Here is a 72,089-nt window from a genome sequence, read left to right on the forward strand (position 1 = left end):
CTATTTGCAGTCTAATTAATATGTTTGCATTCATTTACAAAGTAATGAAATTTCATATTCATTTTGCCTTGAACATATATCTTCATTTTCAGGCCAGCCTCCAGGGAGCTATTTCAAGTAGTTCTATGATGTGCATACAATATAAAATACTATCTCTGAAGAAACTGTGGAATAGCATGTACTTTCTTAGCTCTTCATCCTCTCTTCTTCACAACAATTTTCCTAGCTCTGTTTTCCTCCTTGCAACACCCCCTGATTATTCTTAGCTTCCTGACCTTTCCAAAAAACAATTATCTTTTGCTTAGCATTTTATTTAACCAATCTTCCAAATTCTGCCTGGTGCGCTTCCCTGAAATTTTTCAGCTATGCTTACTACTGATTGCTGTACTGACTCTCCAGGAGTGTTTCCTTAACCAAACCTCCACTGATTCTTCCCAGAATTTACCTGAACTTTATATCAGAAAAGTATCACTCACTTTAAGTGCCCATGAACACATTCAATTGTATCACTTTATGCTACTTTGGCTAAAGGACTGCAATATCACTCTCTAAAGCATGGGTGCAATGGTACTGGTATCAAAGACCTTATGTCATGACCCTGCATCTTCTTCCAGATATGGTACTATGAGTAAGTTGTTACTGCTTGCAGCAGATCCTTACACCCAAGACACCATCTCTACTAGTTTTATCTCTAACAAGTCAGCTGAGAAGTTCATCCAAATGTTTCATTTAAAATAAGCCAAATCTGCAATGAATTACTAATTAGTTTAAAGTGATTAAACTACTAAGCATGCAACTCTTCCCTAATCAGACCATGATCATAAACTGCCAAAGAGCCATCTCAGAAAAGTACAAAATATGGGTGCCAATACTCAGCTTTTGCCTCTTGGTAAAGTACATAGTCTTTGTTCAGAAAGCTTTTTACCATCCTGAATCATACTGCTAAGTAGTTGCCCACTCTTACCACTTCAAAATGTCATCTGAACAGCATAGTGATATTTCTCCTTGCTAGGTAATTCCTGGGTGCAATTTTTTTAGGAAAAAATATAGTTTGCTTCATTTTTTTTTCCATTCCAACTTTCCAATCTTCTTCAAATCTAAACTGATCTAATGCCAGGATTTCTGCCATGTGGCTCGCAGTCTGGTAGTGCTCATTGCTGCAAGGCAAGCTGAAGTTCTCAGGGCTCCCCATGGCTGTGATGCACAACAGGGAACCTGGAAGCTCCCACTGGAGGCAAGGTCCCTCATCTTCCCTGGTTTACCAGTGTTGCAGAAGCTTGCGATGGGGAGTGCCAAGGAAGCAGAAAACCAGCTGTTAATCTAACAGATTTTTCCTGAGAAACCTTCCTGGATCCAAATGGGAAATCAGAAGAATTTGACATGTTTTGGTGGAACATTTGAAATGTCATTGACTGTGCATTTCCCAGTGGAAGGTTTCCAGACAGCTGTCATAAATTCAGCCCAAGACAGATATACAAACAAACCAAAGACACCATAACCGTTCTCTTTTCTTCTTTGCATTAATGCCTCAGAAACTCATTTGCAATAAAATCCTGTGAGTGTATTTGAACTCAGAGACAATTATGTTGATATTTTGCCACTCTTTAGATGGAAAATATGTCCCAGAAGTACAGCTAGATATTTTGCTATACCGTATATTTGTGATATACATGACAAATTTTACCTAGTCAATCTGCAACATGCAGATAACATCTATTCTCTGCCTTAGCAATTGTTCATAAGCAATTATTATTTCAATGTTCACATTACTACATATTCTGTCAGCTCCCACATCCTCCCTATGTCTCACAGGCAAATACATGTAGATCACCATGCATGAAACTCTCAAGAAAGCAAATTAGTGAATACAAATAACAATGGTATATCTATGACTGACCATTATGAAGGATCGTACTCTGGAATATTAAAGGTAGATATCACAGCCTCCAAGTTATCCAAGGTTTCCTATAAAGAGAAGTAAAATCTTCTTGAATGACACACTTCACCCTAATATTCAAAAGGTAGAAGCATATAAAAGAGGTCAGACAAAGTTAGTCTAAGAATTCATATTTCTCTTCACTGCCTATAAACAAATCTTCAGTGATTCTTCTTCAAATCTTCTTCCATCTCCCTGGACATCTACCTTCGGGAGAAGTAAAGTTGATAAAACATGCCCCAGTCTGTAGTCCTTATATGGACAATAAAGGCCCCTCTCTCATCCAAAAGCATTTCATTCAAGTTATTAGAAGGATCTGTTGGCTATATCTGAACCCCTCAAACATAATGTTTGTACTTACCTCTTTTATCTCAACTGAACCTCTTTACCGAAAGCTGGTAACATAATGTCCATAATGTCCATGAACATATTATTTCACAAAATCAGTTCTGCACTTGATCCCATTGGAAGTCAAGTTTCAGTTCAAAGCTTTTTGTTGTCTTATTCAAAGCTGTCCAGGAAAGAATAATCTAAAACATTTATATTTAATTACGGTAAAAGTCTTTTAACTGACCATGGAAGCCTCAGCCAACAGGGAGAAAAACTGGAAACAGTAAGTTCACACTGAAAACATCACTAGAGAGATATTATATCTGAACAGTGACTTGATGGCCAGGTCAGGAGGTTATTAGAGCTCCCAGTCTATCTCACACATCCACATAGCTTTCTTGCAGATATTTTAGATGACTTTCTATATGATTCTATGATTCTAGATGAAATTACCAGAAATCTGTATTTGAAATTGAAAACAAAAATACATAATTAGATGTAATTCATTTCATAATACATACAAATAATTAATTAAATAATTAAATAATACTATTTAAAAAAAAAAAAGAAAACTCATACTGAAAAATAGACATTTAAAATTTTATTTATTTCCACGCATACAGAATTTAAAATTAATCTTTTTCTCTCTAGTTATATAGGACTGGAGAGACTATAATTAATGATATTTGTTGCAAAATCTTCTGATCTCTTCAGACAATAGTGAATTTGGGTGGGCAGAGAGAAAGCATATGGTAGTATATTTTGGTTTCATGATAAAAAGCAGTGGGAAAAAAAACATAAATTAATGGACAATAATCACTGCAAGGACTCAAAGCACAGAAAGCTACATCCATGTAAATAATGTGATAGCCATCTGCTTAGATCAGATGTGTATGTAGGTCATATGATTTCTCTAAAGTAATCCAACAAATAAAGGATTCCATATAAGTGGGTGGCATCCCCGCATATGGCAGATGGTTTGGAGTTAGATGATCTTTAAGGTCCCTTCCAACCCAAGCCATTCTATGATTCTATGATTGACTCTATGATTCTATGATTCTGAAGACCTAGTAGATGCAATGCCATCAAAACTCTTGAAATTCCAGCGCTAAATTTGTAGTGACTATTAGATATTTTTTATTTATGCTTTTTCTTACTATTTTTTTGTTTCATGCATTTCATCCATCATTTTTAAATGGGAAAATATAACTAACTTTTTTTTTTTTTTAATTTAACAATGAACATTTGAAAGGCAGAATAACAAAGTGGAAAATAACAAAGTGGAAAATACACTTTTTATTTTCTTTATTCAAAGTCACCTTATTTCATCATTTTCCTTTATGCTAGTTATGCTAGTTTTCCTTTACTAATTACTCCCCTGTAAGGCTACTGTGAATCTTTTGCAAAGAGATATATTTCACTTTGTCCAAAATAAGAGCCTAAACTCTTATAACTAATACAGGATCTTACTAAAGAAGCCATATTGGTGAATCCCTTTGTGATGTATTATAAGGACAAAGATCTACCAAAGGTGGTCCAACATGCATTGATCCGGCTTTAGCTCCCTTCCACCAGGATGATCCAAATGTAAAAAAATGAAAATGTCTTCTCTTCCCCTGTAAATGTTACATTCTGACCTCATCATCTGCTTCAATATGAGCTGGTTCTGGTATTACAGAGGTACTTTGCATACTAAACCTGACTACCAAAATTCTGCTAGATATAAAAAGAAGGTGCTCTGATTTAGGACAATGAAACTACTAAGTTTTCCATGTGGATCTAGTCTTCCATATCTGAAAAGAGTAAAAGAAAAAGTCTTACAGATAATCAAGAAAGCCAAACAGAAATTAACTCATGAAAGAGGTTTTAAATCTCATGTGAGATTGGTTGTGATTAGACAATACAAGAGTGCATGTGTGTAAGTGTGTTTCATTAGCAGGCTACAACACAGTTTTAAACTCCTGTTCAGGTAGATCGCTCCAGAATTTTGAACAAGAACAAGGATGAATATGCTAAACACATTTAAATATAGCTTCTGTCTCTCCATGTTTCAAAGCTTCTCCTTTTTCCTCGGGAGTACCCCATTCCTCTTAGTTTCTAAATAGTCCATGGCTGCTACAGTTGATCAGCATCTCTAGTCCATGTTACCACTACAGATGCAATACCTCTCGAGAAACCCTCTTTTCTACTGCCCAGTGCATTTGTATTAAACAATACAATGAAGTATATTGTAGTAAACAATATAACCAGAATAACAGAGTAATTGGGGATGGGGTTAGGAGAAAAGCTTGCACTAGTGCTCTCACCTTTTAAACCAACAGGGGGTTTATCTTCTTTTTTATTTTTTTTAATCACTCCCCTGAATTTCCAGAGCCTTCCTCCCTTCATCTGATCAGCTGAGTAATTTAATTTAGTAGTAAAAAAAAATAAATAAAAAAAAATTGGGTGCTGCTTTGTTCACTTGATTGTATTTTTTAATGCAAAATGAAAGTAAACCACAGAAGAGCTGTGGGAGAGAGTGCAGGGTAGGCAGAATGTAGAAGTTTAAAAGCTACCTTTATTTTTTCCTTCTTCTAGTTCAAACACTAAGTATCTCCCAGTTGTGTTTGTCAAGATAAAGTAAAACTGACAACATGACAGGGTGAGACAAATAAGGCTTTATGTACATGAAGAAGACAGAGTCATCAGAGAGGTAATTCAGAAAAAATTATATCATGGAACAAAAAGGGACTTATTCCCATATAGAAAAGAAAACATATATGTATAATATTAAAGAAAAAAAAAATCCATTGCATTTGGCAGGTTAGTGTCTAATAAAACTCTCTCAGGACTAAAAATCAAAGTGAGATCCTTAAAATTTTTTACATTGCTAGTAACAACTGATTTCAGGATTTGAACCTTAGGGCTTTATGGACTTTACAAAAAATAAAAATAAAAAGTAGTAAGGTGTAAGTCTGAATACAACTAGCAGACAAAACAACTCAGCATTCTATTATAATAAGGATAAAAGCTATGCCCATCCAAACAACCACATTTAGGCAGAGCCAGCCAATCATCATGCACACAGCAAATCCTCACTGTTGGTCAGGTTCAGTTTGGTGCCTAAGTCAGGCACAGGTCTTCATCACCTAAATGGTGAAATGGAAGCAGCTGATTACAGAGAGCAAGGAGTGATGAAGAACAGGTACCTAACTACAAAATTAGCTATCCTATCCTGCCAAGCTCTGAGCCTTCAGTCTTTCAGGAAGAGGAGTTAAAGCCTTTGCACCTATGAGGAGCCTGACATTTTAAAAGTGGGGCAAATGAGCTCCACTTAAGTGTATTTCAGTATATAAATACCTTCTAAAAGTATAAAACCTGATGGAAACTTACCCTACTAAGCAACAGAGTTATGAAGCAAACAAGGTTACACATTAAGCAGTATTGTTGCAAAGGCTGCAAAGCCTGTAACACAGTGTTTTCTTGGGTGGAGTAAGGTAGAAGGGAAAATTTCCTGCAAGAACAAATGTGCTGAAGTACTGGCATCTACACAGATATATAGGAAAGGATGTTTTTCCTCCACTTGTTTATCATGCACCTAACAGGTTTACTGCAACCATGCAAGGAAAGATGCCACTTACTTCTTAATTTCCTGCAATACTCTTCCAGGAGCAGGCAGCAACAGGAAGTGACTTAGCACCATATTGCACACAGACCTCAAAAAAAAAAAAAAAAAATCACTCAATCATCTATGAAGAACCATCTGTCTTGGAAATTCCTTTTCCTTTTTTCTTTTTCTTTTTCTTTTTCTTTTTCTTTTTCTTTTTCTTTTTCTTTTTCTTTTTCTTTTTCGCTTTCGCTTTCGCTTTCGCTTTCGCTTTCGCTTCCGCTTCCGCTTTCGCTTTCGCTTTCGCTTTCGCTTTCTCTTTTCGTTCGTTCATTCATTCACTCTCATTCTTTCATTCTTTCATTCTCTCTTGTTCTTTCATTCTTTCTTTCATTTCTCTCTTTCTCTCTTTCTCTCTTTCTCTCTTTCTATTTCTCTCCTTCTTTCTTTCTTTTTTTTTTTTTTATTTTATGTCTTTCCCTTTACAGTGGAGAATGTCACTGCTTAACAATTAGGTTTTGTTATCTCAAAACATGAAGGTATCCACTGATCCACACTGAAGACAGGAATTCAGTCATTGTCACAGTATACCTGAAGAGGTATATTTTATTCTGCTGCTGTTTGTCCCAGCAAATAATTCTTTCAGAAAAAGAAAATAGCAGCATGAATATAAATTTTGCAGTACTATAATTTGTAGAATAAAACTTCCAGAAAGAAGTTCCAGAATCTGCATTCTAACAAGTATAAAGATAATGGGCAAGTATTAGAACAATGGAGAATAAAGGTATTTCTCATGAACAGATATGAATATTAAGTAACACATACAGGCTGTTGCATCTTTGATTAATGTACAATATCTAGCTGAGCATTGTTTCTTATTTCAGATGGATGCTGCAATGTCTTTAGTTAGCTTAATCAGGTTATAAGAATTAAACGCTTGTAAATAAATGCAGTGGGTTCCAGTTCTCATTTCTTAACCTCATTTAGATTGCAGCTGAAGAATTCTCCATTAGTCATGAAAAGCAATAAGCTTATAAATTCATTAATTTTGGATAGGCTTTTTTCCCCCCCAGCAAGTTAATAAACACAATTTTAGTTAGCTTCCCATCTTTCTTTAAGCTGATAGGAGAAAGCTGGCTCCATTACATTTTGTCTCAATTTAATCCCTTGCTGTTACAAGAAGTGGAAAATGCAATTAAATGCACTTCTGAAACCTCTCCCTAGAGTGCTGTTTACAATATAGTCTGTATTTAGTGGTTTATGGAAGGTGATGCGTTTGCTTTTCCATGTCTATGCTCGTCTTAAGAAACTTTAAAACAATATTTTTGGAGTTGAAGAACAGAAATACCTCTTCCTTCCCCTATAAAACAAGCAAACAAACAAATAAAAAAAAAACTAACAACAAAAACAGCCCTCCTCTTTTAAAATAAGACATTTATCCAGAAGTTTTCTTTTCCTATTTATGTATTCTTTCTAAGCAATGAAACAAAAGCTGATAGCTATGACATTAGGTATGACCCAAACCTAATATCTACTCGTGAAAACTATGTCTAGATAAAGCAGAATATATCTGTATACCTCTACATCCAAAGTCATCATCTAAGCTCTCTTTCCAGTGAGTGTTAAAAAAAAAGGGGGGGGGGGGGGGGGGTAGATTTTTAATTATTGACTCATCTGACTTGTTCCAGGATTTGTACTTTTGGATGAAATGAGTTATGACTATGTGTTGAAGTAGTCTCTGAAATACCGTATGTTTGCAGTCATACAGTTAAAGCTCCAAAATTACTAGCTGTTTTTGAAAATCTTGGCCTTCTAATTAAAACCAACACAAAACAAAGTCTTGGTGTTCTATTGATTTAAATATCAATAGGTCAAATAAATTTTCTAATAATGGAGGAAGTAAGAATGATCACTGTCATAAAATATTATATAAATCTAATAAGGATAAAAAATACAAATCCTCAACTAGAAAACCTCACAAATGTTCTAGTATATTGCTGTTAACTTTCTGGAATCATTTTCATCAAAGGCTTTTTCAGAAAAGAAAAAACTAGGATTAAAAAGTGCTTCTACAGACTTGCAAGTGGTCTATAACTAGAAAAGAAGAAAGAAAAGAAAAAAAAGAAACAAGCAAATAAAAATAAATAAATAAAGGATCATAGAATGGTTTGGGTTGGAAAGGACCTTAAAGACGGTCTAATTTCCAACCTCTCTGCTATGGGTAGAGACACCTTCCACTAAACCAGATTTCTCAAAGCCCCATCCAATCTGTCCTTGAACACTCCCAGGGATGGGGCATCCACAGCTTTTCTGGGCAACCTGTTCCAGTGCCTCACCACCCTCACAATAAAGAATTTCTTCCTAATATCTAATCTAAATCTTCCCTCTCTTAGTTTAAAGCTATTACTCCTTGTCCTATCACTATAGTCCCTGACAAAGAGTCCCAGCTCTCCTGTAGGCCCCTTTTAGGTATTGGAAAGACACTGTAAGGTCTCCCCAGAGTCTTCTCTTCTCCAGGCTGAACAACACTAGCTCTCTCAGCCTGTCTTTGTAGGAGAGGTACTCCAGCCCCTTGATCATTTTTGTGGCCCTCCTCTGGACTCGTTCTAATACTTCTATGTCCTTCTTGTGCTGGGGGCCCCAGAAGTGAACACAGTACTCCAGGTGGGTTCTCATGAGCAGAATAGAGGGGTAGAATCACCTCACTTGACCTGCTGGCCACACTTCTTTTGACACAACAATTTCCACAATGGTAGCAGATATGAGCAGCTTTACCCCAAACCTGACACATTGTATCTCCTGCCTAAAATAGTCACAAATGGTCTGGAAAAAACAACAGTGTTGTAAAATTTGCAGGTGACATAAAATCATTACCAACTTTGACTAGAAAATTTACAATAAAAAGTCCAAGAATATTTCACCATATGGGGAAGTAACTGGCAAAAAAATACTTGAAACTCAATATCAGTCAGCAGAAAGTGCCTCTTGGAAGAGTATAACCATAAAAACGTTTGTGTAATTACAATTTCCAAATTTATTATTACTACTCAGAAAAGCATAGCAGCATCACACATAACAATATATCAGTCCCCAGAATATCAACCCAGTAGTCAAGAAAAATGACAGAACATAAACATTAAAGAAGGAACTAAAAACAAAGCATGTGTTTTTATCTATATGCTACTGTATAAATCTGTAAGTCCCCATGACTTACTGCATGAAATTCTTGTAGCTTTCACTTAGAAAGTTATAGAAAGACTGGAAATGATATAGGTAATTGAGAAAGCATATTGGCAGAAGTTAGGAAAAGTAGGTGTACCATGCTTAATAATAATAATAATAATAATAATAATAATAATAATAATAATAATTCAGAAGTGATGGCATAGATATCAGTTAAATCATGCATTTTAAGAAAAAAAATAAGGAACAACTATTCACTGTTCCTCCCAACACAAATTAGAAGAGAACTTACTGATGCATCATATATTGTTTAACTCAAAGGTGAAAGAACCTTTCATAAGAGTGCACAAACAAGGTGTAGAACTCATTCTGTGATACTATGGTGTAAACTGTAGGGCAAGAGTTTAACATATGAGAATGACTGCATAGGGGAAGGAGCCAAAACAATGGTCAAAACTAAATTTCTAACAGCATCTGTATTTAATTGGAAAACATACACAAAGAGATATTCCATATTTCTCATTATCTTACACATTTTTTCCAAACATCTACTATTGGCTATTACTAGACTGACCAGACTCAAGTCCAGGTTGATATAACCTTTCTAATGTTAAAAATAAACATAATATTAAATCTAAAAGATTTATAAGTAAAGTGACATCTAAGAAAAGTTGCAACCAACAGTTAAGAATCACAACATTTTTAACGATTATGCTCTGTTTCTCTGACTTGTTTTGTAGCTTGTTTTGTAGCCAAAAGTGAAATGAGGAATAACTTGAAAATTTTGAATTGTTCATACTTTGTACAACATGTCTCTAGTTTCAGTGATGAAATCTGATTTTTTGATGTTTTATCTATATATTGACAGATTACTTTTTTGAAGATGCAACCGTAAGGCACACCAATGGATTCAAACCAATGTCTCTTCAATACTGCATTCCCTCCAACATCAGTCATGACACAGATTTTTACACTTTAAATGAGTTTAAACTGTAATCATCCAGGATCTCAGATTGGCTTCCAAGAAAAAAGTTAGTGGGCATTTTTTTCTTTTTCTTTTTCTTTTTCTTTTTCCTTTTTCTTTTTCTTTTTCTTTTTCTTTTTCTTTTTCTTTTTCTTTTTCTTTTTCTTTTTCTTTTTCTTTTTCTTTTTCTTTTTCCTTTTTCTTTTTCTTTTTCTTTTTCTTTTTCTTTTTCTTTTTCTTTTTCTTTTTCTTTTTCTTTTTCTTTTTCTTTTTCTTTTTTCTTTTTCTTTTTTCTTTTTCTTTTTCTTTTTCTTTTTCTTTTTCTTTCTCTTTCTCTTTCTCTTTCTCTTTCTCTTTCTCCTTTCTCTTTCTCTTTCTCTTTCTCTTTCTCTTTCTCTTTTTCTTTCTCTTTCTCTTTCCTCTTTCTCTTTCCTCTTTCTCTTTCTCTTTCTCTTTCTCTTTCTCTTTCTCTTTCTCTTTCTCTTTCTCTTTTTCTTTCTCTTTTTCTTTCTCTTTCTCTCTCTTTCTCTTTCTCTTTTCTCTTTCTCTTTCTCTTTCTCTTTCTCTTTTTCTTTCTCTTTTTCTTTCTCTTTCTCTTTCTCTTTCTCTTTCTCTTTCTCTTTCTCTTTCTCTTTCTCTTTCTCTTTCTCTTTCTCTTTCTCTTCTCTTTCTCTTTCTCTTTCTCTTTCTCTTTCCTCTTTCTCTTTCTCTTTCTCTTTTTCTTTCTTTTTTTTTTCTTTTTTCTTTTTCTCCTCTTACTGTATCAGAGTACACATGCTTGGTTCCCCAGACATTTATTATCTGCTCTTATTTGGACACGATCTTTGTTTGGGTTAGGTTGCCAAGCAATTTGTATAGTCTACCTGATAGACTTTTGATAGATTCAGGGTCACAGAGAGATATTTAATCCCTGTCTATTACAAGAAGTGGATAAAAGCTATTACATTTACTTCTGAGGTCTTTCCTGACCTTTTGGAAGAAGATGGAGGATTTTTGAAAGAGTCTGAAGGATTGAAGTTTCTGGTGTAGTAAAGGTATATACAAAATAATGGCAAAATCATACTGTACATATTTTTTCCCTGAAGGGACCCATATGCACAACATTTCTGCCTTGGAATGTCAGTGTTAAGTGCATTTTTTCTCTCTGCTCTGGTGCATCATGTCCTTTGAGCCATGAAATATAGCAGGGAATTAAGAAGCCTGTTCAGAAGGAGGGTTTCTGTAAACACTTGAGTACGTTTTCAAGTTTTTCTGTTATTCATCCCAGACTTCCTAAATGTGTAAGTCTGTTCTAGTGTTAGGAGGTAAGGGAAAAAAAAAAAAAGGCCTGATGTGACAATGTCTATAAATTTATTTTTTTTTCCTAAATTTTGGATGTCCTTTCCATATTATAAATTGTTTCATTATTTAGAAAGATGTTGTGATACAAGCTCTCACAAAATAAAATTAATACTGTATCCTAAACTGGATGGGAAATAACACCTCAAAAGATGACCACCACCACCACCACCACCCCCCAAAAAAAAAAAAAAAAAAGTAAAATTTTAAGCTATCACAAGCATAGGATTGGTGGGAGGTTTTCAGGAAAAATAGTTTTGGGTAGATAGAAAATGTAAGCACAGCAGGGTCATCTATCCTCCTGGCATTTGAGAAAAACCTTGCAATATTCAGTTCAATTCCCTTCCAATTGTTCTGCTGTCTATATCATTAACCCCACAGCCAAGAAAGTAAACAGACCAGCAGTTCTAAGACTGCCATTCACCACAAGGAATTCAGACTCACGTCTCTGCAATTATCTCCACTGCTAATGATTTGGAAGAGGAATGTTTTTACAAGTTTTTGTTGCTAGGACCTGAAGGGAGGAGGACTGCAGCAACTGTAACATCTACATTTGATGGGTTTAATTATTTTTTTTTTAAATCAAACTAAAAGCAGACTGTTTTGCTTCTGTTTCTGTGTATGTTTGTGAAGTGTAGCATTTGGACTTTGGTTTCTCTGTTTTTATCACAATGTAAAATAGTGATAAGAGTGTTTTGATTGCTGAACAGAAAAAGGAACCTGTAACAGAGCTTTTTTTCCTAAGGATTGTTTGAATAAGAATAAATTGACTCAATCTGTCAACATTTTGACAGTGAAAAAAAAATAATAATGAGTAAAGAACACCTCATCATTCCATATGATAAGAGACCAAGGAGACTGGTTTGTTTGGGATCAAGAGATCCTGGATACAGATATTTACTCTGCAGTTTGGTCTATTGAACAAGAAGCTGTGCACCAATTTTCTCACATCCTATTTTGTAATTATTCCTACAAATAAGTTTAAATGTGTTCTAGTGATGTTTTTCAGGTCACCACCTTGTTACTCTGCACAAATTATTTAAGATACTGTTGGCAAATTATTTGTACATCTAATAAGAAATCATGAAAAGATTATAGAACTGATAAAAAGAAAAAAAAAATCCTCCTCTACCTGTATTAGTCTAGCGCCTACAGCAATTTCCTGAAGTATGGAAATTTCATGGCTTGAGACCACCTTTTTCCTAATTCCCAGGTGACTACTATTACCACATTAAATTTAAACTGAGGAAAAAACAACATTTTCTGTGATGTTTTGAAAAATTGTGGCAAATGGCAAACACATTCTGCAAGCAGCTCAGTCTCACACTCATACAGAATTCCCTGAAAAGCCCCATGGGTACTCAGGCAGAATGGTATCTTGTTTCTTAGTACCTGTCTTAAGCAATGGTTACAAATACAGATATAGTAGTTTCCTGCTTTGAGTATTTTAATGTAAAAAATAGACTACATCCAAAATTAATAAGAAAATTAGACAGATATTGCAAGATCTACAGATTGGATTTTGATGTGGAGATCATTGAGTCAAATTGTAAAGGTCAGACTCACTACGTCTAACATTAGCTGGCTAAGTTGTTGGCATTTAGTTTCAACAATCAGTGGTGAAAGGTAAGTAAGCCCCTCCAGAAAAGCAATTAATTTTATTCTAAGCTAAGCAGGATGAATTTTCTAGAAGCACTTATTTTTCTCCATTAGCTAAAGAGGAAGCCAATATATCATCTCAGTTTAGAAGTCTTGCTCTTGGATGGCTAAAATTCAGAGGCATGAAATCCATCCCAGAAACTGAAGTTCCTTCATCTGAACTTGAGCCAGTAAATTGTGTACTTTATCACTATAATTTATCAAGTATTTAAACTTATTAAGAACAAGAAAAATGTTGTCTCCTCAAAAATTTGTAAAAGAGGTCTTCTTAGAGATTGTGCTCATTCTAGACTGTGAATTTCTAATACAGCTCAAAAATTAATTTCAAAAATATAATTACAAAGCAAATTCCCTTTGAATTTTTAGCTTCACTAAAAAGAAAGACACTTTCACAAAGCCTAAAGAAATCAGTTATTTTGGTATTTGTACTTCATGTTTATAGTTGTGTAAAAGCTTAAACCTTTCACAAGAGCAGGTTGCATAGTTATTGAATGTAATTTCTGAATATGAAGAGGGTGTGAATTCTCTCTTAAAAGTGATAATTACATCTCAGGTAATGGGATTAGCAAGTGTGATAAAGCTCCCTTCCCACCAAAGTACTTCAGATTTCTTCTCTATCACAATCGGGACCTGGAGGTTGTTGGGGAGAAGAATGTTCAGAAAATATTTCACCCTTAAATCGAAGATACCTGTGCACAGAGGACATGGCAAAGTGTGTTTGTGTGAATATGGGAGTTTAGACAGAGCTATTAAATACCATGAAGAATATTACCACTTTATCCTCCAGTTTTAAAGTTCCAGTTTCATTTTCCTTTTAATCTCTTTTTCTTGTTTTGACTTTGTTAAAGCAATCCCCTTCCAGTTTCACATTTCTTTCTTTGCAGTTTGTAAAGGACACCCTTCACATGTCTTTCCCTTGTGCTTTCACTTTTCTTCCAACTTTAGCACTTTACAAACTGCTGCACTTCAGAGAAGCTTCGAAACAGATATTATTGCCAAGTAGCAGAAAATTGAGGAATGATGTGAAATGCACAGAATCCATTATTTTATTCTACCCATGATCCCATGATTTTCTGATGACTTTGAGTACAGCTTCTACTCACAGAAATGCAATAATTACCTTTACTGCTTTTTTTTTTTTTTTTTTTTTTTTGTAGAGGGAAGATTTCTGTGCCTCTATATAATATGATTCATGATTTCTTGATAGACTAACTTTTTAATACCTTTAAAACATAATACTATAAAAGAGCTAAGAACTTTCTTCAAAATCTGTATGACTGACACTGAAAATATAAATATTCCACATCTTACACTACTTGACTTTTTGTTTTTCAGACTTTATGGAATCTAACCTGATCTCTCAAAATGAACTTCATTCAGCCAGTGAAGGCCTATATGGGAGATGCAATTTCACAGTTGGTTTAAGTCAGCTTAAGAGCAAGCAGTCTCACCTTCCTGCCCTTGGTTATGTCTTCACACCTTGTTTCATATACTACTGCTAGCACTCATGAGACTATACTGTTAGCTGAACAGGGGTTTGATCCAGTGGAAAACTTCTATGCACACACACGCACACAGAGAGAGAGAGATTGACAGATATGTTTGCTGGAGTTTATTTTCATCTAGATCCATTGTTTTATCTGGTAGACCACATACGTACAAGTGCTGACTTAGGAAGAAGGTCAAGAATGATGAAGCAGAAGTAAACCCTACTTGATTGTCTTAGAATAGATGTGAACATTGCATGCGAAGTTATTACACTAATAAATATCACTGATGCCTACTTTGGTAGTAACTCCTTCATGATCTCCTAGTACTGATTTCCCTGTAGTAATTACTATCTTTCACTTCAAACATGGGGTTATTCCTAAACTGAATCAGTTTCAAAGTAGGGTGAGAAGAAGGGTGTACCTTTTTCACTATATTAGTTTATCTGGTGGTGCGTATTCCAATACTTACCTGTATATGACCTTATCTTTTCTTTACGCAATATGCTGTAAGGCCTGTAATTTATTACAGTACTATTTTCTAGACACAGTAAGTTATATTAGTCATCTCATTCACCTGTGAAAGATCATTCCAAAGGTGAAAGACCTGAGAGATATGGTAAGCATTAGTCTAACAAATGGTGATGAAGAGCACAATATAAATCATGCTTGTGGGCTGGATGAAATGCTCAGTGGTGAGTTTAAACATCATATATCAGATGGCAAATTTTGTGAAACACCATACTTCACCCCATAAGCAAAATCTTTTCAATCAACTTTTTGTGCCCAGTTTTGTTACTGTCCAATGTGTTCTTTGGCTAAAGTAAAGTCTTGATATTAACCAAATTTGTGCTTGAAATTATTTTATTCTTTCTGCTTACTATTTTACGTGCCAAGCCTTGATGTTTCTGCTTTTTGCTGTTTAGTGATTATTGTCACAAATATAAGTAAAGAAAATACTCTATTTGTTTGACAAAATGAGGGGATGATTTTAAGTAGTTTCAGGGCTTCTGCTCACTTTCAGGAAATATTTTATAACAAGGTTTATGCAGATGGTATCAATATCATACATTGATATTATATTATACATATGAGTATTCTATATTAATAATATACAAATTATATGACATGTTAAATGTGAATTTTTGTTTCTGGTCATGATGTAGAGTTGAAAATTTCACTCTGTTAGGAATATAACTGCACCAAAATCAACAACTCATTCAAATATGCATTTGAGGAAATACAGTGACCCAATGGTCTGTTCAAAACACACATAAAAGTTCAGTGAGATTTACCTGTGGAAACTGTGTGGCTCCAGGTCCTATTACAACTAACCAAGATACTAGTTTGTGGATGTTACAGACACACAGCTTCTTTTTAGTTGCATCTAAAGACTGTGATATCTGAAAAATGTTGATGTTTACATGCAATGTAACAGAATTTTCTTTCTCTGTGAAAACGTCTAATTCTTTGATAGGAATTTAAAAATAGAAAATGTCTACCTGCAAACCAAACTCTTATTTTTGAAATGTCTTCTTATAGATTCACAAGGCTAATAGCTCAGAGCTGCATGGTTTTCTTTCCAGAAAAAGTCTTCATTCCATATGATGAAACAAGATCTTCTCTGTTCAAGCTATGTTTTGAAGGAGTTGATTTCCAGGCATGAACTATACTTCTGTCAGGTATAATAAGTGTTTCTTAATTAGTTTTCAAATAAAATTAAAAAAAATACAATTTTTAGGATGTGTTTATTTTCTTGTCTTCTGGGACCAAGTCAAAATTTTTCCTACAAGGTATATACCTTTATGAATAATGTAATTTTACCTAAACTGCAATTATTCTTCAAAAATGCCACCATATTTACGTGGTGAAGACCCTTTCCTACTAAACTGTCGTGAGATCTACTGATGAAAAGTAAGACATAAAAGGGGAAGGGAATCAAGAGAGAAATCAAGGGAATCTTTCTGAAGAAAATTTTTTGTTTCCTGAACAAATCTATGCTAGAAGAGTATAAGCATTGGAACCAGTGAAGCCTGATTTTCTACAGATTCCTGTCTCATGGTTGACTGATCATTAAAAGGTGTTAGCTCTGATTAAAACTTTTCCCTTTGTCAGGGCATTTATAAGGGCTCACTTCTACTTCCTGATCTGATGTAGACTCTTAGGTATCTGCTTTTTCCTCAGCTGAGGTAGTTGCATTTGCAGAAAACTTAAAAGAATGAGTGTTTGAGACTTCTATTCCTTTGTTAAATTTTACTGAAAAGAGTTGATTTTAAAAGCCCTTGGGCCAAGGAGCAAAAAGCTCTCACACAGGCACCTAAACATGGCCGTAAACCTCATTTCCGTAGGAAATCAGACAAGGAACATTACTAATAAAAAGTTGTTTTATAATTCTGATCCACTACAAAATCCCGTGACCAAAATATATATTAACAGTGGAAGCGGAATCTTTAGAGTTTTTTATACTCACTGAAAACATATCAACGCTCATTTCTATTATATACGAATCCCTACCATACAGTCTTTTGGGCTGGAATCATGTACATTGCAGGATGAGAAGAGGTACACTCAAGGAAGTACAGATCTATTCACATCTGTAATATCTATAACTAACTTATGCATGTTTTTTGTTTGTTCTCCAATGCTGATGAGATCAAAGGTCTTTGTTAGCTGCATTACCTTGCTGATGAACTTGTCAAGCATACTATTTACAAAGAGTGACTACATACTTCTGATTTTCTTGCTTTTCTTACTTGCAGAAAGCTTGTCACCATTTTGAAAATAAATAAATAAATAAATAACCACAGTAATAATGCATTATTAAAGTAAAAGACTTCCATATAAGGATTTGTTCTTAGAGGTTATTATGCTGTCATTCAGTTACATCCCCATTTCATTTCATTTCATTTCATTTCATTTCATTTCATTTCATTTCATTTCATTTCATTTCATTTCATTTCATTAAAAGGTATTATAACAGAAAAAAATTTTAAATACATTCTGCATGTTTGTAGGTATTAGGCTGATACCTTTAAATCCTGAAGGCCCATTTCATGATCTCTGATATATACACTACTAATTAACTTGATTCATCTGCTTTCAAAGCAATCCTCCCTCACTTGGGAAAGCTTTCATTCTCCAACTTCGTAACACTAGAGTAAATTACATCCTCACTGTTCTGTTGTGTTTCAGGCATCCTAAACTCTGCTTCCACACAGAACCTGGATTCAATGAATGCCTAGTGTCTGAATGAGCTGAGTCTTTTGTTCTTTTTTATCATTCACATACAGGCACAGAGGGGTCTCTCCCAATGAAGTAGGTTCTTCAGTGCAGAGGTTTAGTTGAGATAACCTGTGCATTCAAGGCTGTGCCCTTTGGAGAAGTCCTTCAGACTGTTTAATTAAGCAAAGAACTGGGAAAGTACTTTGTTCTTGCAGCTTCTTATCCATTCTTCAAAACCACAGTGTTTAACAACATACTAATGAATCCAGTTTTTTGGATAGGAATACTGTATTCTTCATTACAGACGCTTTAACAAATAAAATCAATTAACAGAATGTTACAGCAACTCAGGAGTGTGAGAAAATGATTTCCAATTACAAAAATGCACTTGTGTAACTCTCTATTGGATGTTGATAAGTGTGTTGAGATAACCTTTAAAGGGAAATTCTACTGTGAAAAATTGCCTGAGTTAAAATGGCAGCTTAAGAGAACAGAATACTTTTACCATGCTGAAGAGCAAACAAAGCAGTACAAATTAATGCAAGTTGCTTTTCAGACCCCAGACTGAATTTTTCAAGGGTAATATTCAGAAATTCTATCTTTTCACTTTACACTTGTTGAATATACATGAACATACATGCATATATTCATATACATATGTATGATGAAATGCCTGATTCAAAACAATCTTCAGAGTTTCTCTATTTAATTTTTGTATTCCTTATTTAAAACTTCATTTTAAGGTGAAACTAAGTAGGAACAATTACATATTTAACTGAAAGGTGAAGGATTTTTAGTTTGTTAGTCTTAAAGTGATGCATTAGAAATACTATTGAGGGAAAAGAACTTTGGCATATATAAAGGAGGAAAGAGACATTATGAACACATTTTAAAATCCTAGCATGAGAAAGAAAACGTAAGGTCATCCAGGCAAATATTTTTTTTTCAACGTTCGCAAAGTTTGTGAAGAAAAACACTCTTTATGTGGGGGAAAAAAAAAAAAGCAGTTAGACTTCATCTTATAGGCAACATATTAACTAAAAAGTATTGATAGTTGATTATTTCACTTCAGGATTTCATTCATTCTGACCACACGTTTTAGCAAAACGGAAGCAGTTCCTCCAAGTGTATCATTTCTACATCGTAGATATTACTGTCCTTCCCCGTATTAAAAAGACAAATATCATCAAAAATCTCTCTCTCTCTCTTTCTTTTATTTATATTTTTTTCATACAGTTGTCTTTATAAACCGGTTTCATTTCAGTACATGGCCACGCTTCCATTTAAGCATATTTGTGTGCATTATTTGTGTGCCTATGAATGTTCATGTATCTATGCATGCACATCAGATATTCTCAGTGTAGTGCAGCAGCCTCTTCACTGTTTCTGACTGTTAGTCAGCTTGGATGTTATCCTCTTTTGCTTTTGTTCTTCATATTCTTATCTAACTGATATGCATAAAGCTGGCTTTGAGGTGTTAATTAATAACTATGAAATGATTACATATATCTTGTGTGCCTGTGTGCCTTTTTTTTTTTTTTTTCCGAATTCAAGTGCCATAGCCTAGTTACCAGGAAGGAAACATGAAGATTGTGACAGTCTATCTAGAATATTATCTTTTCTCTGATCACCAGAAGTCTACAAAAAGTTTACACTTACTTTTTTTTTTTTTGAATTGGATTCAGTGATGCTTGCAGGTTACTACCACCTTGGAATATTCTCAGAATAATCTATGATTTGAAGGGACATTTCAATATGACCAGTGTCTTTCAAGCCTGATGTAAAATTCCCTGTTGTAATGCAAATCAAAAAAAAAAAAAAAGAAAAAAAACAGTACCATATTTTCATTTCTGAGAATTAACAATGATTAAATGATGCCATATAGGAGTGAGTCATGCAGGTTACTTATTAAAAAGGCAACAGCAAAAGTAACAAGAGCTTAAACATTCTGCATATGAAAAAATACAAGCATATATCTAATGAAATATAAAATATGTTATGTTATGTTTATTATATTATATTATATTATATTATATTAAAGCATATATAATACGAAATATAAAAATATTTCAAATAATTAAAAAAAAAAAGAATGACTATTGAAAGAGAATTCTCTGGAGAAGGCAAAACTATGGAACACATACATCTTGTGTATCTTATTCTACAATTCCTTCATGGAATACCTATGCAAACTTGCTCCTAAGAGCAGATAATACACTACCTACCTAGAAAATCTCTAAAGAGATGAAGTGTTGTCCTTTCCAAGACTGCTTCTGAAGCTTTCTTTATATAAGTTATACAAAGACAGTGAGGCTGTATTAGCCACCTCTTAAGTTTCTCAGTCTGCCCTATGAGCTATCCTAAGATTTGTCCAGACAAATAAACAGATTGTTACTTTAAGAACTGAGTAAAGCAGACATAATCCTCTTAGCTTGGATACAAATATTCTGCTTTAAAACTGTCTGGACTAGAGAAGGGTTTGGTTTGGTTTCGTTTGATGTGGTTTGTTTTGTTTTGTTTTGGTTAGGTATGGTATGGTTTGGGTGTTTTGTTGATGTTGCTGTTGTTGGGGCAGGGGAAGGATTGACTCAGTTCAAGAAGTAAAATATGTTATATTTGTAAAAAGCAATTTAATGTCTGTAGAATTAGGGTAACTCTATGGTCCCCAACAATGGATTGTTACATACTTTCATATACAAATGCTTTCTATCAATACAGTTAGGCCAGGAAGATATTCAGTGTTCAACATTCCCAAGTAATTTTGTTACCTGACTTCAAGACCTTTTCAGAAGACCATTAAGATTCTTTACCAGCAGTGTTTAAGAGTTTCTAATATGCTAACCTTCACCCTGTTGAATAATAATAAATTCCTACTCCTTGTTTTCCATTTCTTAGCTAGCTTCTGATCCATGACAGTTTTTTACCATCAAATGAGTACTTGATACCTTAAAAAAAATATCAGGGAATACTTTGTCATCACATTTGGTAAGTCTAAATCAATTATAAATGCTGTATTTTACTTCAGCATATATGATTAATATATGTGCAGATTTTTTTTAAGAAGCTATGTAACAGGCAACATCTTCCCTTAAACTTGACCCCAAAAAATAAAATATAAATAAATAAATAAATAAATAGATAAATAAATAAGCAAATCAGGCAACACCTCAGTTCAAGTGTAATGACAAGTTTTACTTTTTGTCTTTCTAAAAAAAAAATATATATATATATATATATATATATACTCTTGGAAGTTGAAAGAGCATGGAGTAGATAAGGAGCTGTGTTTTCCTCTTCCTTAGATCTTCTCCTGTCATAGGCTATATGTTTGTGTCTCTGTTTAGGGACTAGATTTAAGTCATTTCATAACTGTTCTGCAAACTCTAAATTCATTTCTAAGGAGTATTATTCCCTTCTGGATAATATACATGGAAGTTACCATATAGGCTTGGTGAACTGTAGACAATAACTGCATAAAACTTAGATTGCTGTCTTGACAAAAATGTTAGTCCATGAACCTGCATAGATTTACTTTCTTTTTCAAGTATTCTAATGGTTACATTTTTAGATGACTGAGTCATTAAAGATATTATTTATCTCACCAAAAAATATATCAAAAACATAGACAAACACTTCTGAACTAGTCATCCAAACTCTTTTTACAACTGAGGGAGAATAGAAGGTTACTTTGAGAGTATTATTCATCTTATTTAAAAGTAAATACTTAAAAACACATCATATAAATCATGTCTTAACTTACCTCTTCATTTTCTTTGACTATGATACAAACTGAGGTTACTAGCTTAGTTGTAGACATTTACGTAGTAGATCTCTAGAAATATAACAAATGAAATCCATACTAGAAGTCTTCTAACATTGTAGAGTGAGCAAATCCCTTTGCTTCATGAAATAATTCAGAGAAAACAGAGGCATATACATATAAGTAAATAAAATTTGTTTTAGTTAAAGTGGATTTGGATTTTGAAACAACCATCCAAAAATATTTAATGATGAAAAACGACATATGCATATACTCACTTTTCTATGTATAGTGTAACACACACACATACACACACATACACACAAAAGAAAATTTCAGATATTCTTTTGTCACATGATCTGCTTTGTAAAAATTATTAGTGTTCATTGCCCTAAATCTGTTCAACTCCACTATTAAGAAATGCTGCTCTTGGTGAAAGTAAGCTTTATTCAATATAGAGTAAATGCAAATATTTCATCCTCAATGTCTGATACTCATTCAGCAGTATATATTTTTTATGGAGATTGTTTCAGAGAAAAAATGCTGTACACAGCATAAGATCTATACATCCATTAATTCAATTTATTCAATGTAATTGGAACTTTTCACTTTTCTTTTTCCTGATAATTGTTAACTTCATGCTTTAATTTCTTCTTAGTATTTTTTCTTATATAGTTTATGACTCTGAAGTTCTAGTGTACTTTTCAACACTTTTAACTGGACAGTGAGAAGTACAAAATGCCAGAGTATCAGAAATATTCTTCTGACTTGATAATACATATCTGACTGATTTAGAGGACAAACCACACTGAAAGTCTGTAATCATGTGACCAAGTCATAGCTTGAGTGTTCATTCTTTTGTCACTTTCAGTAATGGCAATAAGTAATCAGTGCAATGTGAGTTTTGTTGGTTTTCGTTTGCTTGTTTGTTTGTTTTCTTGTTTGTTTTCTGTTATGTCCTGAGCTTCTGTAGAGCTACAAAATGTTTCTTCCATGATAGGTATGAGTTACAACACCTATGCCTGCCAAAAGTGAAGCACCTGGTCCAATCTGGTTATTAAAGCACTTTCTTTCGCCAGCGGTAAAATAAATTACTTCCCAACAATCATCCCAACTACCTTAATCTCTTATCATTGTATGAGATAAACCTTTAACCTGGAAGTGCTTCTCTGTCTCTGTTAATGATCTAGTTATGGATCTAGATGGGTAGCTCAATTTGGAAAAAAAAATAATAACATTGATCACTCACACTCTCTGCAATTATTTAAACTGTATTTAAATCAAAAGTTAGCTTGTTTGTTAATTTCTCTTATCTGTTTCCCCCAATTCTCCTTCATTGTTCCAAACTGACAGACTATTGAATGCTTTACTGCCAGATCTAAGCCTATCTCTCTGATAACTGTGGAATGCAATTTATTTAAGTTGTATTGATCAATTGTAACTTTATAAAAATTACAAAGTATTATGTGGAAAGTAATATTTTAGACTAAACCATATGTCCTAATACTAACGAGATTTTTACCATGTTTGCAGCTTTATTTTACTTATTTCTTTTTAGTAAGTGAAGTTTTCATCTTTTTTTTTTTTTCCCCTCAGATGAACAAATATGTTGAATAAACCAGAGGAAATGTAAATTGTACTAAGGAGCTGTTAATACAAATTTTCAGAAACCACCTTAGAAGTATAACATTCAAAAATGAAACAGTGTTATATCATTTAAGAAAAAAAAAGTATTTGAGTTTCAATTTTTCATGACATTTCACAATACTGGTGTTAGGTGATTGCTTCTAAAATATGTGTTTTGACAAAAGTAATTAAAGTGTGGACATTTTGAGTTATTCTGATATTTGAAACTAAAGCTTGTCCATGTTATTACTTCTCATCCATCAGTTGTTTCACTCTCAATGACCTTAAAGCTATTCTGGCATAGTCACCTTGAAGGTAAAATCAAAAATTTTGATTAGCAGCCTGTGCTTTTTTTCCCTGCTATATCTTTAGCAGGTAAACTAACATGGAGACATTATTCTTTTAGAGGTTGATTAGAAGAATCTGGCAGAGATTTGATTCTTTATTAAAAGGTAACATCCCTGAAGGATGTAAGGGAAACTAACTAGGAAAAGTGGATAATCACAGAATCATAGAATCAGTAGAATTCTTTAGAAAAGAACAAAACCTAGATGCAATCTCAAGTAAAAAGTATTTTGGACTAACATAAAGTATGACTACTATGTCCATATTTTTTTGTTTGTTTGTTTCTTTCAGGTCATACTGCATGTTAATCTTTTATTTTTATGTTATTATCTGATTTGCCCATCAAAATAGCAGTCAGGTACCAAGCACTTAGTTATTACTAAGCATCATAAATATGCAGGACTTTCCTTTTCCTTTCCACTCCTATATCTAATACTTTTATATATATATATATATATATTCTTCTAAAAAAAGTGTATTCTGTATTTTTGTTTGGGCACATTAAGGTTGTAGGCTAATTCATTCCTGTGGGAGCTAATTCTATAGTCGAGGCCTCGCTGTAGAAACTATATGGTGCCTTTCTTTACTTGAATTCTCAATCTAATCTGTCAGCACTAGGTTCTTATTGACCACATAGCCCTGATGAAGCCTAATCCAGAAAGGATTTAGAAGTTCAGAAATATCTGCAGGACTTGTCACTGATCTTTTATGGATGGAAAGTCAATGAAAACTGCAAAATGCCTGTTAACAAACTTGTTAATATTTTTCCCTGCTTTTTGGCATGTTACAGTTTATACAAATCATATAAATTGCATCAAGCTCGTCCAAGGAAATTAGAGGATTCATTAGGAATATTCTTTCCTGGATCTGGACTTCACTTTTTTTCCCATTGGAACCTCCACAATAGTTTTTTCTGCTTGTAATGTCTTGGAGTGGAAGTTGTGCTGAAGTGGTAATTTTTGTTAAAATGAGTGGAAAACCACGTTGAAGGATGTGGTATGTGCACTTAGTTTAAATGGAGATGCTTGTAGAGATACTCAGTACAAGGAAAGTACTTCTAGGTCACTGATAGAAAATCATTGCATTGAAGTGTATATCTTCCGTTTTTTACTGATAGTGTTGTGAACTTTATAAACTAATTGTAAAGTCAGCATATACCATCTCAGATAAAATAGATCCCTCTATTGCTATTTATCTATATAACAAAAGGCATAATATAATGAAACCATATATTTTCACAATCCTCCTTGAAATGCCATTAAAGATTAAAAATTTGGGCAAACATGGAGAAAAAAGAAATATGCTGTAACTTGAAAAAAAAATTGTCCTGTCTTTGTAAAGTAGTAGATTAATGGATTAAAAAACAGGTTTCTTTCTCAGGTAACCCATGTATTAATCTGGTTTCTTTAATTTAAACACTTTGAAACAGGATATATCATAATATGAAAAGTTTTAAGTGAAACATTTAGTCAGAAAAGTTTTCTCAAGACTGGAGTTATGCCATTCAGATTCTGAGAAAAATCTGTAGTATTTGTATTTTAAAAGCTCCTGCTTCTGGAGATTGTGTTTGAATTTGTTGACATTGATAGTCTACAACCTTCAAAGAAATTTGTTTTATCCTTCATCATGCTATTTCTGTTCCGCAAGTCCTCTTCTAAAATGATATGTTCCTTCTGAATTAAAAGTAATTGTAAACACTTCACATCTTCAATAGAGATTTGGTATTTTGTCATTTCAACATGTCACATTGTTAAGCTACCAAAGGCAATGGATCAAAATGATTCAGCATTGGCTTCTGAGCTTACATTTATTCTGACATACAACACTAAAGATAAATGATGATTAAAACAAAACTCTCTGCCAATAGCTACGCTTCTTGCTAATACTTGTAAATATGAATATACATTTCAGTTATCTATAGATGGATTATCAATATCATGTATCAGAAGAACAATGGATGTAGTCAATGCAAATTTGTTTCAGGTCTGACAAGACTTATCAATACAGCCCCATTCAAATCAACTTAGTTTTTTTCCAAGTACACTTGCATCTTAGTACAGTATAGCCACCCTTTGTAAAGCCAGGTTGAGTGTTTCTGGGATTCTGGAATGGGGAGAAGTAGGAGCACACTCACTTGATGGGAACGAATGAAGATGAAGGAGTTAGCCTCTTCTCTGTAGTGTCGTGTGGCAGGACAAGAGGGGAAAAAAAACAAACAAAGAAACAAACAACAACAAAAAAAAACAACATGGAATTCAATCTGAACACAAAATAACACTTTCACTGTGTGGGAGGTCAAACACAGGAACAAGTTACGCAGAGAGGTTGTGGAGTCTCTGTCCTTGGAGATCTTCAAGTCCTGACTGGACGTGATTCTGGGCAACCTGGTACCCTGACCCTGCTTGAGCAGGGACATTCTGGTCAAACCTTACAAAGACACTAGTCTTTAAGTATATTTTTAAGTATCCAGGAAACCAAAACAAATGAGCAACTTGTACTGGCTTATATTACTTTTGTGTGTGTGCATTTCCAGAATGCAATAGCTTTGAGTTTTCTTTCTCTTTTAGCTTTCAAACAAAAAGAAAAGGAAAAAAAAATCTCATGCCCTATCAGCAAAGCTTAGGGTTTTTTAATTATTTATTGTTTATTATTGTTTTTATTTTTACTTGAATTATATGGCCACAGACATATTCACAGTGTAAACTGATGTCTGACAGCTGTGTTTGGGGACACCACAGAGAATTAATCACCTAATTAAATATTCCTAAAGAATTCCATGGGGTTTTATTCCTTCCTTCCCAGAACGGTTCAAATCAACTCTACATCTTCATGTATACTATCACAGACTAGTATATTGAAAATATATAAACTGTATATAGAGTAGACTATTGTATAGTAGTGCACTTTTTCATAGTTCTCTGAACAAGTTCTTGATAATCTTAATGACCTTTTCCAAGCTAAATAATAATATAATTCTATGATTCTACCATTTTCAATTCACAGGGGTCAGAGGGTCAATGACAACACCTCCTTTTTCCTGACTACACTCTTCTTAGTGAGGAGGTACATGTGGAGAGGCACAGGAGATGCTGCTGTGCATATCTGCATTCCCATGCCACCCTGATGTTAGTGACTTGTTAGTGTTAGGTCAGAGGTTGGACTCGATGATCTTGGAGGTCTCTTCCAACCTAGACGATTCTGTGATTCTGTATTCCACAAGTGATAATATTTATAACATTAAAAAAAATAATAATAATTTAAAAAAGAGGTTACATTCCAGAAATTATTCTTTATTGTACTTATTTATAGCCTGATCTACTATACACTTTAGTAGTTGGAAGTTATTCCAAGACATTGTTCCAAAAGAGAAAAAGGAAATAACATTAAAATAATAATAATAAAATAAAAACCCTGAGCAACTTATCAAGGAGTTTTACAGTTATTCCATTACTTTATGTATATAGTTAATAAAAGATTTTTCAGTTTCAGTACATGCTACCGAATACAATACAGCTGTAGCATAGGTAGAGGTGGGTGAATAATGGTTTTCTTGTCCAAAAAAACATTAAGATATATTCCAGAGGAATGGTGGGAAAGAGAAAGATCTCTTGGAGTAGTAAGTCAGAGAACAACAATTCGTCCAAGATGGTGGAAATCTAGTTGTGTGTATCTCCTATCTCACTATGGGGCACTATGGAAGGGGCTATCAGGTTTCATTCTATTACATTGTAAAGATACATTATAACAGCCAGGCTCTTCCATAGAAAACATTATGTAAATATTCAAAGTGTGAATTAGTTGATTTCTTAAGTCAGAACTTAAATCACAGTCCACTATTTGGGACACTCACAGAAAGTGGAAGTGGGAACAGAAATTAATCAGGCTTTATTTAAATCAGAAATTACTTAAATCTGTATTTATTGCATCTTAGAAAAGTATTCCTGCTTGTGCACTGTTGCTATTTTAAAGCAGTGTATGTTGCAGGTGTTGATAAAGCTCCAGCTGGACATGAGGAAATTCTCAAAGTTTTAATACCCAAGAATTTTCCTTTTCAACAAACTATATATATACATATATTTTTTTTTTCCCCAAGAATATTTAGTACTAACATTCTTCTTCATTCCTATACTAGCATCTTGAAAAGGGCCATGATCAGCTGGGATCACTGCTAGTATTCTGAGTTTAAGACTACAAAGTCTTTATCAGAAGAAATCAAATATTTTGAATCATCAAAATTATGGAAGCCTTTATTAGCCTTTTGTTTATTGTCCAACCTTCAAGCTGGAGCAAGAAATTTCACTTTATGAATGCTTTTGAAAAAACATTGGTTGAGATTCTATGTTCTGTATCAAAAGAAGATGTACATAACTGAAAATATTTTCTCTAGTCCTGTTTAATGTCTTTGAACTGAAAGCACTGACTTTCACAATAGAAATAGATACCAATAAAACTGGCTTTACAAATTACACTGATTCACTGATTGCAATATTCAAATCTTCATAACAGTAATTCTAGTATGGCAAACAGAGAAAACAAATCAAGTAATAGGACTGAGTGGTCATATGAAGCCTACACAGGTAGAATGGTGGTGGAGACAAAGCTATGCCAGACTTTGTATTCAAGAGACAAAACAAGAACATCCATGACTGGAATTGTTTCAAAGAGACTAGGAACTGGATTGCACACTTTAGGGTTTAAAAGCTGAGCACTAATTTATCATTTCTATTACTTAACCGATTCCATGAAATAGTCTAAGTGAAACCAGCAAAAAGCTTTTGAGAATACAAAATTTGAGTGATTCATTCTGACTGCTCTCTGCATTCAGACACTGTTGACCTCCTCCTGAAGGCCCTTCTTTCCATGACTCAGATTGCTTCTCCCTAGGTGTCCTAAACAAATAGCTTGTTGAGATATTTCAAAGAGAAGATAGTTCTGTAGAAGCTCTCTAACTCAAAACTAAACACTGGCAATTTAACTGGGGCTTGAACACACCAGCTATGGAACAGACCTGCTATTCATCACATTTGTCATTATGTTCAAGTGGTCGCACAAGCTGGCCAAAAAACCTCCAGCAGCAAGCCAAGAACATAGGCCCTCTGCAGTACTATGACCTCTGACTTTTGATACTGGTTGGAGAGAAAGGTGAAAAGGTCTTGAAGATAAGTTATACAAAGTTGATATAACTTCACGTCCCATTATTGAGGCGTACCACTATTAATCATAATACATACCCTGTAATGTCTGGGTGAGGTCACGCTACATATGACACTTTTCAGTCATTAATAAAATCACATAAAACTGGGGTATAGTTTGTGCTTTGTTAGCCAAAGATGCTTGGATACAATATGCCATTTAAACCTCATTCTACCAGTAATACATGAGTCTTATTAGATTCTCAAAAGAGTCCATGGAAAGGGTTCTGTATTGCAATCATTCTCAAAATGTTTCTGAAACATGGCGTTCCTTGAGCATCAGTAGAACCTGCAAAATGTTCAAGGAAAAGATGAAGAAGCTGAGTAAATTACAGGTGTATGAAGACAGTGATCAGCCAGAAACTGTTATATAGTTTCAGCCAACAAAAAAGGCGTCTCAGTGAAAAATACTAATATCTGGGTCCATTTGTTAAGCAACCATCTATCTCTGACCCATGGAAATGTTTCTGTCTCCAACCTATTTCCAGGAAGGAATCAGCTTCATCCCATTCTCCTCCCTTACCTTTCTCATTTTACAACATGGTTGATTAGCTTTGGCAGTAACAGACATTGGCTTGTGTTTTTTGCAAGGTAAGTTAGGAACTTCACTGACAAAGTCATCATTTTCAGGACAGCAAGTATCATTTCTACACTTTAACAAATTTCATACTCTGATCCAGATAATAAGCAATACCATTTGCAACAATGGACAATCAAACATGTTACCCTTTTCATCTATAAATATCTTTGAAGGAATGTTCCCATGAAAGATGCATACACTTGTGTGTATGCATCTGTTCTAGATTAAATTAAATGCAATTTTCTAAGCCCAAGAAGTTTACATTTCAGCTCAAGTGCCTTTTATTTTCTGAATAGAAGCTTTAAAATAATAATTACAAGAGTCAGAATACAGGCAAATAAAAACACATCCCGAAAACCTATCCCAATCCCAATCCACTTCCATCATTGGGAAGACCTTGATGTTCCTCAGTGACTGGGAAAATGAACTGTTGCTCCATACTCTCAGTCAAGCAAATTGAAGAAGGCTACTGGACATTCTTAAATCCTTTCTATAAAGTATCTGCTGACCACTTATATATTAAACTCATTGTCTCCGAACATTTGAAAAATATTCAAGGTAAGCAACAATTTTCTTTGTGTTACAGAAAAGCAAGTGGTAACAAATGTTTTAATTAACACCACTCTTGCTGTCAATTGCAAATCCATCCATTTCATCTTTAACAGCTAAATGAGAAAACTTGAAACATTCATTGAAAAATGTCTCTGCTAGAAAGAAAGAATAGTTCGTCCTTGAAAGTGTTTGCTGCAATACTCTTGAACTACATGCAGCACATCAACAGTTTCTTTGTATGCTATTTCAGTATGCTTAGCCTCTCTATCCTACCTATTTCTATAATGTGCACTCTTCTGTATTCAGTTTCTTTATACGTTAGAGGAGGTTATTCTGCTGTCTACAGTCTTTTACAAATGCAGTTGATTCCAGCTTTCGTCTGTAGCTGCGTTCCATAGGATGACTGTCCACTAGTTTCAAAGTTACCATATGTAAGTCTGTCTAACAACCACAATCTTTGGAAGTGTTAGTAAGCAGATGCATGTGTGTATCCTGCAAAAGTACACATAAAAAACAAAACATGTTTTACTTTGTCAACACCCATTCCATCCATTTGAGATCTTAAATACTTCTGAGTCCTTTCATATATTTAAAATATGTCTTTGACTTTTCTAGCTAACTTACAGAGAAAATGTATATATACATCAAATTATGCCAATCCAAAATCTTATCTCCCTTCATGGTAGTTTTGCTTGACTCAAGCTAGTGTTAGCAAAGTCCATAGGTTAACAACACATAAATAGCTCCTATCTAAAATAATCAACAGCCTGATTCACCCAAAAATGTAAAAAAAAAATTCCTTCTGAAATTGGAATATGTCAAAAAGTCAACATACAAATATGGGGTTGGGATGTTGGTCACAACAACTAAATGTAAGTAGATTCAAAGAGAGGATTAGGAAAAGTTATGGACATTAGGTTCATTAGTAGCTGTTACACACAATGAAAGAAATACAATATGCCTCAGCAAGTTCCAGGAAGCTGAGAGAATTTTAAGGGCAAAATAATTGCTCTACACTTCTTCTTCCATTTTTCCTTCAGCTTGTGAAACTGGAAAGTATATGAGATAGGATGTTGGCTGTGATGGACTTTTGGATTGATACATTAGAGTCTCAATTTAGCATCTTGCCACTTACCTTCCATTGTTATTATTCCAGAGTTGTCCAAAGATGTCCTTTTTCCTTTTTTTCCAAATCTGTCATGCTGATGACTACTCATCCATGTTAACTACCATTGCCAATGTTCATGTCTTTCCTGTCTATTATTTTGATTTTAAAACATTGTTTTTGAAACATTGATTTTGAAACATTGATTTCTGAATGCTCATGATCAGGATTTGATCACGATCATTGCCTGATCTGAAGCATCATAATTTCCTGTTTCCCTCTTCTTTTAACTAATCCATTCCCAAACCTGTCTTACTGATTATAGTCAGTCCTCCCTCTAAAGATAAGGCCTTTCTCATTCAAACTGAGGTCATCTTTGGTCTAATTAAAACTTCTAGGAATCTTCTGATGTTTGGAGCTTTCTGTGATTCAGCTAAAGAACGTTTGTAAAATCTTTCTCTCTCCTTCTTCTTTCTCTACTTCCCAAATTTATTTCCTTACTCCGAGTAGACACCCTCACCCACAATGAAGGCACCACAGGAACAAGATTCATAAATTCAGTTCCAGAACTTGGTCTAAATATTCCACAGAAGTATTAATTTCTTCACATCAAGGTTGTTCACTGGAATATTTTTTTTCAGCTTACTTCCTGAATTTGTAGCTATGTGAGAAGCAGAAGGAAATGAGATCTTGATCTTCTTGGTAGCTTAAACCAGAATCCTGAAGAGACTACATTTGCTTATATTCCACATTTGTCTATATTAATGAAAATCTTTAGGTACATATTCAAAGGAAACAAACTATATCCTCTCTCCCCTCTGTCTTTTATTGTTCATTGTCTCACAAGAGCTTAAATAAAATTTCAAGGGGGGGAGGGACAGGAGGTCGGGAACAGCAGAAAAGAACAAATTGTAATACTTACAGTAATGAACAGTCAAATACTCATTTAATTTTCAGCATGTAGGAAGAATCTGCATTTTGAAAGTCAGCCAAGGTGAAGTTGCATTTCTAATTTCTTTTGTGTTTGAATTTAATTGTTTAATTTTATTTATTTATTAATAAATAAATGCTTTGTGTTGGGAATTGAAAATAAACTGGAGGTTCTAAAAAGCAATCTGTTAATTCTACAGTGTTAAAAAACTAATGTATCAGACCTTTACACAGGCATTGATCTTAAAGAAAGGATGATTGGGTCCAAAGTATTATTAACCTACATTTATAGATTTTTGTAAGTGCACATTATTCTGTTAAGCTTTTGAAATACAGAGGTGAAGTGAATTTATTTTGTTAAAAACTAATGCATTTTGTGAACCACCTGTTCACACATCGAAAAAAAAATATGCAGCAATTTCTTTCAGAAGTTTAGGTCATATGGTCAGCCCTTAAATTAATTATCTGATCAAGACTGATTGGGGTGAGATCAAATAATTACTCATTAACATTCAGCATTACTGGCAGGCTGCAGTTTGCATGTGTGTGGTGCCCTTTTTCATTTTACTCAGTCTCCTTTTTGGGTTATACCACATTGTTCTGCATGACTGGGAAGTGAAATTGGAAACAGGAAAAAAAGAAGTTTGGAGAATAAAACAGACATGACTTTATACAAAAAAAATGTGCCTTACACAGTTTTGCCTACTGAATGATCGAACTGCCTAAGAACTATTTCTATAAATCTGCCACATATTGGTCTCTCTGGGAAGCCAATAGGAATTCTGGGCACAGAGAGTTTGCAGCATTATACTTTAGTTTGTTCAAATCCTTCAAAACTGGTGTTCTATCTTTAAGTTATGTAGTTTGTAACCAGTTGAACTGTAAAGTAATATTTTCTCTTACCCTGCAGGCTTGTAACAATTTTTGTCTGAGCAGACCAGTATTGTATTTATTTCAGTAGCGGTGCCATTTAGTACCGCGTAGTGTGACATTCACATTCTTAAACATGTGAAAGAGGAACAGATAGCTCTAGATGCCCCAGACCTGTTTTGGAAACCATACTTCAAAACATTATGCTATGCTACATTATAATAAGCACAAAGGCATTTTACAAGTCATACACAGAATCTGGATTAAGGTCTTGTATATTATGTAGAAAATACACTAGATTTAAGTTGTGTTCACCAACCATCTTTCCATATGGCTATGCCTAAGCTAGTAAACTGAGTATACCCAGAACTCCAGCCTCATGATGAGACCAAGCAGAGCAGAACAGCTGTAACCATTCTGTTAAACTACTTGCTCTCCAAAAACAGGAGTCCACACTGTGAATGACACATTAAGTCTCTGCCTTATAATAACTCCAAATATTTGTCAGAGATTTATTTTGGAGAATACAGATTGGCATGATCAACAATGCCAAAGATCAATCAAAAAAATTAACTACGCAGACAACCTAATTCCACAGTCTGCAAATGTTAACTGACACTATCTCAATAATATAGACAAAATTCAGCACAATAAGCATACAGAAAATAGTAAATACGGATCAACTTCGTTCACAGAAATCACGGAGCAACTATGAAACCAGAAGCACTCTTTCTGGTACTTAAATACTCATCACAATACCATTCTTTGATTACAAGAATATGAAGTACACAAGCAAGATCAAAAATTGAATCTGCACATCCTTCTGAAGGGCAGTCTGTGGGGCTGAGGAGTCCTACCTTCTGAAAAGAATCATGAGACTCCATTTTGTTTACTTCCATAACACACAATCTTTCTACTTCAGTGTGTTTTCTTTGATCTTACATATAAATCACTTTCCTACCTTTGTCACAGAAGTCTGCTGATCTACTGCAAAATGCTACTGTGTGCCCGTGTGCATTTCACTGTTTATATCCCTCTCATAGATCTTCGTGGCTCCTTTGGATTTTGGTAGCTTTATTCTTTTACAACTTTTCAAACAAACTTTATTTGCAGAGATCTTAGCTGTCTCACTATGCAGAACCAATTTCCATTGGTAATAATTTTCAAACTTCTGATGAAGCATAATTCCATTTGTTATGAAAATATAATTTCCAGAAAAATATTTTCAATTAAATCCAAGACAAATTACAAAAAGATCCTGTACTGATTATCACAGACTACCCAAGGACCTTAGCTGATGCCACATCATCCCCAGGTCTGGGCAAGTTAGCGAGGTAGACTCTTTCAGACTCTGCCTCAGAATCACAGTACTGTTGGCCTGACTGCAGCTGAGGAGCCCCAAAAGCCACTGCAAGACTTCCAGGCTCTGAGTCCTAACTCTGCAGCAGAAAGTCTGGAAATGCTGGGACTTCTCACTGAAAGTGGGGCTCTAAGGGCTTCCAGAAACCCTCCTGGTTTATGGAGCTTCATTTTTAATAATAAACCAAGGTAATTCCAGGTGACTAGAAGAATATTAATGCAGCACCAATATACTTGGAATTACCTGACTGATTACAGCTCAGTCATTATGGCTGGATTCCAGTTCAAGCAACATTAAAATATACACATATTTAAAGCTAACTGATACAAATTAAGATATCTTAATAGTAGCTGTCAACATAATTTTAAGAAAAACAAACTGCAAGTTCTGGTGTCAGTCTTTAGTGAGTTTGAGACATTAAGTCAAATGAAAGGATATAATCTACTTAGTTTGGTAAAATATTGTATATACTCTGAGACATTATACTTCATACAAAAACCTGACTTAAATAGTGATATGTAAGTTGGCTAATAGTTATAAAGTAGACAGCAACAATTATACCTTACAAAATCAGGAATGTTTTATCTTGTACATGTGCCCAAAATCAGACTTCACGTTTTTCACCACTTTCTTCAGTAACTTTACCTGTATATACTCACTTTTCAACTTGTGAACCATGGGTCTGATTCAGAAACATATGCTGAGTTAAAGAGCAGGACTAGTCTCATCAATCCAACTGGATTCCTAATGATAGGTTAAAGGATATAAAACTATTGAAATGCCCAGAGTTAAATGCATAAGTAGGGTTTTTGCAATACTGAGGAGTTGCATATTTTCATCTTGGAACATTTGTGTATGAATGCCATGAGAAAAATATTCTGACTAATTGTGTTATTCTCTGATAATTTGCTACAGCCTTGTTGTTAAATGAATATCTCTTCCCCCTTGACAAGTCTCCTGGGAAACTGAGATTAAGTTAGTCTTTTATCACTATTTCAAGTTTATCTTTCCAAATGCTCCCATTATAGTGATTTTGGAAGTAAGCGTACTAAGCCAGAGATATTACAGGACTGTTGTACAAATGGTATTGTCAAATACCATGTAAGTGATTTAGGCTTTATCACAAATATCTCAGAGATAATTTAGTACTAAATAAAAATAAATAAATCAGTTCCTGAGCCTTAAGGCACCTTTCAATAGTTATAGTAATAAATCAGAATGATAACATAAAGCAGCCACTGATTCTTCCTCTTAATCAAATAAGATCAGAACCAAGCCATCATTCCAGCAGAAGAAGCAAAATCTAATTAGCTTATCTAACAGTGTCATTTAGTGAATCAAAAGATTTGAAAGGTCAATGAATTTTGCCCTTATCAGCTCATTATCTTCCATCACTAACAAGATATCATTAAGTAACTTCATGATAGCAGTTAACATAGCAACAGTCAGCAGCACTGCCATAATTTAAAGGGAAATTCTAGGCTGTTTTTAAATATCAATTTTTATTATATTTTCATTCACATAAATCTCCTAAAGGCCAAAAAAGATATCATTTGGAAGAAGGAAAACAAAAGTTGTCTTTTTTGACATTCTTTCTATGTGTGTCTCTGTTTCTGAAAAAGTAAGTAAAGCATTTTTCATTTTTGCTGTTCAGACGTGCTAAAAAATGTGTCAGAAAGAATATATACGATGTTGAAATGCTTGATTCTAATTTCAGTAATATGAGTATAATCTCCATATAACATCCAGCATTATGAGCTTTCTCTCAACAAAACCATTTTAGAGGTTTTGGTTCCACCATCACACAGGCAAGCTTATCTCCTGCTATACATTATATAAAGCACCACGTGGCCTGTTCTATAAATGGGACCAGTGAAAACAGCTGCGTTCAAAAAACAATTCCTGTGCACACTGAAGGTCGTTTCACCAGTCTACTGTAGAGCACAGACATGCAAAAAGTTGAACAATGCCTCTGAGAAAGTAGCAACCTGCAGTAAGGAAAAGACAGTGGTGGGAACCTCTCACTACAGATTTTCCTTCAGAGCAATTCTAAGGAAGAACTGCACTCTGGAAAGTAAATTTGTGGACTTACACTGAGCACTTCTGTGAGGCAAATAGTAGCTCATTAGTTAAAACAGTTTGTTTACGTTCCCTAAAATCAATGGAAAATTAATATTTTCTCTTCTAAAAGCACAGAGGGAAGAAAACAAAACTTGTTGAGGTTATCACTGTGAGATTGTGATCATTTTAACGTAAATCAGATCTGGAGCCTAAACTACCTGCTGTCCCACTAAGAGTCTGTCATGTTTTCTGAAAATACATGCTCTTAGGTGGAAAAACACATATGCTTTCAGCTGAGCTGCTCTCCCTGCCCTTCCCCCCCACATTTATTGGACTTATCTGCTTTAAACCTGATTATGCTATCTTTTCATTCATAGAAGGCTAAGAAAAGGGATAGAGGAATTCAAATATCTGGCAATTGTTCATAGTTCATTGTGAAAGGATGCAAGTTTTACAAAGTCAAACATCTTAGTTACAATGGAAGTTATCTCCTAATAAATAAATAAATAAAAACAAGATCAGCAGTTTTAAACTAGATAAGAACTTTTCAGATAGGAAACTACATACCCTGGCTGATAGCAGCCAATATCTGAGTCTTTGAGACAGGTGACTAGGCAGGGAAGGACAAGTAAACTTTCCTTTTGATCTTATTTTGTTTTGTTGTTGCCATAGCTCTCTCTGCTCACTCCTTATCTCCATTACCCAGACATGTTTCTCCTCTTAACCAGCCTTTCACCCCACACAGGAAAATAAGAACCATGCTTATTTCTGCAGGTGTGGGGAGCAAGTGGTTTCCTTACTGGCTTTGAGATTTAGTACGTGCTGCTTCTTCATCATCTGCTGCTCTTCTTTTTTTTTTCTTTTGTCTCCAAGCAGCTGTAAGTAAAGCTGCTACACTCATGGAAATTCAGCATTCTCTGTATCATTATTAGATATATGCCTATTGACATGGACTGACCCCATCCAGGGGTCTATCCAAATCATGGCTGAGGGTAACTAAGTAAGAGGAAAAACAGGTGATGAGGAACTTTCTAGCAAAGCAGTTTTGGGTGTTTTGTTGTTGTTTTTGTTTTGGTTTTTTTTTGGTTGGTTGGTTGGTTGGTTGGTTGGTTTTTTAATGCTGATTTGTTGAAACTGAAAGGCAAGTTTTCACTGGGAGGTAAGCAGCCTGCTCCCTGCAGCTGTGTCCCAGCTGGGAATCTGAGCAATGTAAGAACCTTGGATTCAGTCCTTTTGCTACCTAGCAGCCTGGGAGATGTGGTGTTCTGAGAGGGCTCTGAGATCCTCTTCAGTCACTTTCCCACTCCTACCATCTATCAATACAACACTACCAGGAATAGGCAAGAATGTAAGCTATGGGAGTTTATGAGGTGAGATTTAGCCATTTTATGACTTACAGACCAGAAATAGCTGAATGCCACTGCATTACAGTAAGAACTTTTCTAATAGTTAAACAATAAAAGGTTAATCTCAAAACTACAAATCCATAGGGTATGGGTTGATAACTTTAGGAATTTTAATAGAGGAAATTGTGTGAGAAAGTCCATTTAAAAGCACTTATTACTGGTATGCATAGAAGTTCAATAGTTTTTTTTTCCACGTACATTTCATGAACTATCTCCACTCAATTTTTAAGCCAGAACACATTTCTTCCCATGTCATTTTGTATGCGATCTCACAAACAATAGAAGTGAAAGCTGAAATTCCAGTTTAGTAGGATGAATATAAAAAGTCATTTTAACACAAGAGCTTGTTTGCATAAATAATTGATAATGCAGCAAAAGAAAGAAGCAAACAGGTAACTAACTGAATTAAAGAATGAAAATTTAAGTTCTTTTAAAAGGGAAATACCTCACACATGCAAGTTCTTTTGACAAAAGAGATGAAGAGCTTGTATCAATGATCTACTGATTAGCACTCACTGAATATACATTAATGGGATAGACCATAGAAACCCCAAAGGAAGTGTAATGATGAATTGTGGCAATAATCCACAAATTAAGAATCTCTAATTGTATGCATTTGCTTGATAGACTGCAAAGGTTTTGAAAGAATGTTGCATTCTATCATGCCGATGATCCATGGATTAAGGGCTCACATTTATATAGTACACTCTAATGTCTTTGAGGGAGTCATTAGGGTCTATCATGTCAACGATCCATGAATAATGAGTTGTTGGAGAAGTATCTTTTAGTCCATGTTGCTGTGCTTTAAGGATGTATCAATGTGGTTTAAGATTTAACAAGTGTAATGTACTTTATATGTCACTTCATAAACTTTTATTTACACAATGAATAATCACATATGAAGGTAAAAGAAAGAAGTGTTGCTTAAAGAGAGAATAAAGCTTTGTTTTCCTTCCATGCCTGAGATCAGTTTTTGGCAACAATAAAACCTTATGCATTGTTTGGTGCTAATTCATATTAGTGAGATTTGTCACAAAATTGTGAATGTTATACAGTGTTCATAATATTAAAAGCATACAGGCTACAGGCAGCCTTTGCAGCAAGACAGTAATCACAAACATCATCCAAGTGGAATCAACAGAGTTTTGAGGACTTAGATACTCTCCTAATAATGACCTAAACAAGGACTGTTCAGTTTTATGTGAATTCCAATTTGTTACTTTAGTTTGAAATATTCTATTAGCACTTGATGATAATAGGATTATGTGTAACTGTAGGTGTAACAAGCTTTCTGACCAAATCCTCCCAGAAAAATCATTTCTGCACAAAGATTTAAAAGTCATAATTAGCTTTGAAATAAATCTTGTTCAAATACAAGCTCTTCCCTCAGATGTTCAAATGTATGAAAATTTCCAAGTTCATAATTTTGAGTATGGCTGAAGGTATGTAGTAAAAATACTTTATACATTAAGAATATTTTCTGAAAATATCTATACTATTGTGGTTCAGTGTACAGTTTATGAAAAAGGTGGTCTTAAGATCCTTCCATCTGTCTCAAGTTACCAATAGACTAGTAATTACCTCCCCCTGCTGAGGATCTCCTGTTTCTCAGGACCTCCTCAAAGGTAAAGTGAACTCTTGGCCCTCAAAATATGTAAAGGAGGATAAGGGAGATGTACCCTGCACGTGTATGGTTTGGCAACATCATCCTGCTGTCATATTTCTCAGTAACTGCCTGCCTGAATGCTTATGGATGCCCTTGGAAAAGAAGGGACACCTTTGCCGCAGGGTATAGCTGGTGGGAGGCAAGGGAACTGGAGGAAGGATCTGTAAGCAGCATTCCCATCCCAGCTTGTTGTCACATCTAACTCTTCTGGCAGGAAAAAAAAAGCAGAGAAATATTTCCTGCTGTGGCTAATGCGTTTACGAGCTACTGCAGTTTAGCTGCAGTGACGTACAGACAACTGCAGCCCGTTGGATCACAATATTGGGAGTCAGCCACTGCAGCTGTTAAGTTTGGACCAGTTTTGAGTAACTTCTTCAGACAGTGTATAAGGAAATTTGAGTACAGATCAAACAAGATGTAATGCAAATGCTGGCAAATTCACCAGCACAGCATGTAGTGACTCTATAGTAAATGAGTCTTAGTTCAAGCTTTATTCAGAGAAGTGGAAATACTCCCGTTCCCATCAGAGAGGTTTTGTTGCAGATGGAAATTTTTAGCTATAGCTCTAAAGGAGCTCACCCTCTCTTTCACAGTCAGTAGTGGGAAACAGAAGATAACTTCAGCCAGGCTTTTTCTGATGGACACCCAGATCTATAAAAAAAAAAAAAAAAAAAAAAACTTCTGGCTAGACAACTGCCTCATTTTTCTCTCTCATCTTTGTAGCTTCTTTGTAGCTTGATTTCCCATTTCCTTCAGGGCAGAAGGACCAGAAGTAGTTGCATCACTGTATGCTCTAAAGCTAATGAACTGCACACAGAGCTGAGAATTGGGCCAAATGATAGAGTCTTAAACAAGGATTTGCTTTCCCTCCACATTACAACATAACTTTTCCTTTTCTTCTCCCTATTTAAACAGAAAAATATCATAACCAATGCTTTGAAATGCTGTCAAAATAAATCCTAATTTATTGCTACCACAAATTAATTCAAATTAAATATATATATTTTTTATGGGTTAATGAAAAAGAAAGGCTTAAAGAGTGTCCCAACAGGGTTTAAAAAAAAAAAAAAAAAGGCTTAAATAGAATCCCAGTGTTTAGAACGGCTTTTTGTTATCATTTCACATATTCATTTCTCTTTTTCAAATAAGCTCCACTGAAATAACAACCTTTCTCTTCAGTCCTTGTCTGCTTTACCTTTTTTTTTTTCTTTTTTTGTCTTAAGTAAAGCCACAGCTCTGAATTTATGCTATTACAGATTGTTTACATGGCTTGGATTGTGAAGTCATAAATACAGAATTGTGAATTCATCACACAATCAAGCTGAGATACAGAGAAATGAGGGAGAATGATCCTATTCAGACATCAATATCTTCAGCTATATCTAGTGCAATATAGGATATTACAAACAGAAAATTGCTTTTTGTGAAGGTACTCTTTTTCCAAAAGAACATAATTGATATCTATAATACTGGACCATATGATTGCAGAAAAGCTTGAAAAAGACACAGATCTTTGTCTACTACCACTAACATGAGGTTGCTTCCTAGGTTCAGGAACAGCATGTGCCTAAGGGGCATTACATTGCAATTTCAAACGCGGTAAATATAAAGGAAGAGGGAGTACAGAGAAACATACACCTGCATTCCTAGTTCAAGGGTAAAAGCAAAAAACAAAGTCAGAATTGGGCTCTTTAATGCACATGGGTTTCAATATCTTTTTAAGTTCACTAGATGGGAAACTTGATGTTGGTGTCAGGTGTGCAGGCTCCCTTATAACATTAGAAGATAATCCAAAGTGACTGGTTTACATGAACTCCTAAAATGAATATACCACTGAATGAAATAGAGAAACAGTCCACGGTTAAGAAAATGTCTTTAGGTCCCCAATTTTTCTATTTAAGGGTCTTTACAATTAGACTGGTTTTAGATTTTATACAATCTCTTTTGAGGGATACAATGTAATTTCAAAAGTAGAGAACCACTTACCTTCTTTTTTTTTTTTCTTTTTTTTTTTACCTTCAAGGTAAAATCCATAGAGTTAGGGGGATTTTGCTGAAGAGAAGTAGTGGTGGGTCAGAATTCACTGACATTGAAAGGAGTTGAAGCCATGTCACCTACTGCCTAGGTCAGTGCATGGTGCTGTTATGGAAAAGTTAAAAGGAATACAAGATGTATCCTGCGAATAACCTGTCTCTGTGGTCATGCTCAGAGCATGACAAATGAATCAAGGGATTTAGACAGAGAAACAGTTTCAGGATCTTGACTAAGCTTAGTCAACAGGATATTTGAACGGAAGTTCTCTCTGTATGCTTAAGTACAAGATTGCATATGTCTAGAAGATTAAAGGTCCAAAGATGCTTATCTAGTGAGACTAGACAGCAAGAAAACTGAAGCACGGGGATCATAAATTTGGATTCTGATGTGTTGATATTTCACAGATTACCAAACTGAATCAGTTTCTAGGCCCCCTTTAAAATTTTGTCTTTCCAGTTCCTGGTTTTCAGAAGATCATGTTACAAACATATTCTTATTTTCCAAGTAGCAAACAAGTTTTCTGTGAATCTTGAAAGTGATTCAGAAAGAAAGAAAGAAACAAACAAACAAAAAAAAAAAGTACACTCCAGCCAGAAAGTCAAAAAAAAAAAAGAAGGAAAGGAAAGGGGAGGGGAGGGGAGGGGATTCTGGGATGTGAAATTGTGGCATCAGAATCTGACAAAGGATGTAGATGTGGAGGTGAGCCTGAATGCTCATGGGGAGAGAATAGAAGATGTGCTTTGTTTAGTCTGAAGAAGAGGAGGCTCAAGGCAGACCTTATTGCTCTCTACAACTACCTGAAAGGAAGCTGTGGGGAGCTGGGGCTTGGCCTCTTCTCACAGATAATTAGTGATAGGAGTAGAGGGAATGGCCTCAAGTTGCACCAGAGGAGGTTCAGGTTGGAAATGAGGAGACATTTCTTCTCAGAAGAAATTTCTTCTAATTCCTTCAGCCTCTCCTGTATGTTGTTTTGCTCTGGCCACCTCAATATTTCAGTGGCCCTTCAACAGACTCTCCCTTCTGTTGATGTTTCTCCTGTCCCAGAACTGGACACACTATTACAGACATGCTAATCAGAAGTTAATTAGCACTTCCCTTAACCTGCTGGCTCTTCTTAATGCAGCCCACTATTCAGATAGGCTTTACAATTTTATATTAAATACACAGGACTTTAATAGCTGTTTTGATAGCATGTTTTACTAGGTCTGGCTAAAAAGAACAAATTGCAGTAGATGACAATGCAGAAAAAAAAAATGGTCTATTTGAAGAAGTTTCATTAAATCAATCAACTGAAAAATTCTAAATGGGACAGATGATAAACCCTTGCTTTCTTAGTTGAAAAAGAGGCAATAGGTGTAATAGTTTTTTACCATAACCGTTTTCTCTTTTCACATCCTTGCTGTAATGTTTTCTATCTGGACTTGATTTTTTTATGTTTTATTTGCTTAGTTGCATTGATATCTATCATAAAAATACATATGTTGGAAATTCATCTTTTACTAGGTGGATATAAAATCACTATATAATATTGCAGCCTTTTATCATTTTTAGTATTTCCCATTATCCTATAAGTGTCTAGAACATGATTGGTTTGCTACAATATAAAAGTCTGAAAAGTTTAATAAATAATTGCAATTAAAAATCTTAAAATACTACATATGCAGATGCTGTCTGATCATCCATTGAAGTTCCTTTTAATTCAGGATCTGTTAATGTTCCTTACAAATTAAAGGTTACCCAACAACAAAAGAATTATGGCTCATTGCATAGAAAAATGAACTGGGAGTACAGGATCTTGATTAGTTAATAATAGCAAAACATTAACTTTCCCAAGGTCTTTGTCAGCTCTGAAAGCAGCTCCTATTATACAATATCCTTTTATAAAAGTGTACTTTCAACATGTACTCTGAAAGAAAGAACATACAAAATATGGATTTCCTGCTTCGACAAGGCTACCTAAAGTTCAGTCATACTGACACAGTGTAGTGAGACGCTTTCATTTTAAGATCAACAAGTACAAGATAAACACAGAACCAAACTTGGCAACCTCTACTCAAGTGTGCAATCCCTCTTCCTGGAGGAAGTTCAATGACATATAACTGAAAAGGATAATTTCTGTAGAAAATAAATATTCACCTGAGTAAATACTGTACAGGGGCCATGTAGCCTCAATACTTCCACCTGCAAAATAATTTCATTATTAAGTAAATGAGCATAAAGCTCATAAAGTCACAATAAAATCTGTCTGAAATTGGTATTTTGAAGAATAAAGGATTGTGGGGAAATTAACTTTCTGTGTGAGACTGTCATAATAAATATCTCTCCTTTTATTTCCTTCAAGTTTCAGATGAACATAAAAGTATTCACAGAATAAATAGTTGCTAAAACATAAATAGTTGCTCTTGCTAAAAAAAATATTTGCATTTTCCCTAAAGTTATTAAAAAAATGGTATCATACTTTACTTGGCATTTCAAAGGGGAAAAGTATGTTTATCTGCAAAATATAAGAGAGGGTACTGGAGGGAGGCTACCTCTTCACTACACCTACCAACCTACATGGTCTACTAGTGACAGATTAATGCAAGACATAGATAGCTAAAGATCTCATTGATGATCATCTTTCTACAAAATACTGACATATTAAGCGAATCATATACTGAAAGGGGTATATCTCACTTCTCCCGTATCAGTATGTGATTGAATAATTCATTTCTCCATAGGTAAATTGCTATGTTATTTACATGTTCTTTCATGTGGGCTGACAAAGCAGTGATCATCACTCCTCCTTGCCTTGGAGGAGGGTGTAGAAGTGAGGGGGAAATGATGAGAATGAAAAGAGAGATCAACAATCATAATTCAATAGGGGAGAAGAAAGAACAAGAAGAAAGAAGAAAGAACAAAGGAAGAGACACAAGCTAGGAATAAGCTTTTGATACAATGCTGTATTTTTTAAGGCTAATTTGTATACTTTCATAATCACACATTTATAGTTTTCCATACTTATGACTTTATCTTTTGTGCAGTGTATTGCCTCTTTAGCCAGGCTCATCCTGATAGGAAATTACTTCAGACAGCTTAAAACTGAAAGAGTTCAAGGAAGAGATGATTGTGATGATTCTTCACAAATCTGGCACAAGCTTCTCTGCATGCCACACTGTGACCACTTAGAACACAGTGGACATCATTTCAAAAGAAATAAACAACCTTCTTCCCCCCCCAGTTCTTTTACTGCAGATGATAATGACTTTTTTAATGCTGCACAGATTATCTGAATAGAACTCCTTGTAGGCTTAACAATAAAGAATCTTCATTACATGCAGGCTTAAGTATTCTGTATATCTAAATATTCTGAACACCTTAATATTCTCAAGTCTGAACTTTGGCAGTTGCTCTGTTTGAACAAGCTACAGCACAGTGATGTTCAGGGACAGATGAGGGCCCAGGTCCTTATTTGCCACATAGTAATATGGGCCACAGGTTTCAAGAAATGAACGTAAAACTGAAATATGTAATAGGTAGTTCAGACATGTATACTCTGTAATGGAAACGTATGTCTGTAACTGTTTAATGAAAGGTTTCATTTATTTTTAAATGTAAGGAGCTGTAAGAAAAAGTTCTGATCCAGGACTATATTTCTTTAGGTAAAATTTAATTTGTAATTGTTCTGGATAGTAACGCATGAGCAACAAGAAAATGCATTAATTTCTTCTTGCACCAATAGGCAAAAAGATCACAGCAGACCAGTAAATATAAAGCCCAGAGGTGAGAAAGAAGCATATCAACCATGAAATTGTGTTAATTCGATAATTAAAGTCAGCCTCAGTTCAAATGTAGGCTCCGGTTGTGTAGCATAGATGTGACAAAACAATCGGGACCATTATACTCATATTAATAGTCAGGAGAAAAGAGTTCCAGTAAATCCAATGCTTTAAAAAATATGTATTAAAGTATTTAAGCATTTAGCCCTGGACCCAATATCATCCCACTAATCAAAGCAATACACAAGGAATGATATTTCCACCTGAGTTTAGTTTTGAGTGAGAGATAGCAAGAAGTGGGAGTGTCTTGTCTTTGTTCCCAGATGATATAGCAGAGCCAGTCTTTGTAGTGCTCTTCCCCACAAGGGAATGGAAACAGCACTGTAGGGGGAAATTAATTATTATCAGGGATGTTTCAGCTGGAAATCTGTATAGTTACAAAATGAACACATTTCAAGTAGCTGAGTGTTTCCTGCTGATCATGTTAGTTTCCCTAATATATAACATATTATATATGCTTTCAAAAGTTCTCTGCAAAAGAAAGTTCCTATTAGGACTGGCCACAAATATATTATTTGATTTTGCAATTTTGAATTTTCATTAGTTTCCACGTGCAATCCCAAACATAAGCAAGAAAGAGACTCCTAAATAAAATCAGAGGCCTTGTGACTAGGATAACCATCTGAAATTTGAAATTACCTCATGTCTTCACTTCCAACATAAACTACTCACTTAAACAAGTAGGTTCTGTCTGGGTTACCACGTGTTTACCCTTTTTATAGAAAAATCACCAGTGGATGTTTTTGAGAGAGATTGTAATAGCCTATGGATGTATGGTTAATATTCTCCAATGAAATGTATTGCAACAGAGGTGAAGTAGGGAGTGAACATCCCAAGAGAGCACCTTAGGCTTTTGGCTGCACTTAATTACTGTTCCTTGTCGCCATAAATTCTTCCCTTTACCTAAGAAAGCCTACAAATAGAAAGCTTTTAGTCCCCAAAACTCACAGAGATTCTGATTAAGGAAATGTCTCATTAAGAAGTTCCCAGCCAGTTCCCGTTTCTGGTGTTCTCTGTCAAAACCCATCAAAATGTAATCAGCAGTCTGTAACTGCCTTATTGCAAGAATATTAAAAACTGTACATCTATGCCATTTTCTTCTGTCTGTCAACCATTTTCACTAACAGCCATGAAATTTAACTGCTTAACTGCTAGGTGGAGGAGTGTATTATGTTCCATTATATGCGTTCATTGCATAAAAACAAAATAACTCTGGAGTTGAAAAAATTAAAGCAAATGTGATCTCACAGTTACACATAGATGGAAATTATTGTGGTTTACTTTAAGATCTTCTTCAGTGTTTTTGCAACACTAGGCTTACTATTTACGAAACACCATTCAATATGAAAGTGAATTTAATTTAATAATAACAACATCTCTGAGAAATAAACCCCATATAATAAAGGTGTAAGTCAGCCATGAATACATTGATATTTGGCTTGGACAACGGATGAAACTTAATTCTAGAGCCAGAATAACACTTCCCCATTTCCTGTAGTTGTGCTTTCATGGATAGTTATAAGAACTTTATAAGAATAATACTTTAAAATATGTCTTTTTGAATATCTGCACTTTTTATATATGCTCAAATTCTTGATTTCATTTGAAAATAGAAACTATTTTTAGAAGGACAAATAAAACAACAGCTGATTAAATGTATTTTTTGGCTGATGATAAGTCAGGTATTTTGATTAATCTAATAACTGCTTAATTAATTGTTGAAAATAGCTTGTTACCAAATCCTATTAGGAGTTAAATCAAACTTTCATTAACTATGTGAGTACATTTTTTTCAAATCAAAATAATTTTCTCTGCTTTCTCCCACTTACAATTTTCATACTGATTTTAGAATAAACTTTCCCTTAGAAAGCTGACAACTAGTAGCTATTGAAAGGAACATTAAGCACAGTAAATTATCTTATACACACTTGGATTTGCTAATTTAGAGCAAGCAACTAGGTTGAAAATTAAACAGAATAGCTAAATAGCTAGTCTTTTCCTCAAAATAGGTTCTGAAATGGGGGGGGGGGGGGGGGGGGGAGTGTTCATTATTGGGAAAATTTGATAGCACACACATATGTAGCCTTATAAAAAAAATCTACAAATTTTATGATGTGAATAGGAAATTATTCTTCTTTAAATATCTCCTTAGTGGTTTGACTTTCTTTTTATTTCTGTATTTTTCCAGAACCTAACACACAGCATTTAAGTTACTAATTAATTTTGGTTTATCAAAAATATGCAGCACCAAAAAATGTTATGCCACTTAGCACTAAAAAAAAAAAATGTTTACCATAAGGAGTTTTCGTCTGTAATCCTCAAAAAGACTACAACGTATTTGCTGGATGTCTGGCTGGTAAGTAGTATATCTCATATCTCACATCCTGGTTTTATCTCCTTGTTCTCCACTGAGAACAAAAGATTTGAAAAGAGTAGAAAAGGTTAAACAAAAAGTAAGATGTATATTTTGCAAACACACTTTAAAAAAACAAAATGGTCCTGGTGCCATCAGGAAATTACCCCTTGCAGTTTCTGATAGAACCTAATTTTAATCAAAATTACATTTTTTCAGTAAATTACTTTTCATGTAAAAATGTTGTTATAGCAAGCCAAGAAAATAATTTTATTATTAAAAACATTTTTGATATTTTCATTATTATTTTTTTTTAATCAGCTGCAAGGATTAGAAAACAAGTTTCTCATTTGAAAGGCATAAATTAAGATGAGGTCAGATGAGATGAGATGATGAGATGAGATAAGATATCAGGGGTACGGGCATCCAGGGAGCACTGGAAAATCACTTCTGCGGGCAAATCTTGTCCGTGAACAAAATCCATACAGCAACTAGTACATAACAGAGTTCTGTGTCTTTCAGTGAAACATTTCATATACAAAGTAGACAAAGTGGTAGATTCTGAATCATTTTTTTTCATTTGGCATACACACATCCTTTGAGCTAGACTCAACACTGGGCTGTTATGGACTACTGCCCTCCCTAACTGCAACAATCATTGTACAGCAAATTGCACTGAACTGCAGACACAAGCCATACAGCCTGCTTACAGCTCCTCACTACTCAGGAAATGATTAAAATTAGAGACAGAAGTATGCAGAAATATCTTGCTCAGTTCTGCCTGGGGTTTTTTACACAGGTTTTTTAACCTAAGCAATAAACCTGTTTCTAATGAAACTAGAACACAGAAAATCTGAACTCTTTCATGATTCATGTCAGATATTACCAGTATGGCTGGATGATTATTACCTAACAAAATTTGTAATTATTATCTGTGTCTTTGCCTCAGAAAAAAATATTTTAAGAGATTTTAGAAAACCTTATGCCACTCAAAATTCCTAATGAAAAATCACAGAATAATTACAACTTTTAAGGTAATATTTATTTTATTTAGATTCGGTATTTCCTGTTTCTCTTTACATACATGCCAAAAATTACTCAACATTGCATTATGAAGCAACTATAAATATATATATTATATTATATATGTATAATATATACACTACACTACTACATTATATATGTATTTTATATATGCTATAAATATATTCGTCTGAATGCATATAATATATTAGTATATTATTATTATATTAGTATATTATTGTTATATTATATATCTAACGTATATACATATTAGTCTGAAGAAGAGGAGGCTCAGGGGAGACCTCATTGCTCTCTACAACTACCTGAAAGGAAGCTGTGGCGAGCTGGGGGTCAGCCTCTTCTCACAGATAACTAGTGATAGGACTAGAGGGAACGGCCTCAAGTTGCACCAAGGGAGGTTCAGGTTGGAAATGAGGAGACATTTCTTCTCAGAAAGAGCAGTCAGGCGTTGGAACAGGTTGCCCAGGGAAGTAGTGGAGTCACCATCCCTGAGGGTGTTCAAGGAAAGGTTGGACCTGGTGCTTAGGGACATGGATTAGTGGATGATATTGGTGGTATTGGTATGGTTGGACCAGATGATCTTGGAGGTCTTTTTCAACCTTAGTGATTCTATGATTCTCTATATTACATGTATATATATATATGCATATTAACAAAAGAAAGCAAGAAACATTTTAATTGCTGTGTAAGAAAAGTAATACTGCTCATAGATGCAAGACTTTTCTTAGGTCTTCTACCTCATGAGTTAAGAAGATTTCTGGTACCTGAAAATGTGTCTTTTTTAAATAACTGTATCAGTTAATCTGATACATTACCTTTACATACCTTAGGGCATGCTTCCCTCTTAAAAAGACCTTTATTGTCCAGAAAAATTGTCATTAAAATTATATTTACCTCAAACAGCAAAATCATAACCTTCACTGCAAATTTTAAAATTAATTGCCTTTCACATTTTCACAAAAGTAAATGGTATTAAGTGGCAATACACATTACTAATAGTTTCTGTTCCCACATGAGAATGCAAAAGTTCACCCCTAAGCATGAAAGAAATTAATATGCTTAGTCATATTAAAACATGTTTCTATAAACATCCTATTAGAGAATGCATGACATGAAAAAGGAAATATAAATAAATAAAAAGGGGGGGGGGGGGGGAGGAGGAAATAACAGTTCTTATTAAATCAAATGGGTATATGCATTTTTAGTCTCTTTCTCTAGGTACACCGTATATTCAAAAGGTTTGAACACTGTAACTCTTCATGTCAAAAACACACTTTCTGTACCTCTTAATTTTCCTTACTCCTAGAAGCTGCATTTCATGATGCCTTGTTGAAGCAGTATGCATTGGAAGAAACACATTCCTCCTATCTATCATGAAAAGTTTTGTCTTGACTATCTAGAACACTAACAGTCGATATTTTACTTTATAACAACAACTTGTTTGTACTGCTGCTGGGTTAAAAGGTCATATCAAAGACTTCCATAAGTAGCCTGAACAAAATAACAAGGGGTTTTGTCTAGTTCTTGTACTCCTGTTTTTCTACATCTAGCCTTAACAACGACTATGATTATTGACTCTGACTTTCAGGCTTGGATGCACCTGGCATATATAGGCATTTATTTTATGCTAAGTACAGCAAATGTAGGTTACCTGAGAAAATTATTTGTAGAAATGTACTTATGTGTATTTGAATGTATATTTATGTTTGGCCTGCCAAACTTGATTTTTCCAGTGCCTGCACACCTCCTCCAGTGGCTTCGTATGTAACAAAAAAACGTGTCACAAAGACGCAGTGCAAATTCTCCATTATTTTGGGGCAGCTTCTCTGAAGTAGTTTATATGTATGTGATTTGTAAAATTCAACACATCAACCATGGACATATTTTGATATATGATAAATACGTGATCGAAATAAAATGTGTAATAAAATGTCACAGGTTTTCCCTCCTAGATTAAACCATGGTCTGACTTCATGGCAAATAAATTCCATCAATCAGCTCATCATTTGCTGTCAAAAAAAAAAAAAATCAAAGCCAACATAAACAAAATAAAACAACAACAACAACAACAACAAAAAGGTTAAGGTTTAGTTCTATTAATAGTTCTCATAAAATGAACAGGAAATTTAATTCAATAAATTAATACACAAGGAACAATACACAAACATAAGATTTTTACAGTGTAAAACACTGAGGAGTTAGTGTTTGTGGACATAATTTTAAAGAATAGATAAACAACAAAAGTCTAAAAATACATTGGATTAAAATCTCATACACAATTTATTAGCACAGCAATCAAACCTGAAGATTCCCAGTTGTTTAAGAGGTGTTTTTAAAATGTAACATATAAAAATAACACAGAAAAAATTAAATCTCTGTAGATTACTCACAATTTGAACTTTCATATATCCAGCCCAAATTTGTGTTTGTAGCTTGACTTTGCAGGATTCTTTTATGCTAGAACCAATGATCCGTGGTATGATCTCTGACCATATGTTGTTCCATTTAGATTTACACCAGACTGAAGTCTTCTGATCCAGAAAGAAGAAACCTGCCTAAGAAAACAAAGAAAAACAAAAGAATCAGGTTTGCATAAATACCTCCACCACCACCTTGCCTGCCTCATTGAAAGGAAAAAAAAAAAAAAAGGAGGAAACAGGATGGTGGGATGGTGGGAGAGGAAGCCAGAGTGGGAGAGGGAGAGAGAGGCAAAGAAAGGGGAAAGGAGGCAAAGGGAGGTAGGAAGGGTGTAAGGGGATGAGAAAGTGGAGTGAAAAGGGAAAAGGAAGATATTTTGGGAAATGTGAAGTGGAAAGAGGAAAGAGAAAGGGAAGGGGAAGGGAAAACTAAAAAGGAAGGGGAAGAGAAAGGGAAAGAGGAAGAGGGAGATGGAAATGGAAGGGGAAGGAGAAAAGGATGGGAAAGCGAAAGGGAAAGGGAAAGTCCCTTTAAAAAAAAAAAAAGTCCCAAGCAAACATCATGACACTCTCAGTATGCCTGAACTAAATATGGAGTAATTACACTACATTTTGAAAATATAATTTGAATATTAAATCTCACTGGAGGTGATCTGCACTATCACTCTACGCTATCACTGGGAGTTTATATGTGAGAGCCCAGACAAACGTTACTCAGCCTCTTTTCCTACAGCTCTAGACTGGAGTGTGCTCCGGTGGGGGCTCTCCATAGGCCGCAGCCTCCTTCAGGTTGGATCCACCTGCTCCACCATGGGCTCCTCTATGGGCTGCAGCATAGAAATCTGATCACTGTAGTACCCATGGGTTGCAGGGGGACAGCCTGCTCCACCAGGGACCTCTCCACAGGCCTCAGGGAAACTTCAGCTCCAGAGTGGGGAGCACCTCCTCCCCCTCTTTCTTGAGTGACCTTGGTGTCTGCAGGACTGGTCCTCCCTCACTCTCCCAGCTGCAGTTTTTTTCTCTTTCTTAAATCTACTCTTACAGAGGTGCTTATTAGCTCATCTCTGGCCAGCAGCAGGTCCCTTTTGGAGTCGGCTGAAGCTGGCTCTTATCTAACATGGGGCAGCTTCTGGACTTTTCTCACAGAGGCCACAACTGCAGTACCCCAATACAAAATCCTTGCCATCTAAACTCAATACACCTGAAATGACAGCTGTCATGGTATTCAAGTAAGGCTCACTTGAGGTCAATTTGCAATTCTTTCTGAATATTTCACTCATCTCATTCTTAAATTGACAATTTCCAGTTGTGCTTCATAGAACATAAGGCAGCACTAAAGACTGGAAAATACGCATCTCTTTTAATAAAGAATTAATATTTATTGAATATTTGACTCTAAATAAATCAGATAATTTTACTGAATAAAACCAAATGTTGGGGGAAAAATCTCTGTGGGGTAAGTGAGTTCAAAGCAGCATTAACATCCAAATATTCATGATCATTCCTGCTAGCAGTGACTTCGGCTGTGTAATTTGCCATAGAACACTCCTGAGCACACTCTTGATGGATGTGGCCTCTTGTCTGGTAGGAGGACACACTTGGCTCACTGCACCTTCTGTCCAGCAATGCACTAGAGGCCCAACAAGCCTTCACTGTGCATGGTTTATCATGTCACCTGGCTTAAGCAAAGCTGTACTAAAACGCTGTAAGCACTGTGTTTGTTGACTATCAGAGTTCAGCTGGAAGAGAATTTATCTTCCTTAAATACTTGTTATCTTTATTAGATAACTTATCATCATTTAGGCAGTTTTAAGTTCATACACTTTAAGGACACAATAGCTAATGCTGTCAAGTGGACTTTGAAATGATCCATGAAGGAGAATATATTGCCACTGTTTCATAATCAAATACTATAGGAGATTTACCTTGCAATATTTCTTACATCCATAAAGCTCGAACATTCCCAGTTCAGAATATTATATTTGTTTCCCCAGAGAGACTCAATTTTGATGCAGTATCTCCTCTGCAGAGCAGGCCTTCTTTAACTGCCTTTGCAGCTGGTTTGATTGAGGTCAAGTAAGTCATCAAAGGTCACTGAATGAATGAATGACCCAGAAAGATGCTGAAACTAAGCCAGGACCTTTTCAAGTTCCGTGCTGTAACTACTGAAGCACACTCTCCCTTGAATAATTCTGCCTGTTGATCCCCACTGAAAGTATATATATTTCTAGTGGACAGGAAATGAAAGTTTACATTCAAGCTGCTGTTAAAAGTTTCTGTACATTGAGGGGGTAGGGCTGGAGGGGGACTACACTTTTTTAGTGTTACATTAATAACATTACTTCCATTTTTATACTTTATGATATCCTTAAGTCCTAAGAAAAGATGGGAACTAACACAAACCCATGCTCACATACATGCAGCTTTACACCAGAAGTCAGATCCCAGCTTTGAGGTTTGCAGACTTTGTCTTTTCATTTGAACAGATTAAGTTTAACAGTCTTGTTTTAGTTTTTTTCACAAACATTACAGCTTGAGACACTTCATTTTCTTGTTAAGAGAACAGATTCCTGTGTTTGTAAGAATCACAGTGAATCTTAGTGTACAGCCCACAGCTAACTTTCTGGGCCAGAGATAGCAAGTCCAATATCAGATGTGTAACTATAAATTTCAGTGTAATTCTACACAGATTTCACCAGTAAAAAAAAAAAAAAAAAAAAATCTGGAGATAGGTGTAACGTGCATTTGATAAACAGCTTTCACATGGAAAGTCTGGGGTGCATAGCATGCAGTTATCTCCTAGGGCAAGACCCTGTATGGGCTCCTAGAACCAAAGACAATAAATAAGGTAGAAGTAACTAACTACCTGATTAAAATGGTAGGATCTGTATGCTGCATTTCCGTATGGAATGTTGTCCTGGTTTCAATTAGGACAGAGTTAATTTTCCTCCTAGTAGCTGGTAGGGTGCTATGTTTTGGATTAGGATGAGAAGAGTGCTGATAACATGCTGATGTTTTAATTGTTGCAGAGCAGTGCTTACACCAAGCCAAGGACTTTTCAGCTTCTCGCTCTGTCCTGCCAGTGGGCAGGCTGGGGGTGCAGCAGGAGCTGGGAGGGGACAGACCCAAGACAGCTGACCCAAACTGGCCAAAGGGGTATTCCATACCATCTGATGTCATGCTAAACAATATATAGGGGTGGCTAGCCCGTGGTGGGGGGGCCAGCTGCTCGGGAATAGGCTGGGCATCGGTCAGCGGGTGGTGAGCAATTGCATTGTGCATCACTTATTTTGTACACATTATTAATAGTAGTACTATTATCATTATTATTATTGTTGTTGTTATTATTATTTTCCTGTCTTAATAAACTGTCTTTATCTCAACTCACAGGCTTCACTTTCCCATTTCTCTCCCCCATCCCAGAGAGGGAGGGTGAGCGAACATTTGTGTGGTGTTTAGCTGCCGGAAGGGTTAAACCTCAACAAATGTATACATATACTTAAAATGAAACACAACAAAACAAAAAATTGTATGTGCAAATGCAGAGAACAAAATTTTAAATGTAATTAAAACTGATTTCAAACATATAGACTTTTTCTTTTCAAAAAGCCCACTCACAGCCTCATGTCCTAATTTTCTTTGCCCTATACACAATGACTCCAGACATTTTGCTGACATTCCAGTAAGACCAGTACTGTTTTCCTTCTACCTGTGGGGAATCACTATATCTGTCAGTTTATCACTTAAACACAAAACAAGTCCATTAGCTAAAAATGTGCCAAATAGAGCCATGCCAGAACTTCTTATCTCCTATAGGCACAGCAAGGAAGAAAAGGCCCATGCATTAACCATATCTTTTTGAGAAATCATGGCAGTCTGGTGAAGTTCTCACTGAGAACTTCAGTTCTTCCCCTGGAGAGGGGAAATATAACCCCTATTTTTTTAAAAAAGGAAAAAAGGAAAACCTGGATAACTACAGACCAGTCAGTCTCACCTCTGTGCTCAGCAAAATCATGGAGCAAATAAATCCTCCTAGAAACTATGCTAAGGCACATGGAAAACATAGAAGTGATTAGTGACAGCCAACATAGCTTCACTAAGAGCAGATTGTACCTGACAAATCTGGTGGCCTTCTACAACACAGTTACAGCATTGGTGGATAGGGGAAGAGCAACTGACAACATCAACCTGGACTTTTGCAAAGCATTTGACACTGTCCTGCATATCCTTGTCTCTAAATTGGAAAGACGTGGATTTGATGAATGGACCACTCAGTGGGTAATGAATTGTCTGGATGGTTTCACTCAAAGTGTCGTGGTCAATGACTGGACCAACATGCTGGAGGGAAGGGATGCCATCCAGAGGGACCTGGACAAGCTTGAGAGATGGGCCTGTGTGACCCTCATGAAGTTCAACAAGGCCAAGAGCAAGGTCCTGCATCGAGGCCAGGGAAATCCCAAGTGCAAATACAGGCTGGGCAAAGACTGGATTCAGAGAAGAAGGACCTGGGGATGCTGGTTGATAAGCTCAACATGATCTGACAGCATGCGTATTTGCAGCCCAGAAAGCCAACCATATCCTGGGCTGCATCAAAAGAACTGTGACCAGCAGGTCAAGGAAGGTGATTTTCTCCCTCTTCTCTGCTCTCCTGAGACCTTACCAGGAGAAGTGTGTTCAGCTCTGGCACCCCCAACATAAAAAGGACATGGACCTGTTGGAGCACAACTAGAGGAGGGCTGCAAATATGATCAGAGGGCTGGAGCACCTCTCCCATGAAGACAGGCTGAGGGAGTTGGGGTCATTCAGTCTGATGAAGAGAAGGCTCTGGGGAGACCTTACAGTGGCCTTCCAGTACAAGAAAGCTACAGAGGATATTTTTAGAAGGGAATGTAGCAATCAGACAAGGGGTAATGTTTTTAAACTGAGAGAAGGTGAATTTAGGTTAGATATTTATAATAAATTCTTTACTCAGAGGGTGGTGAGGCAATGGAAAAAGTTGTCCAGAGAAGCTGTGTATTCCCAATCTCTGGAAGTGTTTAAGGCCAGGCTGGATGAAGCTTTGAGCAACCTGGTCTAGTGGAAGGTGTCCCTGCCCATGGTGGGGTTGTGGTTGAGTTAGATGATCGTTAAGGTCTCTTCCAACCCCAACCATTCTATGATTCTATGAGTCTACTTTAAAACCTGTACACATCTTGGAACAGGTTACTTTCCCACTTCTCATCTCCATCTGTTTTTGTTCTGCTTTTTCTGTGTAGATCATGTCCTGCTTAATTCAATGTTCTATGAATCTTGATTGCTGGTACCAAGTGTTTCTGGACTTCTGCTGCGAATTTACTTTTCCTATAATGTCTGTACGTGTAGGGCTTTTGTTTGTTTGTTTGTTTGTTTCTGTATGATTTAGGTTAGGCTGAAACTGGTAGTCTGAAAAAGGGAAGGAAAGGTCAGTACCTTTTCTAGTAATAACAGCTATTTACAAGCCCAGGGAACTCAGCAGGTATCACTTTCCTTCTTAGTGACATGCAGCTATCTTAGATCATAATAGTACACCCATTTTTGCAGCAGTAACACGGCATAACCATTTTAAACAAAGGAAGTGAAACATATATTTATGCATGGCTACAAGGCAATTGCGGGGATGCAGGGTGAAATTCATCTGGAAATGAGCCAGAACACAGAGGGTATCTTCTCACCCTGCAGAAGGGTCAATGCAGATTTCTGTAGTCACAGCTCATCAAGGCTTCAGCTTTGCACTTAGCTGAAGGGGCCTACTAATGTGGCATACTTCAGACTTGACACTGAAGAAAATATTAGGAAAAAGTGATCCATATCCCCCAAAATGAGTTGAAAGATTACTCTAGGAGTTAGAACATATGGAATTTGTTAAACACCCTGCTTTATCCTTGGGACTCAAGGCATCTTCTTTTTAGCTATGAGATCTGATGGGATTTTAGCCTAAGTAGTATGACTATGATCTTATGTCCTATAATTCAAACTGCTCCAGAAAACTTCTGCTCATCAAGTGATGAATAATAAAATTGTTTTAGAAGCTTCTTTTTAGCTTTCAGAAAATAAAACACTTTTTGGTATGCAGTGTTTCAAATGTTCTCCTTTATTTTCCCGTGGGGGATTTTATATATATATATATATGCATGTGTGTGTGTGTGTGTGTATATAATCAGACAGTTTCAAGTTGCCTAGAGCTATTGACTGGTATATATGCAAAATCTTGCCATTATGTTTTCAAAGCAGCAACAAATAGAATCAGGAGTACAATTCCTTTGACGATACTTTGAAAAAAAAAATAAATTACCTTCCATTATTGTTTGGGCTTGATCCTTCTCCTTCAGAACCTTGTGGGAGTTCTGCCATTGACTTCAGGGGAAGGAGGATTGGGTTGTTTTCTGCACAGATTTTAAAACAAAGGCTTGAAATTGGCAGGAACAAAACACTCTGCCATGAATCGAGACAGCACGTTGCCAGACGGCAGCTTTTCAGAGTTATGCAAACAAATTTGGTTTATTCAACATAAATATTTGAAAGAAATGGAAAAGAGGAAGATAATTCTTACTTACCGAAGGGTCAAATTTGAGTCTCTTCAATTTTAGCTTGGCACCAAGAGGAAAAGAATCTCTATGAACACTGTTAAATTATTGGTCTATAAAGCACCTGAGCATATGATGTTTCATAATATTATACAGATACTTCTGGATAAATGAAGAAAAATAAGAATGTTGAGACATGGTGAGAAGGCATTTTGAGCTTTCAAGATATATATTTGAAGATAAGCAGTACAAGTAACCCCGTAATTTGTAAGTTAAATATTCAAAATATGACTAACTCTCCAGATAAACTCAACAGGCAACAGCTGATGGAAGAAACATATCAAGAATTCCAGAAGAGCACTGCTATAAAGTTGTTTTGTTGGTTTTGTTTGTTTGTTTTTGTTTCTTTGCTTGTAATTAAGCATCACTCAGAAAGACAGGAAATGAGCATATTAAAAGTGACAGGGGTTTTTTGTTTGTTTGTATGTTTGTTTTTCTCATAAAGTAATTTTGGGTCTATTTAGAAGAATGGCTCATGCTGTGGTAAGCAATAAAAATATTACTTTACTCAAAAACCTTGATTTTTTTGCAGTGGAATGAAACAGCTAAATGATGAGATGTATTTGTACAGGTCAGAGTAAGGGAGCTCTAAGAACTATACTCCACTGTCACAATCTTTTTCTCAATGTCTAGAATAAAAAAATAAATTTAAATTAAAAAGTACATCTGCCATGAATTCTCTGTGCATACAATTTCCTTCCGCCTGTGGTGAGAGGTGAACTTTTGAAATGGCAGAATGCTTCGTCTCTTAACAAATAATGAAATCCACATTCCAGTCAAATGTGATCAGCCCTGTCAATGTAGAAGGATATTTTTATTGTTCATGTTTGCCTTCAGAGTGCCACTGTACATTACTAAGCATGTTGGCTTCTTGCCACCTCTATTTTAACATAGTCAAAATCTGGGAACTGGAGAAATATCTGCCCTTTTTTTTTTTTTTTTTTTAATGGGAGAAAACATTATTTAAGTGAGCAAATATTTTTAAAAACTTAGGCTAGAATATGAATGTGTTCATATATGGACATGCTTATTTTAGTAAAACAGAAGTGACCATATCTTTGAATTAAATTCTTGTCCCTTACATACTGCTCATCTGCACTGTTTTGACCTCATGGAAGAGAAAATTGACTGTAAATTGTCTGAAAAGATTTGTCTGAACTCATGGAGCAGTAAATTCTACTTTAACATTATTTACTTGAGAGAAGTTGGACTTGCCACACCTTTATCTCAAAAAGGTGACGTTAAATTTTTTTTTGTACTCTCTAACAAAATGTATCAGTGCGCCACAAACTTGAATGAATTCTTTGTGTGTATGATCCCTAGAGCACTGAGCAAAGGAGAAGAGAATAAATAACTAGCAGAGAAGATCAGAAGAGTAAGGCGAGAGAGTGGGAAGGAAACCTTTTTTATTCTGATGAAGGAGTTTCATTTCTAATTGATCCTCCTCTCAGCTTACTTCAGGGACAGGCATATGACATATGCTACAGACGGATAGCCAGCAATACCCATACAGCTGTAAGGTTCTGGCACTTCTGGTCCTGGCCCATGCTGCCAGCTGGCTAGCAGAAAGCAGGTTTGCAGGATGATTTGATTTTCCACAGCTGTCATACAAAGCAAGAGGTCGAGGGAGGTGAGGAGAAAGAGGAGTTGTTGGATAGGGAGGGAGACATAACTGACTGATCCTTGCTTACAGTACAGAGCCTAAGTTCAGCCTTGGTGGCTGCAATATCCCTGACAGAAACTTTCTCCATGTGAAAGCTCTTCATTTAAACAGTGCGTTAAGGAAAGTTTTTGCTGTGGTGATTCTATGATTCCACAACTCTATTAATTATGTTCATCAACAACAAAACTTACATAAGAAAATCTACCTCTTCCAGGGACCTTAGTTTTTTAAAGGAAAGATAAATAAAAATCCTTGGTTGCTGGCACCAAAGTCAAATACAAGGTCTTCTGCATATTTTTCATTTTTGTTAATGTGGCTTAAATAAAAATTCACTTTTATTATCCCAGAAACCTTTAGGTAAACTGGTAGGTAACTTGCAGGATAGACCAAAAATCATTGTAATTTTTTAATATCTAGAAACACGTAATTTCATAGCTATCAATTTTAATGAAATATACCTGTTTATTAATTATTTGTAATTTTTTAAAACTAGACAGCTTTTTAAAGTATGTTAATTATTTCAAGTCATTTGAAAAAAAAAGTTTCCTGTGAAATAACCTGACAACACTATTCAATACCAAAAACTGAGCATGAGGAATTTCAGACTAACAGGACTGAATAATTGGATAACAAAATGTCTGAAGTCTATCAATATGGAAAAATATGAAATGAAGAACATGAAAATAATATTTTCTTGTTCTAGTATTTAGCTCTATTGATTTCTCCCACTTTGAACCCTGTGCTCTAGTCATCCCATCTCAGAAAATTGAGAGGTTCCATGACTGCTGGGATGATTGTATGGAAACAGTATCCTACAAGGCATGACTTAATAGGTTCAGATCTTCAGGTCAGAGAAGAGATGGATTCAAGTGATAAAACAGGTCTACAGAACTATGAATGGCACAGAGGTCCACAGAACCAATGTTGGCGAAAGAGTGATTATTCACTTCTAGTGCCCTTCTAGTACAAGAAGTATTTGCTAGCAAAAGAAGCTAGTAGAAGACAGATTCAAAGCAGAGTGAAAAAGGTAGTTTGCCATGCAACTTGCAGTCTGTCATTGGAACTCCTTGCCAAAGGGCCTGGTGGCTGCAGGAAGTGGAGACTGATCAGCTACTGGAAAGACAGATTCATACAAGGCCTGTAAACAGACTAATCACAGAAGTTGAGGGAAGTTCTTGAGCTGAAAGTAACTGAATAGTAAGAAAGCCAGCAGGAAGAAGTATGTCATGCCCTTGGCCTTTTTCCTCCTTCTCCTGAGCATTCACTGAAAGGCCAATGATGCTGATCTAGACAGATCTTTGTTCTGAATTGTATGGCTGCTCTTTCATTTGTGTTATGAACAACCCAAGCAATTCTCCAGCAAGGAAGCAAATATTTATACTCAGAAGAGTTATTAATAAAGGTATTTGTATCTCAGCAGATTATTATGAAATACATGGGAGGAATGTTTTGAAGAGACAATAAGCCATTTATTGGAATTCACAGTCCAACACTTGCTTCTCTGTGACACACGATGGAAGCTGAAAACAAGAATTCAGAAAGATGAGCAAGCTAAGTAGGGAAGGGCCAGTGGTAGCAACAGAGGACAATGGGACTGTACTACGTACTGTTCCAAAAGGATCCACTACCTTAGAAATCAAATATCTTTAATTTGGGGTTCATGGGCAAAACTCTTCTGGTAGTGCCAAAGCCCACTGTGTTTATTGTATTATTTATTTATTTATTTATTTATAATAATAACTATTATTATTATTAAACTGCAATTAATACACTCCCTTTCCCCTCACATGACCAACATTTAAGAAATGTACTTTCTTACTTGGCTTGAAATATAGACCTATATTTTCCCAAGCAAATAATTATTTCACAGCATATGTAAAGATTTTTTTTTCTCTGTTACCTGATATATTCAGAAAGCCATACTGTTGGAGGACAAGATGAACTCTCAAGTCTGAAACTGCACTGGGATTATATCATTAGATATTTCTGTACTCATTCAGTCACTAGACAAGGTTGATATTGTTGCCTTCAAAATAGACCATACTATGGAGGAATGACCAGATTTAAAATACTACTTTCAAATTAAGATAAAGAATGATTTAGAAACTGTACCCCTTTAGAATCATAGAATCATAGAATGGTTTGGACTTGAAAGGACCCTAAAGATCGTCTAATTCCAACCCCCTGCCAACTCTCCTGCCATGGGCAGGGACGCCTTCCACTAGACCAGGTTGATCAAAGTAGACCAGGTTGATCAAAGTCCTATCCAACTTGGCCTTAAATACTTCCAGAGACAGGGCGTCCACAGCTTCTCTGGGCAACATGTTCCATTGCCTCACCACCTTCTGAGTAAAGAATTTCTTCTGAATATCTAACCTAATCTGCCTTTTAGTTTAAGGCCATTACTTCTTGTCCTATCACTCTGTCACCTGAGAGAGTCCCTCCCCATCTTTCTTGTAGGGTGCCTTTTGGTACTGGAAGGCTGATGTAAGGTCCCCCTGGAGCCTTTTCTTCTCCAAGCTGAACAACCCTAACTCCCTCAGCCTGTCTTCATAGGAGAGGTGTTCCAGCTCTTTGATCCTCTTGGCCCTCCTCTGGACTCATTCTCATTATCCTTGGGTTCAAGTTTCAAGTTCAAGTTCAAGTTCAAGTTTCAAGTTCAAGGGTTTATTTTTTTGTTTGTTTGTTTTTGTTTTGTTTGTTGTTGTTGTTGTTGTTGTGTTATGCTTTTTTTTCCTCCTCAGTAAAATGGTGTAGCTTTGCTTATGAGCTTTGCATATTTCTTATATTTTTTTCTGGATATATTTATATTTTAAGCAACTTTCTCCTGTGAGTTTTCACTCAGATCTGCAGGTCTTCTAATACTGTGGAGCAGGTAATTTGTCCCCTAAATATTCTTCTGCCACAGCGATGCCTACAGTGAGAGTACACTCTTAGACTATGTTGATACTTCTAAATAAAATATTGGACCAAGATTGCCCAATGGTCAAGGATCTCTTGCAAACCTAGTTGAATATACATTCCCTGATATAGTTCTGACCCACGTCAAATAACTCTCTCAAACAATACAAGTAAAAATTCAGGATACAGAATATCACAGGAAGCTTCCTAAGGACAATGTGAGGTTTTAGCCATTCTAGTTTGAGGAAAGAAATAGCATGGGCAGACAGGTACAAGCTTGCACCAATCTGCCTCTGGACCAAGACACACTGGCCTTTTTGTTTATTTGTTTACTGGTGTAGGTGGATCCTGGGAAACTGGCCTAAACTCTTAGCAGAATCCCCCCAGGAACTCTAGGAGATCTCACACAGACAAGGCACAGAGCAGGCTTCAGCATTCCCAACCATACACAGAACACAAAAGACATGTAGCTGCTGTATGCGTGTAACTTGGAAAGCTTCACTAGTCATCAGTGCAAGAGAATTGAGTTGAAGGGGGAAGGGGATAAAACCAGGCATGCCAGTGATGAGCTAAGGGATGGTGCGCTAGAATCAGAGGGACTGTGTGCCAGTGAGGTCCGTCGGTCGGCTCCACAAGGTGCTGTGTGTAGGGAAGTGCATTTGAAGTGATTCTACACAAACGCACGCAGTATGAGGAATAAAATGGACAAGCTAGAAGTCTTGGCCCAGCCCCACAGCTACAACATCATTGGCATAAGCGAAACCTGGTGGGATGAGTCCTGTGGCTGGTGTGCTGCAATAGATGCTTACAGGCTCTTCAGGAGGGACAGGCAGGGTAGGCAAGGTGGCGGAGTGGCAATGTATGTGAAGCATGGGCTGGACTACGTGGAACTTCAAGTTGGGGATGGCAAAGTTGAGAGCCTCTGGGTAAGGATTAAGGGACAAACAAATAAAGGGGATGTCATTGTGGGAGTCTATTACAGACCACCCGGCCAGGACAACACCACCAATGAATTATTCTTTGCAGAACCAAGAGATGCCTCAAGATCAACTCCCCTTGTCCTTATGGGAGATTTCAACTTGCCAGATGTCAACTGGGATCACCACACGGCTGACACAAGCAAGTCCAGGAGGTTCATAAAGCACCTAGATGATAACTTCTTGGTGCAGGTGCTAAGGGATCTAGCTAGGAAAGGTGCCCTCCTAGATCTATTGCTGGAAAACAGAGAGGGTCTTGTGGGAGATGTGGCAATTGGTGGCCGTCTCGGTCATAGTGACCATGAAGTGGTTGAGTTTAGAATTTATGGTGACAGAAGGAAAACTGTCACCAAAACTTCATCCCTGGATATGGGGAAAGAAGACTGCAGGCTGCTCAGGGAACTAGTCAGCAAGGTCCCCCGGGAAGCTGCTTTTGAAGGCATAGACGTCCATCAGTGCTGGTCAGTCTTTAAGCACTGCCTCCTAAATGCACAAGATCAGGCGATTCCAAAATATCGGAAGGCAGGCAGGCGGGGCAGAAGGCCGGCCTGGCTGACCAGGGATCTTCTACTGGAGCTTAGGCGAAAAAAGAAAGTGTACGGCTGGTCAGGTGGGTCAGGCAACCAGGAAGGAATACAGGGATGCTGTTTGTGTTTGTAGGGAGAAAATTTGCGTGGCCAAAGCCCAACTAGAGTTGAAGCTGGCCATGACTTTGGGAGACAATAAAAAAGTTTTTTTTAGATATGTGAGCAGAAAAAGGAGAACCGAAGAAAACATAGGTCCGCTACTTGAAGGGGAAGGTCTCCTCACAGACAATGACATAGGCAAAGCAGAGACGTTTAATGCCTTCTTCGCCTCTGCCTTCAATGCTGATGATGGGCTTCAGGACCCTGGGTGCCCTGAGCGGGAGGACCATGACGGTGGGAATGACAAACTCCCTACCGACCCTGAATGTGTGCGGGATTTGCTGCTCCACCTGGATCCATACAAGTCCATGGGTCCGGATGGGATTCATCCCAGGGTGCTTAAAGAGCTGGCTGATGTCATCACGGGACCTCTCTCAATTATTTTTCAACAATCTTGGGAATCTGGAGAGGTCCCAGTAGACTGGAAGCTGGCAAATGTTGTGCCAATTTTCAAGAAGGGTAAGAAAGAAGACCCTAGCAATTGCAGGCCTGTCAATCTCACATCAGTGCCTGGTAAAATTATGGAGATGATTCTTGAAGTTATTGAGGCGCACCTGGGGGACAATGCAGTCATTGGTCCCAGCCAACATGGGTTCATGATGGGTAGGTCCTGCCTAACAAATTTGATTTCCTTTTATGATAAGATCACTCATCTGGTTGACCAAGGGAAACCAGCTGATGTGATCTTTTTGGACTTCAGCAAAGCTTTTGACATGGTTTCCCATAGGATCCTACTGGACAAAATGTCCAGCATACAGCTAAACAAAAACATCATGCGATGGGTGAGCAATTGGCTGATGGGCAGGGCTCAAAGGGTTGTGGTTAATGGGGCCACATCAGGCTGCCGGATGGTCACTAGTGGGGTCCCCCAAGGCTCCATTTTAGGGCCAGTCCTCTTCAATGTTTTTATAAATGATTTGGATGTAGGACTAGAAGGTGTTTTGAGCAAATTTGCTGATGACACCAAACTTGGAGGAGTTGTGGACTCTGATGAGGGTAGAAAGGCCTTGCAGAGAGATCTGGACAGACTGGAGAGCTGGGCAGTTACCAACCACATTAAGTTTAACAAGAGCAAGTGCTGGGTCCTGCACCTGGGACGGGGCAACCCTGGCTATACATACAGACTGGGCAACGAGACACTGGGGAGCAGCCCCGCAGAGAGGGATCTGGGGGTTGTGGTTGACAGCAAGTTGAATATGAGATAGCAGTGTGCCCTGGCAGCCAGGAAGGCCAACCGTATCCTGGGATGCATCAAGCACGGCATCGCTAGTCTGTCAAGGGAAGTGATTGTCCCACTCTACTCTGCGCAGGTCTGGCTCAAGTACTGTGTGCAGTTCTGGGCACCACAGTACAAGAAGGACATTAAACTGTTAGAGAGTGTCCAGAGGAGGGCGACGAAGATGGTGAAGGGCCTAGAGGGGAAGACATATGAGGAGCAGTTGAGGGCACTGGGTCTGTTCAGCCTGGAGAAGAGGAGGCTGAGGGGGGACCTCATCGCGGTCTACAACTTCCTTGCGAAGGGGAATGGAGAGTCAGGTGACCTATTCACTGTAAACACCAGTGATAGGACCCGCGGGAATGGTGTTAAGCTGAGGCAGGGGAAGTTTAGGCTGGACATCAGGAAGAGGTTCTTCACAGAGAGGGTGGTCGCACACTGGAACAGGCTCCCCAGGGGTGTAGTCACTGCACCAAGCCTGCCTGAATTTAAAAAGTGATAGGACTGTGCACTTAGTCACATGGTCTAAACTTTGAGCAGACCTGTGTGGTGCCAAGAGTTGGGCTAGATGATCCTTATGGGTCCCTTCCAACTTGAGATATTCTATGATTCTATGACTCTATGAGAATTAACCAGCCCTTGGCTTTCTGATTTTGTTGTTGTTGTTGTTGTTTGTTTGTTTTTTCCTGGTATGCACATTGCTGCTGGTGACTGTGCTTCATATTTGCATACACCCTTGTGGTGTATGTCTATTCAGGTTCACTTGTCTTGTTTTCTTCTTATTCCTTTTTATAAAGAAAGAAAACATTTTGGTCATCTAAGAATAACATCAGTGAATCACAGACTAGACATAGAATCATAGAATATTCTTAGTTGAAAGGTACCCACAAGGATCATCAATTCCAACTCCTGGCTCCTCATAGGACTAGAAAGTATTGCTCTGTGAACATAATTCACTTGTGCAAAAACCTTTGGAAGTAAAATAAGAATAAATGGACCCTCTGTCCTCAAAAGGAAGAAAAGTCTTCTTAATTAACACCTTTAACTGCTGTCAAAATCTCATTGACTCTAAAACATTTGAAAAGGACTAACCTGGTTCAAATATTTTTAAACTGCTTGTGGAATCTCTCGAGACATCACAAGATGTTATCTCTGCAAGAACTGTAAAGGGATAGACCTTTCCCTTCTAGAATGAATCTCCAATAGCTTGTGCCATCAGAGAAAAAAATGATGATGCATTAACATGGCCCTGACCCAGCTGGTTGGCATGCATTGTCACTCCAAAATTCCATTAATAGGGTGCCTGAGGACATGAACTCAGTTTGACTTTAAAGCTTCATGTATTTCAATTAAAAATGCATTTATTTAATTAATGTAGACATTAGAGAGGACATAGGTTTAAAAAGGAATACTGAATTTGATAGACTTTCTTCCCTTTTTCCAAGATATTTGGGAAATACTGTTTTGTTTTCTTTTGTTTTTATGCGTAAGATAGGAAAGAGATGAAATAAAATATTTCAAATGAATAGATAGGAGGTCTGAGGAAGATGTCAGGCCTACTGAACTCGAAATCATTATGTTTAGAAGTTGATTATTCTCTCTTTTTTATCTTTTTTTTTTTTTTTTTAACAGCTGATAATGCAGTACTGCTTTCATTTGAAGGTGTTAAAAGCAAGAGAATTTTTTTTGGCCACAATGAAAGAAACGTTTACTGGTATCATTTCAGAAGTAGAGTCAATGTTTTTGTAATACAATAGATGGGACAAATTCTGCCCTTGATTACAGATGGGCAAATTCATCAAAAGAAGAAAGTGAAGCTATAGGAAAATATGTAGGTAACAGAAATTTCACCAGGGATGTTCCTAATTTAACTAGGCATTGTGGGCCTTATTTTCAGTTTCAGTAAAAGTCTTTGACTGACCAGCTTAACTCACTTTAAAGATCATTTGCACAGCAGAGTTAAGGGCCTTAGTAAAATAAGATTCAGAGTCCAAGTACAATTTCTTCTTCGTAATGGTTAGAGGATTTCATGAAGATGCCACTTCTGTCCCGCCTTTATAGATCAACTTTTCTGATGCAGTAATAGCAGTGTTCATTTTAAATAATTAGCTGTCATGTGGATTGCAGTCACAAATGGATACATCTTTCCTAAGACACCCTGTATGGTATCTATTCTTATCAACCTAATGTAAACAGAGCTTGTGTTACCCACAGACACACCACATAGATCTTATCTAGCATAGGAATACCAAATCCACTGACTGATTCTTAGGTAGCTATCAGCTAGCTGGCAGCTGTGATTTTTCATATCTAGTACATCTGTTCAATACCATATGCCAAGGCTAGATCTAGGGATTTTGGCACCTTCCTCTGGTTGGACAAGTTCTTTGACATGTTTTCTCCTTGATGTAAAACCAAACAATGAAACGCTTCAACTGCCTTTGCACCTACTATTGTCTGGATTATTTATTTACTTTGAGCAGTTATACAAATGGACAATTCTGCAACCTGATAAAAAGAGGGGAACTTTGATACATATCACAGAATAATGATGTGTCAGAGAGTGGTTACACAAGTATTGCTTTTTGAGCTGCAAAGCTTAACCTTGCTTACTGAAAAGGAAAGATGGTAGTCTATGAAGAAAGTTTTGTGGCCTGTTGAAATAGGTTTAAAAATCCTAAAAATGTAAAAGATGGGGAATATTTAAGATATGCTATAGCAAATGGAGCAATAATACCTCATAGTTATACAGACAATGCAGTAAAGTAACAGAACAGAACAGTCATTGTAATTTTTCATCTCTCTCTACAGCTTGAATCATACACAAATCCATCCTATCACCAAAGAGGTGATTCTCTCTTCCTTCTTCTCAGCTACTTTTTGCCCTCCACTTTTTCTGCCTCCAGAGTTTGTGGAGATTCACAGTAGTTCAAAGAAGGAACTGATCCAGCCAAACTATTACTGGGGAGGTGCAAGGAAACAGGAAGCTTATTCTCAGAGAAGATTGGTCTCCAACAAGTTTTTTTGGCATGGAAGCTAGGTCTGCCACTAGAAAGGAGATCGGAACAAACATCGATGTGTTCATCACAGGCAGAACAATCTCTTTAAATCCCAATTTAAATTAGTGTAAACTTAGAGTAATAATAAAATAATAAAAAAAGCAATCTTAGCTTTACTAGTTCTTCATATGTAAGTCTTCACCTTCACTGCAAAATTCAAATGGTAATTCCAGTTTTAGTGGGTTGAAAGCCACTGATTTCTTGTGGATGCTCTCAGCTGTGGTTCTTAATGCACCTACAGCACAGCAGATTTTGTGTGTGAGATAAGCCAGCCTGCAAGAACCTGTTCAGGGACAGAAGCTTGTAACACTTTCTCTCTGGGCTGAACCTCAAGGCATAATGCTGCCAGAGAGCCCAGCACCCAAGATTTCTGTGGCCACAAATGCTATCTGACAATGACCTGATCACAAATTTACAGATTACAAGATTACACTTCTTATATTTCAGTACTGGCCCTGCTGAACAGTGGTGGCCTTTCTACACACTGCAGTCTGGTCTGGAGTAATTCACAGATGACAAAACTAGGTCTTTGAATACTTCTTAAAAAAGTCTTTTACACCTGTGGAAGTACCATCAAAATTTTTAAAACTCCAGTTAACTTTTTTTTTTTTTTTTAATATGCCATTGCTGCAAGAAACATAAAACAATAACGAATGCATGAGTAGAGCTGCTCAACACTGGGAGTGCCACATTTTCTTTCCTTCAAGAATGTGTGTTTCAGGAAACCTACGTGCTAAGGGTTATAGATATTACTGCACACATTTCTTTCTTTTCCATATTTTAAGGAGATGAAATGGCACACAGCTTTTATCTTTTTTTCTTTCCTTTTTTTTTTTAAATTATAGCTCTTTTTATTTATAAAGACTTCAGCTTGAAAAGCTGTTAAAAGTAATACACCACATCTTTCTGAGAATACAATTCCATTATTTAATCATGCCCAGAGGCAGCAAAGACACTGGGAAATAATTGTCTTTTTGTCATTCAAGCATGAAATGCCCAACATTGTTTGAAACCTAATTCTAACAAACCTTTAATATTCTACTTCAGAAATCCCTTGACCATGGGCAAGTACAATCTCATTTCTCAGTTTTAAAACAGTTTGATGAAGAAGTATTCCAGAAGGCATAAGTTGTGTTTTGTTCTCTAAATCTTTTTTTTGTTTTTTTCAGGTCTTCAAGGTTTCATTTTTTTTCCATCTACTAAAACATGATTCCATTAATATTCTAGCATCCCTGTAAAGTATTCTAGCATCCCTGTTCATTTATATAATATCTTTAATCTGAAAATTCCTCTTTTAATTTTGGTCAAATCACATATGAAGAAAGCATAACATACTGAACGATGTGCCCAGAACTGCAGTAGTTAAACAAGCATGGGAAGATTGTTCTATGACAATGGCATCATTTGAGCACAATTAGCTTTTCTCAGACTATTGCCAGTTTTTCTACTAATCAGTAAGCATTTGGAGAAACTTGCAGTATACTTTTCCACATCATGATCAAAAGATTTGTCATATATCACAAAATCACAAGATTCCAGCACTCAGAAATAAATAAGCTAGTTAATGTTAACACTATGTCTAATAATTAATAGGCCCGGTAAATGAAGACACACACAGAGATGAAGCTGTTGCTGGACTATATATCTCATTTTGACTCCGAAGGACAGAAGACTAGAATATCAGCACCTGATATCTTGTAGATATTGGGGGATGATATTCAGTATAGGTGGCCCATAAACAGTAGGCTTAGATTCAAATTCAAAGCTAAAGTGTACAGTTTCACTCTCAGATCTGTAAATAAATAAACCAGTTCCATTAAAATGACAATCTAAGCACAGATATGTCAGGGATTCACAGTCATTGATTATGACAGAAGTAGATTAGGAAAAGGAGTGCTGTACTGGATTTAAATGGGGACGAGAAAGCAAAGAATTCTTCAGAATTTGATGTGATAACATACACAGAGTGAATCTATCTTTTAATTGCCATCTAATATGAATAAAAAAGTCTAATCATTTGTCTCAGTCACAATACTTTTCATAAATTTTGTTAAAAGAATACACAGATGCTACAAGCTTGCCTGTATAAACTTAAATACCTTAAGTCATGGATGTTCTGCTTCTTTTAGTGATATCCGCACAGCCCATGACACATATGCTAATACTGTAATTTGAGTGGACTTTCTCCATAGGTGATAACACCTATAAGGTGTTTCAAGTACATCAGTGAAAATGCTATTAAATAATAAAGAGTTTAGAAAAAATAAAATAAAATAAAAACTTTGGAATATAGGCAACATCCGGTGCTTTTTATAGACCCCCTGATTAAATCAAAGAAGTTGAAAACCCTGAGCATGGATAGAAACAGGAATGCACCTCAAGTTGTAATGTATAAGTTACACCTCCTTTGCAGAACTCCACTGTAAGGGGGAAGGGAAGGGAAGGGAAGGGAAGGGAAGGGAAGGGAAGGGAAGGGAAGGGAAGGGAAGGGAAGGGAAGGGAAGGGAAGGGAAGGGAAGGGAAGGGAAGGGAAGGGAAGGGAAGGGAAGGGAAGGGAAGGGAAGGGAAGGGAAGGGAAGGGAAGGGAAGGGAAGGGAAGGGAAGGGAAGGGAAGGGAAGGGAAGGGAAGGGAAGGGAAGGGAAGGGAAGGGAAGGGAAGGGAAGGGAAGGGAAGGGAAGGGAAGGGAAGGGAAGGGAAGGGAAGGGAATTAATAAAGACATGCTGGAGAAAAAAAAGAATAGCCAGTTATAGTACATTAGTTAGACAAGAATAATGCAGAAACAATTGGGCGAAAACAATTTATATCCAAGATTTTAAAAGTGGGGAAAAAAAGTATTTCACACAATTGCCTCCAAAAATGAATTGCTCCTGAACCTCAATCTAATGTGTGGTACAGTGCAGCTTGTCAAAAGTGTATATTTTAATATTTTAATATTATCTTTTATTTTTAAATATTTTCATATTTAGATTTTTAATATTTTTATGTTATATTTTGTTATATTCATTAAAAAAAATCAACCTATACACTTTTCCCAAAATATACTAATTTCAGCCTAGGGAATGAACATCTCTTTGTATGTCAAATTCTAAGCTTTCAGTTGGATCTATCTAAATATATGTTTTGATTATTTCTTTATAGAGATTGTTCAGATTTATTTTGATTTTGCATGCTTTTATATATAGATATCTATACCTATAAATAACATTATAATTTCAGCAGAAAAAGTATATCGCTGTAAATATGCATTTTTCAAAAAGATTATGCCAAATATTGAAGACTGTCAAGGTACTACACAGCACAGAGCTAAGCCCTCTGTCCTCTGCCCCCTTAGTATCCTATTTGCTTTGCTGAATACACAGTGAAACTGTAATAAAGGGCTTCAGTGAGTGGATTTTAAATTAACTGACAATTTGAACTTTGAATGATCACGGTTTTGTGACTGTTTGGGGAACATGACTGCTGGATTTAAAGATGGATAAAGACAAAAACTATTCTTCTCTGACAAACCATTCTTCTAAATAAATTGAATTGTTTTTTTTTGTTGTTCGTTTGTTTTTTTTTCTTCAGCAGAGAAATGATACTTAATCCATTGAGATGTAAAACTCTATAAAAGAGACTCTTTACAGGAGCACTAGGGTCACCAGGTTAAAGAAAGTGAATGGTATTCCTAATGGAAGATAAACGGTTGCCCTGTGGGGTTTTATCTGTCATACTAATCTCAAACAGCATCTTGTATAAAAGTAAAGTTAAAAAGACTGTTAAAGCAAGCTTCTCCACTGCAGTAAACTAATACCTGTGGCTTACCGCCTCTGCCCTACACATGTGAAATGTTTAAAATGTTTGGCAGGAAGCTTTTTCCCACATTTGGCTAGGCATACTCAGTGAACCCAATGTGAGATAATCCAAAACAATTCAGGTTCAACAAAGGTTGGGAAAATATTATAGTGGACACAAAGCTTTGATGGAAAGCTTCTTTGATCTTGAGATTATAAAATACACAATTTCTAATCTGACAAATTTTTAGCTGCAAAGCAGAATATCTAAACATTCCTCTTTTGTCATAACAGTTTAATCCCTTAAGAATGTGATTTAAACCATCAGGGAGCAAAGGTTACCACAAGATTTGTATGAAAGAGGAAACCTGCCTCAGACACCTAGA

General features: G+C 36.0%; 2 long non-coding RNA genes across 5 annotated transcripts; both read right to left on the reverse strand.

The window, feature by feature from the left end:
- Positions 1–27,792: 27,792 nt before the first annotated feature.
- LOC308176747 lies at positions 27,793–36,980 on the reverse strand. 2 transcript variants are annotated; one of them, XR_013938564.1, is made up of 4 exons: positions 36,654–36,980; positions 34,685–34,769; positions 30,034–30,252; positions 27,793–28,917 (listed from the first exon to the last, which is right to left on the reverse strand). It is a non-coding gene; the product is annotated as an uncharacterized lncRNA (long non-coding RNA). The 2 variants fall into 2 exon arrangements; XR_013938565.1 differs by having other exon boundaries at positions 27,793–30,252.
- A 6,886-nt stretch (positions 36,981–43,866) lies between these two features.
- Positions 43,867–51,985, reverse strand: LOC308184678. 3 transcript variants are annotated; one of them, XR_013942803.1, is made up of 5 exons: positions 51,683–51,854; positions 50,798–50,962; positions 50,059–50,416; positions 47,304–47,418; positions 43,867–45,331 (listed from the first exon to the last, which is right to left on the reverse strand). It is a non-coding gene; the product is annotated as an uncharacterized lncRNA (long non-coding RNA). The 3 variants fall into 3 exon arrangements; XR_013942801.1 differs by lacking the exons at positions 50,059–50,416; positions 51,683–51,854 and adding an exon at positions 51,867–51,985; XR_013942802.1 differs by lacking the exon at positions 50,059–50,416.
- Positions 51,986–72,089: the final 20,104 nt, after the last annotated feature.

This window comes from Anser brachyrhynchus, assembly GCF_964034855.1.
Source record: "Anser brachyrhynchus genome assembly, chromosome: 1".
Classification (NCBI taxonomy): domain Eukaryota; kingdom Metazoa; phylum Chordata; class Aves; order Anseriformes; family Anatidae; genus Anser; species Anser brachyrhynchus.